The sequence below is a fragment of the Castanea sativa genome, chromosome 6 (genome assembly GCF_040712315.1).
Source record: "Castanea sativa cultivar Marrone di Chiusa Pesio chromosome 6, ASM4071231v1".
Lineage (NCBI taxonomy): Eukaryota > Viridiplantae > Streptophyta > Magnoliopsida > Fagales > Fagaceae > Castanea > Castanea sativa.
In genome coordinates, this window is record NC_134018.1 from 8,221,025 (window position 1) to 8,292,586 (window position 71,562).

The window sequence follows — 71,562 nt, forward strand, 5'->3', positions numbered from 1 at the left end:
TATAAATAATTGTATATTTTTTTTTAAAGAAGGAAATAAGATAATGTGGAATAATGTTTAAAAATAATATAGAGAATCGTAAAAAGTTGAAACCTAATAGGACATTTAAATTTATTGATTGGGATAAGAATTATGATAAATAAAAAAAATTTGAGATTTGAACAAAAAAAAAAGATGATATACGTTAGTGTAGATGGATGGAGATTTGTGATAGCTATATAGAATTTGGATAAAAAAAATTTTAGAATGTTTTAAAGAATTTGGATAACTATATATATATATATATATTTTTCCTTTTATATGTGAAATAGTGTTACTGTTTTAACCTTGTTTGTAAGAAAAAAAAATTAAATTAAAGGGCATGTTATTTCAGAATTTGTATGAGAATATTTTGGTAGGCTAAAAATTAAAGACAAATCAGGGAAATTCTCTTATTAATAGTACATATTATATCACGCAATAAGCCGACTTAAATACCATTTGGCACCACCATTTTTTATCCTCTAGTTATTCAGATTAATAATGTTAAAAGTCTTATAACTCAACTGAAATTTTTTGGCTTTTTTCAACAGAGATATTTAAAGTTTCAGTCTTCCACAATTCTAATCCCATTGTAACTATCAAATTATCCAAAAAAAAAAAAATTATTAGTAAGGAGTGGTTAGTCATAAAAAGCTAAATGTGATCATAATAATACTTACTCGCTAACGAACCAATCTTTTGTATTTATATATATATATATATATATATATATATATATATATATAAATATGGTAAAATTTAAACTTATGATGTCCACTTCATGATGATTGTTTTTATTATCAAGTTAAGACACTAGTTTGTTTTTTGTATAGATAGAGTTTGAACCCTATATCTCTTATTTTAAGTCATTTGATGATAAGAGATTTTATTTGTTGAGCTAATGAACCAATCTAAGGGATTGAACGAGTTAGGTGTGGCAAGATTTGAGTTTGTGATATATGCGTGAGTGATTTCATGCATTGTATAATAATGATAAGAGTAAGTGATAAATATAATATAGTTAGATCCTTACTCATTCACTTAATTGGACTTAAGTTTCTTTAGTTTTTATTAGGTGTGGTGAGATTTAGGTTTAGAATACATGTGTGAATGAAGTCATACATTGTATAATAATGATAAGAGTAAGTACGTGATAAATATAATATAATTGGATCTAAATTCATTCACTTAATTAGACTTAAGTTTCTTTAGTTTTTACAAATAAAAAGTAACACCTGGGAAAACTTTTTGCCACGACTTGTTAACGTGGTAATCGTAGAGTAATATTGCTTTTATATAATATTATGATATATATTCATTATCATCCAACAGACAACAGCCATTTTAACACTTAAAAACAAAAGAATTTAAATTTTTTGTCATTTGATCAACTGTGAAAAAAAAAAGACAATTTTTTTTTGTGTAATTAAACATATTTATGGACATGAAAATTGAACTTGGACCTGTTAACCCGATCGAAATCCACTGACCCCATTCGAGATTTTTGGATTTAGAGCAAACACAAGTTGGTCTATACCCAACATGTTTAACTTTCATGTAAGCTTTTTTATTTTTTATTTATTATTTTTATATAATTTAATTGGTTATATGGATCTGAAAGTAATTTGATAAATACTTTGATTTATTTATAGAATAGTCATAGTTATAAAATTTGAATTCTTTCTTAACTCGCTTTCATTGTATGCTTAAGTTACATTAAAATTTTGTATTATAGTCTTAGTTGAAAATATTGACGAATTATTTGCTAACTTGAAGTGCGATTCTCATGTTTGAATATTTCTAATGCTGGGGACTAGGTAATTTAACTTTATTATTATTTTATAAGTAATAGGAATATATATGTGCCCCTAAGGATATTGATAACTTGACAAGGTCCATGACAATGGTGATGATATCATTTATGAATTTTGGATTATTTTGCAAACTTAGTGGTTTATGTATTATTTAAAATTTATTTTAAAGTGATTTTTTATTTGTTCTCTTATTGGTTTTGTAAGGAAGACAAAAACAATATGTTCATAATATTATTATTATTATTATTATTATGTGAGAAAATACAATTCAACCCGTAATCCGATTAACTCAATCTACTCACAAACCATTTAACTTATATACCCAATTTGACTTAATCCATTTGCCAAATCTACTTACTTATAAAGGAAAAAACCATGACGTGGATTAAACAAAATTTTGCATCTGTCCAAAATCCCAAATGAATCGGTATGTATCATGTATGATATTCATAGTTCACATTAATTAGTTTGTGCAAATCTTTGTTTGTTTATTTTAGTATAAATATGTACTTTTTATATTTTATATAATTACTTTTTCAAAATACCAACATTAAATTATCCATTTTACATTATATTTTATTAAAATATTATTTATTTTATCAATTTTTTTTATTACTCTTCCAAATGATCTTATGCTATTTAAGATGAACTCATGTAAATGGTCTAAACTCTAAACTGACAATCCCCAAGACTTCACCAGTCTGACATTGAGATAGCTATGGATGGAGACAAGGAATGGAGGAATCAATGAGGTCACCAATTTCAACCTCTGATTTGGAAAAGTTAAAATAATAATTAAAGAATAAAATTACTTTTAAGAATGAGTAAACATTCGGTCAGGCTGTGGCGTAAAACCATTGTTTTACGCCAGCCAATAAGAGGCTGTAACGTCATTTATTTTAATTTTTTTTTCTCTCTCATTCAATTCACTCCCTCACTCTCTCTGAACTCTGTCTCTCCATTTCTCAGTCTCTAACTCAAGCTTCTCAATCCGACTTGTCGTGGAGCTGAAGAAGTAAACGAAAACCAAGCCAGCGAGCATGAGCTTCGGATCGTGAAGCAAGGTCTCGCCTTTGACGATCTTCTTGATCACGAAGGGGATCCAAATCAGGGTCGCGACCACGATGAAGCCCAGTTGCCTGGTGGAGAGGAACGGAGGCCAGTGAATCAGACCGACGGCGAGCTTGGTCTTGGCCTGGACGAAATCGGCCATCGACTCGACAAGTCGCGAGAAATCGCCCTGGTCCGATTCAGAGCTGGGTGGCGTCAAAGAAGATGAGGAGGTAGTAGGGTCTTAGGGTTTTTGTGGAGGTGAGGTAGTGATAGACGAAGTGGTCGTCGAGGTGGATAATGCCCAATTTGGATTGGGATTGGAGCTCCGAGACTCGGTCCAAGTCGGAGGAGCTGGTTAAGGTTGAGATGAGAATAAGGGAAATGAGGAGAAGGAGGGGGAGAGAATGAGTGGGAGACATGGTTGTTGGTTTTTTGGGGTTACAGAGAGAATGAGTTTGGTTTGTTTTTGTTTTGGATCTTTGGATTTTTGTTGTGTGGCTTGATGATGGTGGTTGGATGGTTGGATGATGGTGGCTGTGTGGGTTGTCTTGGGTCTGTGAGATTAAACTAGGATATGATTTGCTTTTCAATTTCCCCTTTGGCTATAAATTTTGGCGTTTATGTCCATCCAAGATAAAAAGAAAAGGCACTTTTAAGTTCGCCACGCACAGCTCCGGCAAACTCGGTGTGTGGTGGAGGTTCAGGCAAGCTTCGGTCTGAGCTGTGAGACTGAGAAACAGAGAGAGAGTTCAGAGAGAGTGAGAGACCTTGAGAGAGTTCAGAGAGAGTGAGGGAGTGAATTGCATGAAGGACCCAAAAAAAAAAAAAGGATGACGTGGCAGCCTCTTACTGGCTGGCGTAAAACAATGGTTTTACGCCACAGCCTGACTGAATGTTTACTCTTTAAGAATTAAGATACTTTGGAGCTTTTAGTAGTTTTGTGTTGCGTCTGGTCTCATTCATATTTCATCATAGTCATTATTTTACATTCTTATCAGAGAGACTATGGGTCCGTTTAGATAGAGCTTATTGTTGAAAATTGAAAACTGAAAACACTGTAGCAAAATAATTTTTAAATATGTAAGTAGTACTGTGGGACCCATTTTTAATAAAAAAATTGCTAAAAAAGTACATGAACAGTACGCGCACTGCACACTTGTCCCCTGCAGCAGCGGAAAAAAAAAAAAAAAAAAGGCAAAACGTGGACGCAACAAGTTTAAGCTGCATCCAAACGCCCTCTATATCTTGGCTACAGTGGCAGTGTCAACTTGATCAAAAATAATTGAGCACCAATACTCCCAAAAGACGTGAGCAAATTTATTTTAAAAAATAGAGAAAAAGACGAGTCCAAATAAACAGTAATTCACCATTTTGTAGATCTCACTCTCACATTATGGATATTATTGAGCTTGAATGTCACAAAATTGCCTGGGATTCAAATGGTTTTGAATATTTTTTTATACATTGATAACTCAGGGTTTGGGAAATTTGAATTATAAATGTATCTGTTGGAAACATAAAAAAAAAAAAAAAATGTTAGCTGAGCTATTAAGCTCTCAGCAAATAATTTTGATTGTTAATTTTCTAAACAATGTAGTGAATATAAGATAATTGAACTAGGAACATTTTTTTTATGAAAGAAATAGAAATATTGCAACACCAACTTGGTACATCTATTATATAATATATGATCATCAACTAAAATATTTCTATGTATAGTTAATTAATTGGTGGGCTTGGGGAATAATTGAGGCTGTATCCAATTAATTAATAAAGGATGCTATCAAACACATTTAAACTAATTGTAATAAAATTTAGACATGTTGACTTTTTTGGCTTTTCTAGCAAACAAAATCATATTTAAGTAATTGTCTCTATAAGAGCATTCACAGCAGTGGAGCTAAATAGCTATATTGCTATTTTAGCTCCACTCAAACCCCAAAAACTCACATGCAGCAGTGGAGGTAAAGCTAAAACATTTTAGCTTTGCGCTACAGTGCTCATGTATCAATACATGAGCACTGTAGCTGAAAGTTATAAAAAAAAAAAAATTATTTATTCGGGCACTGAAGCTACTCTCTCCGTTTCCATTTCACTCTCTCCTCTCCTCTCCATTTTCATTTCACTCTCTCCTCTCCATTTCCATTTCACAATCACACTCTGAAGCTCACCCACGCCGACGCCGATCAGCTGAGACCCACGCAAGCTCGCCGCCGATCAAACCCAGGCCGATTCAGCTCCACGCAAGCTCGCCGCCGATCAGACCCACGCCGATTCAGCTCCACGCAAGCTCGCCGCCGATCAGACCCACGCCGACATTGTCCTCCTCACCGAAGCCCAGTTCTATGATTGATGATTTTTATTTTGTTTATAATTGGTGATTTTGTTTGGTCTGGGTTGAGGAAAAAGATTGGAGATTTCGGTTGGTTTTTTTTTTTTTTTTTTGCTGCTGTGGACTGGTGGTGGTGGTGGTGGTGGTGGTGGTGGTGGTTGTGACTGTGGCTGATGGTAAAGGTGGTTGTGGTTGGTTGTATGAATGTTTTTTGAGTTGTGGGATATATTATTTTATTGTAGGAGATATATTATTTTATTATGATGTTTATATTATTTTATTGTGTTGAAAGCTAAAATAGATTCACTGCTGCAGCATATGTGTAGATATATATAGGTAAAATAGATAAAGTAACCTTTGGTGAAGCTAAAAAGCTAATTTTTTAGCTCCACTGCTGTGGATGCTCTAAGACCTAATGAAAATGCAATCTTTGTTTTTCTCATGCAATCAACTTTGAGGCTTACACTAATCCTTTTGTAGTTAAGCATGATGAATGGCATTAATTGCAAAGGTACGTTCAATAGAAACTTTTACTTTGCGTTTTATGTAAGTTCATTTTCTTTTCTATAGTGCATCATGGGAGCTCTCATTATAGGCCACCTATTCGACCCCACCCTTAGAGAGACTTCAAGCTCACTCAAAAGGCATAAAATTATTCAATCTATAAGAGTGTCCAAACTCTTTGTTGTTATTGAGAGCAGTTTTAGTATTGTATAAATTGTCACAACTGTCTTACATGTCAGACTATGATTAACTGTCTGCTACATTCACGTTGATGCACTACTTTTTCTCCATCATTTATAATCTATCAATTGGACAGTTGTGGCATAAGTTGTGTCATTTTACGTGATTTTAGAATTTTTTTATTTTTGATCCAATATTATACTTCAGAAGTCGGTAAGTTTAGTTGGGAATTTTGTGATGCAGTGTACAAATTAATGTCCCATGGATTCTTTTCAAGGAAGACAAGCCCAATTCTTTGACTTGTTTTATGAAGCGTGCATGTGACAAATTCACACGGGATACAACCTAGCTACAAAACCTTGTGATCGTGTCCTTTTACTTTAATTGTCATAATATAGTAGATATATACTTTATTGGGTAGTTGCTGAATTAAGTTAAAGAAGCAAATTTGAGAGAAGGAATATCTGGTCCAAACATATACGGCTTCGGGATGCGTAATAATGATCAATACTACATCATTGTGTAACATGGTCGGCGCAGTTCTGTTCACCAAAAACGTATTATAAGTAGGAAGAGATTTGTTGCTCACGTCCACATTTCACTGTCAAGGATTGATAACACTGCGTGCATGTGATGTGTAGTAATATGTCATGCACTGTGGCAAACTGGCAATTTGGTACAGATTTGTTGTAATGAGAAGTTGACACATTTTGGCGTAGGAAATTTCCTAAGGGCCTTTCTTACCTTCTCCACTGAGAAATTTGTGGCATTTTATGTGGTAGAGGGGTCGTAGTTCACTGGCAATTTTGCTTTTTGGTTCATTTATTATTAGTCTGATAGTTGGTTGTTTTGGTTTGGAAACTTGCTCTTTGTAGGCTATGGGGTTGTTAATTTTAGCTAAGGAAAGGTCTATTTTGAAAAAAAATAGGCAAACAGTTGCAGAAGTAGGTGAAAATGGGATTGTAACTGATGAACTTTGACGATGATGGACCATATACTATCATATATGATGTATATCGCTCTCATTTGTTCTGTTTTTTCAACAACTAATGCGGCTACATGTTGAGACTTCTTATTGATTCACACATTGTCAGGTGGGAATGGAAGACCAATATCAATTTCGGCCTTGCTATAATCAAATTTTCTGTGGGAATGGAAGACAATGCAGAACTTATTAAATAGTCAAAAGGGACATTGATTTTGCCAAAGACATTTTGTGCAAAAGGGATCATGCTATATCATGCTATGCTCTTGGGTGTCGTCGTTTTTGTTGTTAGTTAATTTCCCAATGTATCAATGCTATCATTATTCTTATAAAAAATAACATGCTTATTAGTTCAACCAATAATACCTTAACTTAGTTAGTCACCCTCACATCTACATCTACATCTACATCTACTTGTACCAAGGGTTAGGCGGTTCCTTATGCACCTTCATATCTCCAGCTACTTATAACAAGAATGTACACATAAGCAAGCCTCAATCATGTCATCTTAAGAGAGAATGCCGTTGCCAACATTTTGTTAATGGAAACTTTTATATTTGGATCACGTCTTATTTGAATTTGTTTTTGAGATAAAAATCTTTTGGATTTAATGAAGTCCGAGACAACACCTTTGCAAGTGCTAACTAAGAGACCTTAGAGAGAGAGAGAGAGAGAGAGAGCTTAACCTTCTTCGATCTAAAAGGAAAGAAAATATGGCAAGACCCTTATAACTCAAGGTATTTTAGTGTAAATTTTCCACATACATTAAAAAAGAAAAAAGAAAAAACCTATTCACTCACCTTCTAAAGAATCTAAACTTTTATACTATACTGAGTGGAAGGTATTATTTTGTGCCAGCCCATTAGTTTGACATGGCTAAGGTCCGAAAATATTAGCTTGGGCTAGATTAAGCCCATCCGTGAACAATTAGAGGTGCTAGCCCATACTTCATTTGGGCTAACTAAGATTGGGCTCAAATTCTTTCTTAAATCCCAATCGACCTTGCAAAAACTTCTTCCTATAACCCGAATAAACTAACAACGTGAAAAGTTGGAAACACTACCCAGGCCCAGCAACGTAAGCGAATCCGTGAATAACGTGAGTCCGTCGGATGACTCCCACCTAACCCATCTGAGCCGTCTATTTCGTACCCCAAAAAGCAAACCCATCTCTTTACTTTTCAATAAGAAGAGTCGGCAGAGAGAAAAAAAGGAAAGTAGAAAACCCTTCACACTCTCTCTCTCTAAAACACACACTCTCAACTCAGTCTGTAGAGAGAGAAATCGGACGATCCGAAACCCGAAACAGCGAAGAAGAATGTCGGGAGTGACGAACCAGGAAGAAGACAAGAAGCCCACTGATCAATCGGCCCACATCAATCTCAAAGTCAAGGGCCAGGTCTCTTTCTCTCTCTATTTTTCATCTCTCTATTTTTTTTTTTTTGAAAATTAGGTATTATTGCAATTTATTATGGGGTTTTAGATCTGTACATTTATTATTATTTTTTTAGTTTGTAGGGTTTGTCATCTGTGAAACTTGAAAAGGGTTTTTTTTTTTTTTTTGAAAAAATATTTTTAGCTTTATGTTTTTGAATATTTGTGCTATTGTATCAAAAAGAGAAAGAAAGAATATTTGTGCTATTTTTAGGTAATGGGATTTGATCGAATATGTGTATGCTTTTGTGCTTGAAATAAACTATTCTGATCATAGTGGGTCCCATATTACGGAGGTTCCAATGCCATAGAACCCAATTAACTTATGTTTGGGACATGGGGTTTTGGTAGTGTTGCTGTAATCATATTTTGGGGTTTCAAATTGTAATTCATGTCATTGCTGTTGCATGTGCCTTTTTTATTAAAGAGTGTGAGTGTGTTAACAATTTTTCTTTATGTAAAGTTTGTTGCTTTAGTTAAATTTTCGTTACATTAACATTTTGTTGCATGGTCGATGGTTTTTGGAAGTGTTATTTAAGCTAGAGCTCATTATGAAGGCGTGTTTGCCTTTCGGACCTGTGTTATGTGCCTTCAAAGTATTAATGGGTAATGTTCATTTATTTAGAGAATGTATGGCTGCATTGAAATTGATTGATTTGTAACTTTGTATCTGTTTTTAACAGACAAATGGCGTAGAAAATAATTGAATTCTTGATGTATTTTATTTGAGTCCGTTATAGACTCATGAATAATCATTGGTTCGTTTGGTACATAGTAATCTGTACTTTTAGGAATGGGTAATTTCTCAAGAAGTATTAGCACAAATTGAATTTAAATTTTAGCGGAGTGCACTGGAAAATTAACCCCGGAAACGTGCTTTAAATGCACGTGGTTCCAAGTTAATGCCAGAAAGTGGAAGATAAACTTTCTATTGTCGTGATTTGGTAATCATTACTTCAATCAAACATGCTTGGATATAACTTACGTATTTATTTCGAGAAACATTCATTTAAAGTACTTTAGCTGAGTGTGTACTTATTGCCCGTTTGGTACAATTTATTTTCAGTTTTTTTGGGAAATGGGCCATTTGTAAAGCTGTACCTAGAAAGTGGGGTGTTAAAAAAATATATATACACGGTTTTACGTTACCTTCCCAAATGGGCACGTAGTGTCTTGGAAGCTTGTTGTGCCATGACTTGACTATTCTAATTTGTTTTGTTCTACTTTCTAACTGATTTATTGTTGCTTAATTTATGACGTTAGTATATTTTGGTTTTTGTTATATTTGTCTTACAAGTTACTCGAACTACTATTTGTGAGCTTGTGATTTGATGAGTTGGTCTACCTTATTTGTGCATCTTAAACAATTGATTGAGCCATAATGTAGTACTCTTTTAGATTAATAAATCAAAGTACATTATTGCGCTGTGCTCCTATAAAATGCACATTTTTGCATGTTACTATTTGCTTTTGTATGTTTATTTGTGTTGGCAATAAATTCATTGAAGTGATCTCAATGTTTTCAATAAAAGTTGTTTTCTTCCTCATGTAGAAACTTTCAAAAAATAGGAAACATGCATTGAGTTCTTATATTTCTTACCTGTATGAATTGAATATGCTTGTATATGGTTGATCTTGATGCTCTTGCTAGTTCTATAAGTTTCTGAACTTTGTTTTGGGCATTTGTTTTATTATTATTTTTAAATCCAATTATTTAGTAGAGGATGAATGTTGGAAGTATGTCTTGTACATTGTAGATCGATATCATATGCATATTGCACTATAATTGCTCAGAAGTGAGAAGTTAGTGAGACATCAGTATTGCAGACCATTCCATGTTTGTCTTTGTACATATTGAGCAATCCTATGGTAGCCTTGTCAACTTGGACGTATCACATAAGCTTGCATATGCATTTTTTGATAATTTGATAGTTGGGGGAGGGGGATTTGGACCATGGTTGTCTTTGTTGGAAACACCATTAGATGCCAGTTGTGTTACAAGGCTCTTAGCAGCTTGCATGTGCATTTTTGACAGTTATGGTCTTCAATTTTTGATATAAGCACCATAAGACGTTCAATAAAAGCACAGGGTATCTCTATTTTTTTTTTTCAATACTGCCCCTGAAAATACTTTAATATTCTTAGATGATGGGAATTATAATGGATTGGCAAGGCAGTCAATGTGCTCTAGAAATGGTTAAACTATTTATTATCTTTACTATGCAAATGTCTGTTTTGTGCACTTTTTGTTTATTTACATTGCATCTATGGTTCAATGGCCTATGGAGACATGCAATCAGTGTGAAGTTTTAAATACTAATTTGGCTTTGCTCTTTTAGGATGGAAATGAAGTATTTTTCAGGATTAAGAGGAGCACTCAACTGAAGAAGCTTATGAATGCTTATTGTGATCGGCAGTCAGTGGATATCAGCTCAATTGCATTCTTGTTTGATGGCCGTCGTCTCCGAGCGGAGCAGACCCCAGATGAGGTATCTCTCTCACTGACATTGCGTGCCTGTGTGTGAATGCCATTGTTTGAGCTTAGTTTCTTACTTTTAATATTTGTTGCTGCAGCTGGAAATGGAGGATGGAGATGAGATTGATGCCATGCTGCACCAAACAGGAGGTGCCACTGCGTAAATGGGTTTTGCAGGTTGTTTCTCTGGCAGGAGAGATCTATAAATAGATTGGTGAATATCTAAAAGACAATGTTTGGAACTGTTTCAATGTTATCTACTAAAAGATTAGCCTTTTCTGAATGATTCTGGGATATATGCCTAGATAATTTCGAAAGAGATTGGTATTCTGTTATTTCCATGGCATAATGTGTTGTCTTATTTTAGATTGAATTTTAATGGCTTCATGGGGTTCAGAAGGATTCAGTTTATAGATTGAAATCCAAGAAAGGGAGATGCTAACGCATTTAGTCAACCAAGTACACTGCGTCTCTCCCCTTAAAGAGATCATCAAATCAGACACTGCCGCTAATGGTGAAAATCAGAAGTTGGTGAAACAGGCTAGAATATGGTATTTCCCATGGCGTTTCCATGTACATTTGGTTTTATGCTTGCATATATATCTTTGACTCTGTTGTCAACCCTATTTATTTCTCAGTCTTACTAAATAAGTGAAAGGTTAAAGACCTTTTTTTTTTTCTTTAACATTTAAAACCTGAATTCCATAGCATGAACCAGGTGGGATCCTTATTCAACCTCCGGTGTGAGGTTGAAATAGTCGGTCTATTGAAGTTGCCTGATGCAGAATTGCAAAGATGGTGAACGAAATTGGTTTCTTTAGTAAAGAGAACGACTACAAAGCTCATCCCATCTGTAGAGTAGAGTAAATTGCTCAGAATCTTGTTTATTTTATCGACTTTTTATTTAGCTTCTGTTGCAGCACTTACAAAAGATCCAACAAAGCACTGCCTAAAATACATTCAAAATTTAGCAGATCTCTCAAATAACACAATTCTAAGCCAGAAAAACTTGACAAACTGGTTACAATTTCTCAAGGGCTAACAGCTATCAAAAAGTGGAAGTGTGCAAAATTGAGGAAATTAATTAGTTACATGCTTAGTTTTACAGAAACGTGTTTCCTAAAAAAAAAAAAAAAATTATTGGCTTGTTTTTCATAGTCGGTCGTGTGGGCAATCTTATAAAGGTGGTCAATCACTCTTCAGCGTCAAGAATGTGTGATAGCTACTTTTGGCTCTAAGCGGAATGGATGAAGACCTTTCATGAGGATCTGTTTCAAAATAAGGATAAATATGCCAATCACTTTTTTGATGGTATACCACTAAGTCCCAGATAGAAACCACAATTTTCGAGTGATGCTAAGTAGTAAGTACTAATTTCACTTGTAAGTTGTGACTGTTTGGTAAACTTATTATTTTCTTTTTGTGTAAAATCAATCCCTATAAACTAGCTTGCAAGTCTTTGCATAGTTTGCATAGGCATTATATATTTAAGAATGAGTAACGACAGAACTATAAAAATAAAAAGAAGTAAAGCTTAAAATTTAGAATAGACCATATAATGTATCTGGAATTGTAAATCTTATTGATATTTGATATAAGTGGGAATTGAAAGATTGAGAATTAATGATTACAAGGAGAAATATCAAGAGTTCCGGAGAGCCCCTACCCTACGGCAGATCCGCTAGCACCACTCATAGAGAAAGAAAGAAGAAAGGCTACAAGAGATGATACTATATGAAATATGGTGGTCTTCTTTCTTGGAGAAATGCACTTCTGATAGAAGTCTATTTTTTGGAACTCTCTCTTTGGTCTCTATTGTCATGAGAGTCATTATTGGCTTTTTGAATCACTTTTGAAGTTGGATTTTGATAGAGAAATGCACTTTTTTGTATGGTTTTTGTTAACAGGTGCATTCTGGTATCTGTTAAGGAGGAATTTAATAAGCCTCACTATATTGGAAAGCAATAAAAATATATAAACATATACTTCTTTAAGCTCCACTACATTGAAAAACAATAAAAATATATAAATATATACTTCTTTAATTGACTAATGTGCGACTACACTCAAAAAATTGATCGATTATGATAATAAAAAAACTCAACCGTAACCAATGCCTTTAGGTGCTGATTAACTGGACTCTTTGTGTTATGCTTTTGCTCTTTGATGCATTTGTTGGTCTTTGAACCATTTTGGATGAAAGCTTGATTTTTTGTCAATGAATGTCACGCCTTGCATTTTTGACTTTATTGGATTTCTTTTACTTTTTTTTTTCTTTAGAATGAAATTGAATTCAATCCCAAAAAAAAAGAATTAACTTTGATGCTCTTTGCTTTTGTTGGAGGTGAATGTCCACAATATTTTGTATTTTGGATTTTTGCCGAATGCTGTTTGGATTTGTTACTTGTTAGTTCTCTGCTTTACTCTTTTGCTTTTGTCAGAGAAATGGAGGACGATTCCATAGGTGTGTCTTCATTTTTTTAGATAATTTTTGAAGGGTTCTCAAGACCAAAAAGAAATCACACACACACGGACGAAGCACTCTTCTTAAGTTTAATATGACAAATATTCATTTTGTTTTTGAAATTTTTTGTAACTTATGAGAACAACCTTCTAGAATATCAATTGATATAACCATATAATATGCAAAATACTCTATTTTGTTATTGTAATACATGGATTATGCTAATATTTATCAAAAGTTTCAGAAAAGTTTAAAAATTCAATTGTTACGAAACTTTATTGAAAAGATGCAATTACTTTCTTGAAAAATTATAAAATTTTCTTATCTTTATGAAAATCTTTTGATAATACATATCTAGTCTCTTAGAACAAGACAAATTTCATTTTACTTTTTTTATTTAAATTAATGATAAATTTTGATAAGATGATCGGATTAGTTTTAAATTAGAAGGATATTTGGCACAAAATTCAAGTGGATTTGCAATCTTATTTTGAAATGCTGGACATAATATTAGAATTAATTAGTAACTTTAACTTAGATTACTTGATAAGCCCTTCAGTCCATGAATGCATGAACCTTATGAAGTTCAGCACTTTGCTTTTTTTATTATGCCCTTTGTCTCAAACAGGCTCTACTTGTTTTAAATTAGAGGAATATTTGGAAAAATTAAAATGGTTTTGAAATCAATTTAGAACGTTTGACACAAAACTAGAATAAAGTAACCTAACTTGGTTGATTAGCCCTCCATGAATCACACTTTGATGTTTGAAAAGTCTGAAGGGTCATTTTGATAGAAAGTATGGATTGTGAAGACCTCTTCAAAATTAAAGAATGAATTGATAGGTGATAGGACCTAGGAGCTACTTTTCTTTAACACCTAGCTTGAACTTGTTCTTTGCATTCAAAACTTATAGTACTAAATATAACTATAAAAGCATCAGCCTAAAGTTCACATTTCATCCAAGATTTCAAATGTTTTTCTAAATGCTTGAAGGTCTGATGAACTTTGATCCCATTAATTATTCTACCTTGATCCGGGCTTTATGTTAATATTATGCATCTACCATCTGTATCATCTCTCTTGCAATATGTTAATCTTACAATTATGTGGAATTCATATGTTGTAAGAAATGATATATTAGATGCATAATATACCTTCTCCCGTACAAAGATATTTCTTAGCAGTAAGTTATGGTATGCACATTTATACAAGATTTAGAATTACATATGATAAACTAGATATGCCTTGTAGGGTTCACATTCCTTCGTTTGTTTACCCACATTACTCCAATGGTCCCAGGTCTGGGTAAAAATATATTAATAATGATAAACTGAGACATGTTGAAGATTTGATCAAGTGGAGCAACTTTGCAGCTAGAATCTGTGGTTTATCTACTGTGCTCGTTCTGCTACAAGTAGCATAGTGCAGTACTTATATTTATCTGATGTAATTAGGGACACTTGTCAAATTTTCATAGGCCAAATGTAACAAGGGAATCTGGGAATTCTATATGTTGTGAAAGTATATATTGGAGGCACAAGAGACATCCTACCGTCCTAAAATCTTTCTTAGTAGTAAATTATAGTACATACATCCATATAAGATTTATGATTGCAAATGATTTTCGGATATGAAGATACCATGCTGTCTCTTCTGAGTCCCATAACCAAATTGAAAGGATACAATCTTCTAATAAATATTTAATCATTTAATGTCAAACCATCCTATAGTTTATAACACCAAACATATTAGGTAATAATTGCAAAACCAATTAAAATGCACCACAACCACTTAACTGAGTTCATTTGCAATTTGCCAAGGGTCTTGTAGCTCAACTAACACCTCCTAGTGTTTTCAATAAAGACATCTAGAATTGTTAGTCCACCAATTTTGTTGGTTCCAAAATTTTATTGTTCTTGAGAAATCGTGACCAATCTATTGCGCTTTTCTGGCTTGCAGTAGCATATTTCTTGGTCCAGTCTCTTGCATTCTCATCATATTGAATTCTCTGAGTCTTATAGATTTGAGCAATCTCACAATTAATTGGATCATCAGGTTCAGGGTTGGAGAAGCGAGCATAGATAACTAGGAGAAGTTGGTAGATGGTAAGTGATGGGCACCATGATTTCTCAACACATACCCTGCCAGCTCGGCTAATGTTTGGGTGGTAGACCTGCATTTTGCATGCCAATAGAGTATATAGTTAAATTTAATTGTTGGGAAAAAAAATAACACAAATATAAGTGTGTTGGCCAATACACTCACATGAGTGAATTTAATTAGAAAACTTAAATATTTAACCCCTAAGAAAAAACTGTAATAAAGTTTGATCCTTAACAAAAAAAAAAAAAAAAAAAAAAACCAAAGCATGGTTATTCAACGAAATTGTCCAATCTGATGAGAAATTGGGTTGGTTAGATAGAGATGCAAGACAGATGGAGGTTTTTCAAGAGTGTTTATCTGCTTGTGGTCTCATTGATTTGGGATTTGAGGGGCAGTGTTTTACTTGGTGTAATGGTAGGATTGGGGAGCAACGTACTCTAGTTAGGTTGGATAGGATTGTGGCAAATGAGGATTGGCTAAAGATGTTCCCTGAGGCGAAAGTTTACCATAGAGCGATGGCTGCTTCGGACCATTGTTTGCTAAATCTGTCCCTTAGGCAGCGGGTGCATAGAAGGGGAGGCAAGAAATGGTTCATGTTTGAAGCAATGTGGACTAGAGAGGAGGCCTACAGAGAGGTGGTTGAGATGGCCTGGGACCCGTTGAATGCAAATCCGGAGTTGCAGGTTCAGGATAGGCTAAAGAGTTGCCAAGCTCACTTGCAGAGTTGGAATCGTAGGGAATTTGGCAATGTAAATAAGTTTTTGAGGCAGAAGCAAAATCGCTTACAACAATTGGAAGAGATGAATTTGCTTCACAATCCGGCGGAAGAGATTCAAGCACTGAAAAAGGAGATAAACGAAGCAATGATTTGGGAAGAAATGATGTGGAATCAGAGGTCAAGGGCGCTGTGGGTTAAGTGTGGGGATCGGAATACAAAATTTTTTCATGCCACGACGAGTAATAGACGTCAAAAAAATAGAATTGAAGGATTGTGTGACTCGGGGGTAGATGGAGAGAGGACTGTGACGAGGTGGAAGGTATAATTTTGGATTACTTCAAGGAAATATACAGTACAAGCTTCTCAGTTGACTTCAGGGCTAGCCTTGGGGCCGTAGAAAGGAGGGTTTCGGAAGAAATGAATGGAGACCTTCTAATGGAATTCAAAGAAGAGGAAGTTTGGCGTGCCCTGAAGCAAATGCACCCAACAAAATCTCTAGGCCCAAACGGTATGTCACCTATATTTTTTCAAAGATATTGGGATATTGTTGGTCCTTAGGTAGTTGATTGTGTCCTCCAAACTCTTAGAGCAGGTGTTATGCCAATGGTTTAAATGAGACATACATATGTTTGATACCTAAAGTTAAATGCCCCTAAAAGATAACGAAATTTCGACCAATAAGCCTGTGTAATGTTATATATAAAGTTGTATCAAAAGTTTTGGCTAACAGGTTGAAGAGAGTTCTTCCAGAAGTCATTAGTGACGCCCAAAGCGCTTTTGTACCAGGGTGGCAGATCATAGACAACGTCCTTGTGGCTTTTGAAGTCATGCATTGTATAAATTAGAGGAGAAAGGGGAAAAAGGGGTTGATGGCAATTAAGCATGACATGAGTAAGGCATATGACCGGGTAGAATGGGCGTATTTGGAGGCAATGATGCGCAAATTGGGTTTCCAAGATAGGTGGATCTCCTTGATGATGATGTGTGTGACTACGGTCTCATACTCCGTGCTTATAAATGGTGAACTGAAGGGTAGGATTGTCCCAACTCAAGGGCTTAGGCAAGGGGACCCGATATCACCGTATCTCTTCCTTTTGTGTGCCGAGGGCCTCTCGGCCTTGCTTAGAAAGGATGAAAATGGGGGAATTCCTAGAGGCATAGCAGTGTGCAGGCAAGCTCCTCTAGTCTCTCATTTGCTTTTTGCGGACGATAGTATAGTTTTTTGCAAGGCTTCAAAGGAGGAAGGGCTTAGGCTTATAAAAATCCTTGAGGTTTATGAAAGGGAGTCAGGGCAAAAGCTAAATAGAGAGAAGACTTCTCTCTTTTTCAGCAAAAACACAAGTGTGGAGGTTAAAGAGGAAGTGAAAGATATGTTTGGGGCCCAAATCATCCATCAGCATGAGCAATATTTGGGGCTGCCCCCTTTGGTGGGGAAGGGGAAGAAGAAAGCTTTCCACCGCATCCTGGATCAAGTTGGTCGAAAAATCGCAGGGTGGAAAGGGAAGTTGCTGACAACGGTGGGCCGCGAAATCCCAATAAAGGCAGTTGCCCAAGCTACCCCTATGTATACAATGAATTGCTTTAAACTCCCTGATTCCTTGTGCAATGAGTTGAACTCAATGATGAGAAACTTTTGGTGGGGTCAGCACGAAAAGGAAAGGAAGTTAGCTTGGATAGCATGGGAGAAGATGTGCACACCAAAGGCTGAAGGTGGGATGGGTTTCAAGGATCTCAAAGCATTTAATTTAGCCTTGCTTGCAAAACAGGGGTGGAGGATCACCCAAAATGCAAACTCCCTAGCTCATCGAGTGCTTAAAGCTAAATATTTCCTGGAATACAACTTTTTGGAGGCTCAGTTAGGCAAAAAACCATCGTACACATGGAGGAGTCCAGTGGCTGCAAGAGGGGTTCTTAATGGTGGCTTGAGATGGAATATTGGAAATGGGCGACGAGCGAGGATTTGGGCAGACAGGTGGATTCCAATTCCTAATTCTTTCATGGTTGTAAGCCCTCGGCCTCAAAACTTCAAAGGTGAACTAGTGGAGGACCTGTTAGACCGAGAATATGGGAGGTGGAATACAAATGTTGTAAAAAACAGTATTTTACCTCATGAAGCGGAGGCTATCTTGAGCATTCCAATCAGCCAAAGTCTGCCGGATGATGCTCTGGTCTGGGCTTGGACGAAAAAAGGTAATTTCACGGTGAAAAGTGCATACCATGTAGCACATAGGTGGCTGATGGGTGGCAGAGGCAGAGGGGCAGGGCGTGAGGAATCAAATCCAAAGAAGAAAAAGGAATTTTGGAAGGGCTTGCAAAGTCAGACACTTTTTGTGAAGGGCTTGCAAGAATATTCTTCCTACAAACCACAGCCTTCATCTCCGGAAGGTGTCCAGGGAGGATGAGTGTATGCTGTGTGGGAAGGTAGAATCATCGGGACATGCCTTGTGTGATTGTTGGATGGCAGAAGCAGTATGGAAAGAAGGAAAGATATCATTGCCCAGGTGCAGCCATCCTCACCACAATTTCATTGATGTGGTATGGAAGTTTTGGGAAGACTGAAAGGAAGAAGTGCTGGAAAGTTTGGCATGCACAGCGTGGTGCATATGGAAGAACAGAAATGCTGCAAAATTTGAAGGAAAATGCAAACAAGTGAGGAGGATTGTGACTGAAGCCAATGCTCTTGTTGAGGAATTCAGCGAGAAGTTTGATGCCCCAAAACAACCTGCACCACTGAGAACAGGTAGATGGACCCCTCCTAATGATGGATGGAATAAAGGGCGGTGTTTAAAGAGTCAGGCAGCTGTGGAATTGGGATTGTAATCAGAACTGAAAGGGGCGAAATCATGGGAGTGATGAGCAAGAGGATGGACATACCACTGGGAGTATTGGAAGTGGAAGCTAAGGCTTTCGAAGAGGGATTGTTGCTTGCTGGGGACCTCGGGCTGAAGCACATTATGCTGGAAGGAGATGCGCAAGTGGTGACAGACGCATTGATGGGCTGTAGCTCCCCCCCAACCTCTATCCAGATGATTATTGAAGGTATCCAGTGGCGGAAGCATAATGTCCATGTATGGAAAGCCAGCTATGTTCGTAGGACAAGCAATATGGCTGCTCACCTTATGGCTAGAAATGCAAAATTTGTAAATGATAGTGTTATCTGGGTTGAGGATACTCCACCCAGCATTGAATGTCAAGTTATCAAAGATGTAACTGTTTCGGACCAAGGTCCAAGTTAATGAAATCTGTTTGAAGTTTTGGATATTAAAAAAAAAAAAAAAGTGAGGGAAGACAAGAACATAACATTGGATATTTAGGTACAGGCAAAACAAGTAAAAACATGTCTTCTATGATTTACCATCAGATGAATGGACATGCATAGTTGCATACCAAACCAAAGGCAATAGTAGAATTTGATCAAAGACAAGTCTTCTACGTTTTGTTATGCACATTGGTTTTCAGTTTTACCATTAAATTTTATTTTATTTTTTTTGATACAGCAAAAATTTTAATGGCAAAAAAGAATACAGGCGATTTACCTTGACTAATCTGTTATTTCCATAGCGGATCCCAAAAATTTTAGGATTAAGGCTTAATTCACAAGCTTCAACCCTAATAATCAAAATTTAACAAAGTGAAGGCTGTCAATTTTACCTTGGTTAGGAATTTGACCTTGGGGGGCTGCAATGAATGATTTTCAGACAAACAGATTTTTAAGAGGAAGACCCCATCAGCATAAGGGGTATCTTTGGGACCAATCATGATGGCCTCCCAGTGGAAGAGGCTGTCAACAAGCTCAACTTTGCAACCTTTAAAAGTCTCTATCTGAAAATTCTTGTAGTCCCACACAATTCTCCGAGTAACTCCTGTATTTGCAGTTCTCAACAAAGAGAAATTCTTCCCCCAAATGTCAGCTGTTAGATCAAGGAAATAACAACTGGTGTGAGAGAACTAGATTCTTTTTCACAATTATTTTAACTGTAAAGATCGTGTCTTTTTCAAGAGTTTACACATGATATTATTGATATGATACAGTACTCACAAATGAACAAAATAAAACAAAATGAAAAAATGTGACCAAGTTTCATTGTGCCGTGTTCGAGCTTAATCAAGCCTCCTACCCATTAAGAAGCTAAAAAAATAGAACTCTTTTACTGTCTTACATAACATTATAATTGACCATTAATTCTGTACCAGAGATATATATAATGGCTAGAGAAGATTTACCAATAACTAATCGCCAAGTGGTACAAACAAGACTACATCTCCCAAGATCCTTTGTGTTCATGGAACGTCTAAATATAAGTTCCATGAGTTCTCGTGGTAGCTTGGACCATGAACATGAATCCATGGAAAGAAAGAAGAGGCTCAAAATTTGGTTACAATATGATTGGCTAGTTTCTGTGGCATTGAAACTGAGTTCAGAGAATTTAAGAAATGGGATAGGCGGATAGGAATAGCTACTTGTAACTTCTGTATGAAGGAAATTAGTAAAGTGCAGAGCTCCAATATAAGATCAAGCAGAGAAGTCAGTCAAGGCATTCCATCCCATTACTTTACAATCTAAAGTCAAGTTGTAAAGTCAGTCAAGGCATGTTTCAACGAAATAATTAGAATTTAACTACGAACTTTTTATTTTTTATATTTGTGGGCATGAAAGAACTTTTAAATTTTTTTTTTTATACTACTAAAAAATATAACTCTTGCATAACAACGTAATTGGTCATTGATTCTGTAACAAAGTTTTTATTTTTATTTTTAATAATCTGTGACAAAAAGAGAAAAACCCGTTCAACTAAACGTAGACAAATGGCTAGGGAAGATTTACCGATGATTAATCTCCAAGTGGTACAAACAAGACTACGGCGGCGTTTGGATCCCATGTCTGCGTCTTCAGTCTGCGTTTTGCTTTTTTTTTTTTTTTTTTTTTTTTTTTTTTCAAACCCAACCGCAAGATTTGACTATTCAGCCATGAACAGTGCACAAATGCACTGTTCATGGGTTTCACAAATTTCAATTTTTAGCCACTTTTTCATTAAAAATGGGTCCCACAGTACTATTCACACATTTAAAAATTATTTTGCTACAGTGTTTTCAGTTTTCAGTTTCAGCAAAATAAGTTCTATCCAAACTAAATCTCGCAAGATCCTTTGAATTAATACGGTTGCGTCTAAATATACGATCGGTGAGTTCTCGTGGTAGGTTGGACCATGAACAGGAATCCATTAGAGCAATAGAGAGAAAGCTCAACTCTCAAACTCAAAATCTGGGGAGGGCAAGTTTAGTTATCTTATCAAAAATATTGTTGTTTACAAACTGACTTTTGAGTATAAGCTAGGAAAGTGCAGAGCTCACTTCAAAAAACAAGGAAAGTGCAGAGCTCTCGCCAAAAAGTCAAGTAGTGATAAGATCAACAATAACCGCGTTTAGATAACGCTTATTTTTGTTGGTGTTGAAAACTTATGGCTGAAAGTTAAATAGAAACAAAAACGGTATATAAATAATAACAAAATTTTAGTATAAAAATCAAATTTATTTTTGATTTTTTTTTATTTATAATGATTACATTAGTTAATTTACATAATATTTATGTTTTGAATTATACAAGAAATATTTAAAAGAAATTGCATACTAAATACCAGAAAATATTTTCAAGTTTATTTTCAAAGTCGTTACTAAACACTGGAAAATGAGACAATTTTCTAAAAAATGCTCTTTAAAAAATGAACCATTTTTTAGAAAACGTTAATGCTAAAATAAAGCGTAAGTGAAAATTAAATAATAAGCAAGTATAAAGAACACAAAAGTTTACGTGATTTAGTAAGCAACAATGCTAGGGTGTTTTTTTTTGGAATTCTTCTATTTTCTATATGGCTTGCGGCTAGGTTATTGGAGCACTCACCAATCAACCTTGATCTGTTTGGTGCTGGTGAGCGTATCTGAAAATTCATTTTTCTTTTGATTCAACAAGCTTTTTACAGGACTGGAAGACATAAATTGGTTCAGATCACAGGAGCTTCACAAGCGCATGATACTTTTGCAGCCCAAGGAGGTTAACTTCTGGATCTCCTGCTTCATATCTTTCTTTAAGAAGTTGCTAGGATTTCTTTGAAAGTAGAATGGTAATGAAGCTCTGAAGGCTTGAATGCACCATTTTTATATCCACAAATATTTCTTTTGCCATCAATTTCTTCAAAAAGAGCTGCTGTCCAATACTCATCACTTGCATCTGTCTGTAGAACTCGTTTGCCTGTTCCCGGAATCTGCAGAGGAGGAAGTTTTTCTGCTAATGTTTTCAATTGTCGGACTGCTTCTGTATGAACTGGATTCCATTCTGGGGGAGATTTTTTCAATAGTTTAGACAAACAATCTCTGTGTCTGGAGATTTTTGGGATGAAATCTGACATGTAGTTAACAATTCCAAGAAACTGCTGGATTTGTTTGGTGCTGGTGAGTGTATCTGAAAATTCACTAAGAGAAACTGCTATGTAAGACTGCAAAGTGTACTTTCCATCTGAAATGTTTACGCCCAAGAAGTCAATAGAAGATACTCCTATGACCATTTTCCTTTCTGAAAGCATTATCCCTTGAGCTTTTACTAAATTGTAGAATTTAGTAAGCAATTGTTCATGGGATGCTGCATCTTTTGAAAATAGGAGAATATTATCTACATAGATCAATGCATTTGACAAAAGCGGTTGGAACAATGTTACCATTGCTTTTTGGAATTGAGATGGAGCATTTTTTAGGCCAAAATGCATTACAGTCCATTGATAATGATGGTCAGGGATGCAAAATGCTGTCTTGTATCTTTTTTCTGGATGGATTCCTAATTGCCAGAATCTTGCTTTGAGACCAAACTTTGAAAACACTTTGGCATGGGAAAGATGTTGGAAAATGGCACTTTTGTTTGGCAAAAGGAACTTGTCATCGGCAAGAAAATGATTAAGATCTTGGTAATTAATTACCAATCTAAGTTTTCCTCGGACTTGTTCAACATGCTTGTTAACATAGAAAGCTTCACACGCCCATGGAGAAGTTGTGGGTTCAATGAGGTGTTCTGAAAGAAAGGTGGATAACTCCTGTTTAGCCAAGGACAAATGTTCTGGATTCATTCCTCTATGACTAGCTTTTGTGGGGTTAACGTCTTCATTCTTCTTGAAGGGAAGGGTTATGAAAAAAGATGGATTTTTCCACAAAGGATTTGGATTTTTAAGAAGGAATTCAGAGTGAGTGGTTGCACAACATTCATTGATAATCTGGAATCTCAAAGAGTCAAAGGGATCTATTGAGAACAAATGAGGTATCTGGGTCCAGGTGAGAAGGTGTTGTTTATGCAAAAGTCCTTTTAATGACCATCGGAGACTAGGTATCTGATGAAGGAGGTCAAATCCTATGAGAAGGTCTCTGCCTGTGAGTGGAGATCCAAGGACTTGGTGTCTAATGGTAAGGGTTGGAAAAATTCGAATGCGAATGGGCTTACTTTTCTGCGTAATCAGAAATGTTTCTCCATTGGCTGCTCTGAACATCTGATCATGTGGTAGCCAAAAGTTTTCGGGTAATATCTTAGGATGAAGAATTGTTGTTGCTGCTGCTCCTGTATCAAACAAGGCTATTACCAGGATAGGTCTGGGATAAGCATCAAGAAGGATGTGAACCTGAGCTATTGGTATGGGGCCAGTTAGGGGAGCAATAAGAGGCTGAGATGTGTATATGGTTTGGATTTCTGGGTCTAAATCATCAGTATTGTTTGAATCTGACTCATCTTTTGAGGTAGAATAAGCCATGATTGCCAAGGCTTGGGGAGAGTAATCATCATCCAGTGAAAAGAGTGATTCAACATCTGAAAAGGGGGTGTCATCTGCATGAATTTGGGCTTGCTCCAAAAGCTTCGCTGCTTTTTCTCTTTTTGGACAACTTTTTGCAAAATGACCGGGCCTTCTATATACAAAACAAACTTTTGAAATTTTTCCTTTGAACTACTTTCTTCTAAGGAACTTTCATTTCTTTTTTCTGAAAAACTTTTTCTTCTGTTGAGGATGTTTTTTCTTCCAAGAGTACTTTTTGAAATGATCTCTTCTCTTGGTTGGACAAGCACAATTTTTGTCATAACACTTGATCTGCAAATCTTTCCTTTTACAATTGTCTTTAAGCTTGCTGTGGACCTTGTCAATTTCTGAAAGAAACTTTCTTTGATTGCAGAGTTTTTCAAGAGCAATGAGCACATGCTGATAGATTTCTCCTAAGGAGGCTTGCTGTAGGGTGATTTTTTGAAGGTTCATCATCCGGAGGGTTTCATCACCTAATGGTTCTGGGAAAGAGTTAAGGAAAGTGTGCTTAGAATTGACATTATCCATTCCATTAAAGGAGTAGTACCTGCTTGACATTCTGTCAACATGTTTTTCCAAATTTTTTCTTTCAAAAGAGCAACATTTCATCAGTAAGAATTCTTCTCTTGCTACTTCAGTGTAATGGGCCAGTGAACCAAGAAATTCATTATGAATGATTGTGAACAAATCTTCTAGAGTGTTACACTGGGCTGCTTGTCTTTGCTTGTATTCTCCAAGATTGATCCACCATTGTCTCAATCTTCCTGTAAGTCTTGCAACAAACTTAATAATGATCTGTGCAATAGTATTATTTGGGGCTTGAAGTTCAGCTGTACACCATGAATACATATTAAAAATCTCATCATGCCATTTTGAAGGAGGACTGTTATCAATAGTAAACAAATGCTTGGAATCTGTGGTTGATGAGTAGGTTAATCTTGTGTGGTGATCAGGGATGAAAGGTGGTGGAGGAAATATTGGTGGTGGTGGTGGTGGAGGGCGAAGGACATCATCTTCTTCTTCTACCTTTGGATCTGTCATAAATACTCTGTCTAATTCTAATTAGTATGTTCTGTGATTTACAGTTGCCACAATAAATTTTCTTTTTCACTAGTTGGAATGTTGAGACCAGAAACTGCTTGCTGTGGACCTTGTCAATTTCGGAAATGTCGTTGGTGTTCGAAATGGTTGGATTTTCAAAATATTAATTCAATAACAAGTTATTGAGTGGTGTAACATTGCTTAGAGTTATATCTATGATTCAGAAATCCAAACCATATACACATCTCAGCCTCTTATAGCCCCAATAATTGGCCCCACACCAATAGCCCAAGTCCACATCCTCCTTGATACCTATTCCAGACCCATCCCAGTAATAGCTTTGTTTGATACAGGAGCAACAACAACAATCCTTCATCCTAAGATTTTACCAGAAGATTTTTGGTTACCCCATCATCAGATGTTCAGAGCAGCCGATGACTGGATAATAGGAGTGTAAGAAGATCATGGAAGCTTATTAATTGCGTATATTGCTAAAATACTATAGAAAATAACAGCAAAATATGGAATAGAACATAAAACAAGATACAACAAACTGAGGGATATTATTAGATTGAGCAAGTTTTTTACAGGACTGGAAGATATAGACTGGGAAATATTACACAAACTGGCTAACTCTCAAACTCTCATTCTGACTATCTGAGTAACTGGGAATGGGGGAGCATTTTTCTTTTGAACTGGAGCATTTTTGGGAAGGAAGACATATCCATTTCTACAAGAAAATTGTGACCGAGGAGGTGAAACTGGAACTTTTCAATACCATGTTTAACTGCCAGAATTTTTTTGAAAGTGGAATGATAATGGAGTTCTGAAGGCTTGAATGCACCGCTTTTGTATCCGCAAATGTTTCTTTTTCCGTCAATTTCTTCAAAGAGAGCTGCTGCTCAATACTCATCACTTGCATCTGTTTGTAGAATTCTTTTTCCTGTTCTTGAAATCTGCAAAGGAGGAAGCTTTTCTGCCATTTTCTTCAATTGTTGGACTGCTTCTGTATGAACTGAATTCCATGCTAGAGGAGATTTTTTCAACAACTTGGACAAACAATCTCTGTGTCTGGAAATTTTTGGAATAAAATCTGTCATGTAGTTAACAATTCCAAGAAACTGTTGGATCTGTTTGGTGCTGGTGAGTGTATCTGGAAATTCACTGAGAGAGACCGCTATGTGAGGCTGCAAAGTGTACTTTCCATCTGAAATGTTTACTCCCAAGAAATCAATAGAGGATACTCTTATGACCATTTTCTTTTCTGAAAGCATTATCCCCTGAGCTTTTACTAAATTGTAGAATTCAGTAAGCAATTTTTCATGGGATTCTGTATCTTTTGAGAATAGGAGGATATCATCTACATAGATCAATGCATTTGACAACAGTGGTTGAAACAGAGTTACCATTGCTTTTTGGAACTGGGATGGAGCATTTTTGAGGCCGAAAGGCATTACCGTCCATTGATAGTGGTGGTCTGGAATGCAAAATGCTGTCTTGTATCTTTCTTCTGGATGGATTCCTAATTGCCAAAATCCTGCTTTGAGATCAAACTTTGAAAATACTTTGGCATTGGAAAGATGCTGAAAAAGAGCACTTTTGTTCGGTAGTGGAAACTTGTCATCAGCAAGGAAATGATTAAGATCTTGGTAATTGATTACCAATCTGAGCTTTTCTCGGACTTGTTCTGCATGCTTGTTAACATAGAAGGCTTCACATGCCCATGGAGAAGCAGAATGAGAGTTTGAGAGTTAGCCAGTTTGTGTAATATTTCCCAGTCTATGTCTTCCAGTCCTGTAAAAAACTTGCTCAATCTAATAATATCTCTCAGTTTGTTGTATCTTGTTTTATGTTCTATTCCATATTTTGTTGTTATTTTCTATAGTATTTTAGCAATATACGCAATTAATAAGCTTCCATGATCTTCTTACACTCCTATTATCCAGTCATCGTGTTCGTCTTGTAGTCATTGCTCGTCCTTATTATCATTTACCATTTCCACTTTCCCGTAGCTTCCTTCTTCATGTTTTAAGTTTTGGTTTTTGTATTTTAGTTGTCTTTTGTATCTTAGTTAGTCTTTGTCCCTTTCTTCCTTTGTATTTTCCTTGTTCTTCGTCACTTTCTCCCATAATTGGTATCACTTTTCATGGCAGAAAAGGACTCCCTATAGCTTCTAGAATTGCTTTTCTTGATTCTAGATTTTTGGAATACCACAATGCAGTTATAGGAACTGTCCAAACCACACTCAATGCAGGAACAGTCTTTGTTACCCTTTTCCCCAATTTCAACATGTCTCTCATCTGGAAAGGTAATTAGTGATAAGGTTATCTGTACCTTTGATGTGTTTGACTTGGAAGGACCATTGTGAAAACCAATTTGACCATCTGAGTAACTGGGGATGAGGGAGCATTTTTCTTTTGAACTGGAGCATTTTTGGGAAGGAAGACATATCCATTTCTACAAGAAAATTGTGACCGAGGAGGTAAAACTGGAACTTTTCAATACCATGTTTAACTGCCAGAATTTCTTTGAAAGTGGAATGATAATGGAGTTCTGAAAGCTTGAATGCACCACTTTTGTATCCGCAAATGTTTCTTTTTCCGTCAATTTCTTCAAAGAAACAGAGTTACCATTGCTTTTTGGAACTGGGATGGAGCATTTTTGAGGCCGAAAGGCATTACTGTCCATTAATAGTGGTGGTCTGGAATGCAAAATGCTGTCTTGTATCTTTCTTCTGGATGGATTCCTAATTGCCAAAATCCTGCTTTTAGTATTCCGTCAACTTGTGTTGACTTGGATTGGAAATACAAGTCGTACGGGCCAACATCAACATAAATTAATAAACAAGTCGAGTAAAACAAAAAGTTAATTTTTTTTTTAGAAAGAACAAAAATTTAAAATTGAATTTTGAAGAAGTCATTTTAGCTCTTTTTAACCCTATGATAAAACGGAAAAGAAATAGAGAGAGCATATTTAATATCGAATTATCTAATACAAGTATAAATAGTGAGTTCTAATTAGCTCAATTACACTAATTGATAAAGTATCTGATAGTTGAAGAAAAAATCTGGAGTTCAATCCCCACTTACACCAAAAACTGATTGATGTGTAGCTCTAATGATAAAAAACTATCATCAAGAGCGGACGCCATAGATTGAAATTCTCTATTAAAATAAAAAAAAAAAAAATATATATATATATATATATATATATATATATATATATATATATATATATAAATATATAAAGCACCAACTTGATTAGGTAATAATTGCTAAGCAGAATAATCAATTAAAAAGCACCCTGCAATCTTCAAAGAGTTAATTTGCAAGTTATTTTTGGACTTTTTTTTAGGGAATATATATTATATATGAATATATGTAAGTACACAGTTTATATTAAAATTGGAATCATAACAAAACAAGGAGTACCAAAGGAAATCAAAATACAAGATCAAAAGCTAGGACATTGTCAAAATAAACAACCACGATTCAAATGAGTTCCCCACAGTCCTGCTAGTTTGCCTACACATCTGTTGGCTTCTCTATATATACATGAACTACGGCTACTTGACATTGTTTAGCTCTTTAATGTCCTGCAATCAAAAACCAAAACAGCATACCATGGAGGCACCAATTTGATTCATTCTTCTCTTCCACCTATTCTTGTGGTTCCAAAATCTTATGGTCCATGAGAAACTGTGACCAGTCTATTGCACTATTCTGTCTTGCAGTAGCATATTTCTTGGTCCAGGCTCTTGCCTTTTGTTCATATCGAATTCTCTGAGTCCTATAGATGTGAGCAATCTCAAAATCAAGGGGGTCGTCATGATCAGGGTTGGAGAAGAGAGCGTAGATTACTCGGATAACGTTTGAAATGGACATTGCTGCGCACCATGATCTCTCAAGACATAAGCAGCCATCTTGGCCAATGTTAGGGTGATACACCTACATTTCATACGTACATGCTCATTGATATATCATTGAATCAAAACAAAGCCCAGTCAATCAACTTATCAATGATTATTTAAAGATACAAAAAATTGCTAGGAAGTGGCATGACTATCAATATTAATGAAAAGATTGTGTAGATGGCACAAAGCTAAATTCGTTTAGTGTCTGTTTGGGTTAGCTATTTGAAAATATGCATTTTGAAAAAATAGCTATTACAAAACACAAGTTGAAAATCTCTAAAAACACAAAAATTTGTGAAAAGTATTACTGCTGTAAAAAACTATGTTGCAAAAACACAATTTTGCATTGAAAATTGCGTATTTGAAAAAGCATCATGAGTCACAATTTGAAAACACACTCCATAGTAGGATCTGAAACTAACAGCTGAAAAATTCCTTACTCCATAGGAGGATCTTAAATATGCAATGGTGATACATAAGAAATGAAAAATTAGAAAATAAGGAAAACAGAAAAAACATGTCAGTTTCTTAAGTATGCCAATTTACACTCCAATAGAAACCACAATTTTAGAAGCGAGGGAAGATGAAAAAATAGAAAATGGGATATCTAGGTACAGGCAAAACAAGAACATGTCAGAAATCAAAGCAAAAACAATCAGAAAGAAGGTTACTTGATCAAATACCCATGCTACTTATCAGTCAAGAAAGAGAAAAGGAAAAGAACACTAACTGCTAGAAAGGAGAAAGCCTATTATGTTCATGTTTTACCATCAGATAAATGGACTTGTATACCTAAGGGCTAAGATTCTAGTAGAATTTGATTAAAGACATGGAAACTCCCCTGGTTTCCCTTTGGAAATAAAAAAGAGAAAGGCACAGAGCAGTTCAATGTTTTTCATGATACAGATTATATTTGTTATATTGAAATGAAATTCAACTGCCTTCTATTAAGGCATAGGAACTAAAATGAAAGCCACTTTTGGAGGATCACCTTTCATTGCAATATAAAAAATATAACTTGTATCAGGGAACCATAATTGATCCTCCAAAAGTGGCTTTTATTTTATTTAGCTTAAATTCTTCTAAATTTAATTCTAGGCTTATTATCACTCCAATTGTCTTCTATTTTTTTTTCATTCATATTGGCTTTCAGTTTTATCAATAAGACTTCGAAATTGTTCCATGCATCACAAGGTTCAAAGCTAAACAATCATAATTTAACAAAGGAAAGGCGGTCAATATTACCTTTGTTTGGAATGTGATATCAGGAGGCTCAAATGGGTATTTCTTAGAGAAATTAATGTTTAAGAGGAAAACTCCACCTGCATAAAGGCTATTTTGGGGTCCAATCATGATTGCACCCCAATGGAAGAGGTTCTCAACAAGCCTAGCTTTGCAACCTTTTGGAGGGTCCATCTGGAACTTCTCATACTCCCTCAGAATTCTCCTACTAGGATTTTTAAATGCAGGTCTCAACAAAGATAGTTTCTTCCCCCAAATATCAACTGTTATATCACCAAATTTGCAGTCTAGGTGAGTAATTTATCAATGAAAAAAGGAAATAACAATGGATGAGATTCTTAAATTCTCTTATTTTAAAATAGGTTGCATGAAATATTTATACAAAAAAAAGGGTGAAATTAAAAAAATTGTTACTTTGAAAAAGTGCAGTTCAACCTGCAGTACCAATAGAACTCTCAGATAATTGATCCTACCAATTGATCATTAAGAAAATGGCAGAATTTGACCAAGTTTTACTGTGCCTTGCCAAACCCATGTAGAAAAACCTTTTTGAAAAGCTATTATATTATATCAAAATGAAAAAAAAAAACATTTACAGATTAAAGAGTTAAAGCACCCCAATTGATTAGAGTTTCACTACCCAGAAAAAAAAAAAAAAAAACCAGACATATTTCTCTTCACTACTAATGAAATAGAACTCTCAGATGATATTAAGTTGATCAATAATAATTCTGTCACAAAAAAATTCAAAGAAATTTTTTCTTCAAGTAATTTTATAAATAATCACATGTAATCAAACATGCATGCACAAAAGGGTAGAGAGAGATACAAACATATATATACCGATAATGTTTAGCCAATTAGTACAGACAAGAGTGCATCTTGCAAGGTCCTTCGAGTCCATTGGCCTTCTGAATATTCGGTCGATGAGTTCTCTTGGTAGATTGGACCATGATGAACATGGCGCCATTGGAAGAAAGAAGAAGCTCAAGACTCAAGTTTGTTCCCGAACACGTTTCGCACCATTGGGTGGTTTTTATGTTGTGGGCATTTACGAACTGACTTGGACTTTTGAGTAAAAAAAAAAAAGCTTTTAGATCATATCAGAACTTTATTTATATATATTTTTTTTAAATTTAATTTTAGAATAAAGACCGGTCTCATCACACACCCTCTGCAGAGTCTTTTGGCTAAAAATTGCAAAAAACGAAGTTTATTATTGTTATAGGTACTGTTCAACTTTATTTGGCAAAATGAGGAGAGAGACTGAATTTCGGCAACTGTATTGCCGAAATTGCAAGAAAAAGTAGAATGTGTCAGGGGAGAGAGAAAATTGAATTTCGGTAATGACATTACAGAAATTCTTGTCCTGCCCTGGTGCCCGTGAAGTGCCCAAAATACTGAAATGGAAAACCAATTGTGGCAATGGTATTGCCGAAAATGGGAGGAAAAAAAAAAAAAAAAGAATTGTGGCAACCAAGTTGCCAAAAATGGAGGGAAAAAAAAAATGCTACGTCCATAATATTTTCACAATAAATTACAGGTGGTTTGTTGTTATTAGTTCAAATTTGAACCTAATACTAAGATAACTTTTATGCCCCAATAATAACAATAAGTAATAACTTGCTATTTATGATTTGTTGTAAAAATATTGTGAAAATGTTGTGGATGTATCGTTTCAAAAAAAATTGTGGAGCCGAAATAGAAGGAAAAGAAAAAAAAAAAAAAAGTGGCAATGTGGCAATGCCATTGCCGAAATAGAGGGAAAAAAAAATTTCCCTCTATTTCGGCAATGGCATTGCCACATTGCCACTTTTTTTTTTTTTCTTTTCCTTCTATTTCGGCACCACAATTTTTTTTAGAAATGATACGTTCACAACATTTTCACAATATTTTTACAACAAATCATAAATGACAAGTTGTTACTTATTGTTATTATTGGAGCAAAAAAGTTATCTTAGTGTTAGGTTCAAATTTGAACCAATAACAACTAATCACATGTAATTTGTTGTGAAAAATGTTGTGGATGTAGAATTTTTTTTTCCCCCTCCATTTTCGGCAACTTGGTTGCCACAATTTTTTTTTCCCTCTCATTTTCGACAATGCTATTGCCACAATTGGTTTTTCATTTCAGCATTTTGGGCACTTCACGGGCAGGCTCGCAAGTAAGAGTAGGACAAGAATTTCGGTAATCTCATTACCGAAATTCAATTTTCCTCTCTACCCTGACACATTCTACTTTTTCTTGCAATTTCGGCAATATCGTTGCCGAAATTCAATCTCTCTCCTCATTTTGCTAAATAACTTTGAACAGTACCTATAACAATAATAAACTCCATTTTTTACAATTTTTAGCCAAAAGACTCCCCTCTGCAGGTGTGATGAGGCCCCCTTTTTTTTTTAATATATTTTTTGAATTTGAATTTAACTATTATTAGTAAGGATATGTAGGAAATGGTTTTTATAAAACTAAAATTTAGAATTTGAAATGAAGTAAATTTTTGGGTTAGTGTGTGCTAATTTTTATGGAAAAAATTGTATAAAACCTATGTGACATATGTTTAGATAGAAAGTGTGTTAATTTTTAGAAAAAAAAGTTTCTCTAGTAGTTTTTTTTTTTTTAATTATGTTGAATTACAATTTTAACCATAGTTTTTATTTTTTAAAAATAAGGATTATCTAATTCCTTACAAAGACACGTTAGTGTATGTACTCCAAAAACTGACAAAAATCATAATTGATAGGAATTAAGGTCTCTTATTAGACTCTATAGAGGGTGCATAATTAAGTAGAGATGGCAATTGATAATTAACGTAGGAGTGTTGAGGGTGTTGGAAGGCTCAAAGGGACGGTGTAGAGATATTTATGACTACTGGTTTGAGTGGCCGAGCACGTGCTACATCTTGGGTGAAAATTTTAAGATAAGAGTTTAAAAATTTCAAGGTAGAGTTTGAAGAAGTATAAAACTAAGAATGTGTTTGGATTCAAGGCTGCGTTTTGCGTTTTGCGTTTTGCGTTTCAAGCTTTTTTTTTTTTTTTTTTTTTTTTCCAAGCCGCAGATGTTGACCAGTCTTCCGTGAACAGTGCATCCGTGCACTGTTCACGGACCCATAAATTTCACTTTTTAGCCACTTTTTCATTAAAAATGGGTCCCGCGGTACTATTTACACATTTTAAAATTATTTTGCTACAATGTTTTCAGTTTTCAGTTTTCAGTTTTCAGCAATAAATTCTATCCAAACGGACCCTAATTAGTAAAAATGTACGTAGTACAATACTAATATCATTCATATTAGTTTACAGAAATTGTCGAATTTGTTGCAAAAATTGGTCTATAGAGAGTGATCTTCGAAGGGGATTCAGCAACGGTCATCACTGCTTTAAATCAAAATAATGCTGGCCTTTCATCTTATAGTGTCGTCATTGAAGACATCCGCAGTCAAGCTTTGGTTTTTCAGTCCTTTGCATTTACTCATACTAGTCGTTCTTGTAATTGTGTGGCTGATGCTCTAGCAAAAAAAAGCAAAAGGCTTTAGGAGTGCTCGGGTTTGGTTCAATTCCCTCCGGAGGACATAGTTTCCTTATTGTTGTTTGATGTTCACTGAACTTTTGGTTTCTTTTTCAATAAAAGCCCAGGCTTGTAGTCTGGTTTCTCAAAAAAAAAAAAAAAATCATTCATATAAGAATTTTAATTACATACAAACTTAACGTAGTTATTTAATATATGAATATCTATTTTACTATGATAGTTTTTTAAAATGGATTTGCTAAAGGTAATATCCACTCAATAAAAAAAATTCTAAAAATGATAATAAATATCATTTTCCAATAATGAGCAACTATATTTTACTAAGATATTGTCATAATATTTAAAATTTCGTAATGAATAATATCATATGCAATTGAAACTCTACATCGAATACCTACAACCATCTACAACGAAGATTTTTATTTATACTTCCCTTCTTATCATCTTACATTTTACATGTCTAGCTATAATGTTTAATTTATTTAGTTTTTAATAAACACCATTTTAAGCAAGAATGTGTGTGTGTGTTTCAAGAACAAGATTTGAAAATGCATGTATAATTGAATTTATATAAAATTATAAGTTTAGAAGATTAGTACCTATTAAATCAATGTCCTTGGTTAACAAATAGAACACCCTATATTACAATTCAATTTTTCCAAGCATGACTACCACATAAAACTAAAAAAACATGAAGGAAATTTTTGGGATACTAAAATTTAGTGGGGGTAGTTTAGACATTGCATAATGGGAATTATAAGATTCCATTAGGGTTTAAAGAATGAGGGTATTTGTTTGTTTCCAATATATAAAAGGAGAACTCGATTTTAAAGTTTAGGGGAAGAATTGTGAACTAACCCAAACATAAAGGAACAAAGTGAATTTTTTTTTATAGTAAAAGTATGTTGGAGCGTAAAAAACAAAACAAAAGGCCAACTTAAGAAAAATGTGCATGAAACAGTGAATTTTGGCTTATCAAAATTAACTATACCAAAAACGTTTAGGGACATAACAAAATGTCACAACATTTTCACAATTAATTTATTTTTAGTTGCGTTGGTCTCAATCTGATAGTTTATCTTATTTTATTTTGATCTATAAGAAACTTACACCTAAGTAGTTGTGAAAATATTATAATAACAACAAAATGTGACAATTTTCACAATACCTTTATTTTCAGTTATGTTTGCTCTAGTCTAATAAATTACATTATTTTATTTTAACCTATAAAGAATTTACACTTTAGAAATTGTGAAAATATTGTGACAAAAAAAAAAGTCATATTTTCACAATACCTTTATTATAACATGTGGTTGGTCTTGTATGATTTTTTATTTTCTTACTTTATTTTATTTTGATCTATAAGTTACTGACACCTTAGCAACTATGAGAATATCGTGACAACAATAAAACCGTCATCCACTCTCTTTCATCATCCTCGGTAAATGCAAAGAAATAATAAAAACTGAAATTCACAACAACAATGCTCGTGCATATTTGCATAAGTACTATAGCTAAAATGCATTTTGCACAATAGATGCTTAAGCTTATATGGGTGATTTTTGGGATTGGTTAGACAAAATTTAGCCCTTATGCCATTTTGCATGAACTAGTGTTAATGCTTTAAGAAACTTACGCTTTAGCAATTGTGAAAATATCATGACTACAACAAAATATCACATTTTAACAATACATTTATTTAAAGTTGCAGTACATCCTTGTGTGTGTGTGTGTGTCTATATATATATATATATATATATTCAACTGACACTTTAGAAATTATAAAAATATTGTGTTAACACAAAATATTTTCACAAGAACCTTATTTTTAGTTGTGATTAGTCTTTGTCTAATTGCTTATTATTTTATTAAATTTTATCTTGTTCTATAAGAAATTAACATATCTCAACAATCGTGAAAGTATTATGACAATATGTTGTGCAGGCACCGTATAACAACTCCTAAACAAAAACACTGTATCACCACATATATTAATAATAAATATTTTTAAAAATGCGAAAATTAGCTCAAAGCATGATTTATAGAACAACTGTATTGATGTTGAAAAAAGAAAGAAAAAAAAAGAGGCCCAGCACGCAAGAAATGCCTCAGCATTAAATCTTGTTTTGGTCTCACAGTGAAACGACTTTTGCCTTTTCGCAACAACGCACATCGATCGTTTTGGCTAGAAAACTTGACTAAACCAAAGGCAACTGTAGAAAAAGGCATTGACACTTTTTATATAGTTAGTTGAATTGAATCAAAAGGGTTTATCTCATCATGGAATAAGGAGGGTGAGATGAGATAATTTATTTAAATTTTTAATTGTTGGAACCATTTCAAGAATTCTTATTAGGAGCCACAAATATAATTGAAAAAAAAAAAATATTCTTATTATAATAATCCGACTATTATTTTTCTTTTCTTTTTGTCCCTACTAAATAAACATCAGTATTATTAATCAAAGAAGAAAAAAATAAAAAATAAAAATGCTTATTTATTTTTCGTAAATCATCCAAATCTCTTTTGATTTATCGTATTAATTCTGTTCCTTTTTATTCTAGACAAAGTCTTCTTTCTCTTTCTTAAGCTTTTCAAAAAGAGAGGTTTTTTTTTTTTTTTAATTTTTTTTAATTTTTTTTATACATAATTTCTTCCATAATCGTTGAAATTGTTGGGCCTAAAGGTCCTGACCCAAATTATATGTTGAGTGGGCATGAGCATGGTGAATAGAACACAATGTTGAGTACACAGTGGACTTGGGCCTTTAATTAATCTAGTTTGGGCTGAACGCACAAGTATAGTGCTTAAACCAATAAGGTGTATGGTGTGCCATGTAGTCCAACTTAGATGGACCCAACTCCTATCAACTCTGTCCCATTCTAGACTCAAATCCATCTAAGGCCCAATTTACTTTTATGCACGTAGAACTTGTGCAGGGGCTATGGAGGTGAGAAATTGTGAGGAGCATGTGCATAATCATTGTGCAATGGAGAAAATGACACCAGGAGGAGTGATGGTATTACTTCAAATATTGTGGATTCATATAGATACAGAAGTTCTTTGGTACATGTATTTAAACACATGTTTTCAGTTTTAAAACAACATTACATATATTTTTATACATTTTTTCACCTAAATGTATTTTCAAAAAATACAAACAATGTTATTAGAACAACGTTACTAAACGGCCCCATAATTGTGTAAGAATATTGACAGTTCATAGTTTTCTTTATACAAACTAACTAAATCTTGGGCTATGAAACGAATTGGGCACACCGGTGGCAATTTCATAGTTTTTTTTTTGGAAATATCATGTTAATGCATGGAGTTACTATTCTTGAGGTTGATTTATTTAGAAATGTTTTTGGATATAAAGTATGATTTGAATGTGAAGGTTAGCTTATTACTCAAAAAAAAAAAAAAAATTGTGAAGATTAGCTTATAAAACAAGGAAAAGATCATACCGCTACAATACATCAATTTCCCTATTTCCCCATCTTCGGAATGAAGTTGGTTTTGCACTAGTTGGATGACACTATTCATACAGATCACAGATTCACAATATTAGGGAAGGTTTTAACAAACTATACCATACATATATCAGTATATGAGTTGAGCCTTCCATTTCATCAAAACTTCATATCCCTTGACTCTCGAACACAATCAGACAGTTGCTCAAAATTAAGGATATAAAAAAACATTCAAGATTGATCCATAACACATGCAATGCACACCAACTTGTGAGCTTACCATCCACCCATCATGTCTGCTATTTTACATTTTAATTTATATGTTTTAATATTAACAATTTAACATTAAGAGTTGGGAATTCAATCAAGAGCCTCATGGCTCAATAACACCATTTAGTTCTCTTGTAAAGGAGAACTTAAGTTCAAAACTTTCTTCTCCCACTTATTGTAAGTCAAAAAAATAAAGGTTTTGTGAATTCAGATTTATCAAAATTTACCAAATTGAGGCATCTCATATTCATTCTCTCCAAATAACTTAATAAACAAATTATAAATAGTAGAAGTTATAAATCTTTAAAGAGAGATCAAAGAAAGAGCAACATAATCACAAATGAGTTTAGAATAAGAAACACCCACAATGACTATGTTGAGCCCTATGATAAAATTCTTGATGGAAATACACACATAAAACATATCTAATGTCAAACTGCCTAATTGTATAAAACATAGGTAATATTCGGAAAGCAGTTAGTCAATTAAAAAGAACCAAAACCATATAACTGAGTTAATTTGCAACTTATCTTTGGGCACAGAGTTTCATTCTTCTAATATTTGTTCGTACACCTACATTGGTGTCTCCCCAATTTTATGCTCCTTCGAGAAACTATGACCAATCGGTCCAATCGATTGCACTTATTTGGCTTGCAGTAGCAAATTTCTTGGTCCAGGCTCTTGCTTTTTCTTCGAACTGAATTCTTTGAGTCTTATAGATGTTAGCAATCTCAAGATCAATAGGGTCATCAGGATCAGGGTCATTGAAGCGAGCATAGATTACTAGGAGAACATGTGAAATGGTTGTTGCTGGGCACCATGATGTCTCAAGACATAACCTGCCTTGCTGGTCAATGTTTGGGTGATAAACCTAGAAAGTTGCACAATGATATCATTAAAACAAAATCAAATCATGATCAATCAGCTTATCAACTATTATATTTAACAAAAGACTCACAAATTATATTCCTACAGTTTACAATAATTTTAATTTTACACCCTAAATTTTCAAAATTTTAATTTGCTCCCTTCTATCATTAGGAGAGCCAATTAAAATTTTATTACAAGTATTCTTTTCTGCCATTTTATTCCATCCAAAGTCAAACTCTTAACTTCTTAATTGATATGTCGTCTTTTTATAACTTCTACCAATGTTCAGAAGCAAAAATGAGAAAAAAGGAAAAATCTGAACATATTTGTTTCTTTAGTATGCCCCCATTTAGTCTCCCATAGCAATCACAATTGTCAGAAGCCATGGAAGACAGAAACAGAAATTGGAATATCTTATTATAGGCAAGACAATAAGAACATGTTCAGAGTCAGAATGATAAAATGACATTCCTCAAAGCAAAAGCAAAAGCAAAAGCAAAACACAAGCAAAAAAAAGGGCGGGGGGGGGGGGGGGTGGGGTGGGTGTGTGGGGGGTTTTAAAAAGAAGGCTTCTTTTGAAAATTAAAAGGAAACAACTACCTTCTATGAAGTTAAGGTGATCCTCCAAAAGGCGTTTTTTATTTTATTACTCCAACTATTTGTTTTATGATCTATTATCTACATGAGTAGTGTTTATTACCTACCTAAAACCAACTAAAATTATGACTTGAAGTCACCATTTCCAAATTAGAAATTGTTACTTTTTAAGGTGTGTGTAAAACTTTATAAAACAGTTTGTGTACAACAAATTTAACCCTATCCACATTTAACAACTGAAATTGTGACTTAAAGTCATCATTTTCAAATTAGAAATTGTCACTTGCTTTTTAAGGTGTGTAAAACTGTGTAAAACAGTTTGTGTATAACAAGTTTAATCCTATCCAAATGTGATGAAGGTAAGGTGATCCTCCAGAAGGCTTATTTATTTATTTTGTTATTTATAACCTAATTTCTTTTGAACTTACTTTATGTTTATTATTGCTCCAATTGTTTGTTCTATGATCTATTATCCACATGAGTGGTGTTTATTACACACCTAAAAGCAACTGCAATTGTGATTTAAAGTCACAATTTCCAAAGTTAGAAATTGTCAATTGCATTTTGGGGTAGGTAAAACTGCATACAACAGTTTGTGTGCAAAAGTCTAACCCTATCCACATTTGATCTCAATTTTATCAGTAAAGTTGTATATGACAAGGTTCATTACTAGTTATGAAAGACAATTGAAGCAAATCATCAAATTTTAACAAAAGGAAGGCTGTCAAATGTCAATATACCTTGGTTTGGAACGTGACTTTGGGAGCTTTGAATGGGTGTTGATCAGAGAAATGGATGTCTAAGAGAAAGACTCCACCAGCATAAGGGCTACTTTGGGGACCAATCATGATTCCTTCCCAATGGAACAGGCTATCAACAATCCTAACTCTGCAACCTTCTGGAGGATCTCTCTGGAAATTCTGGTACTCAGCTAGAACTCTCTTATTAATCAACCCACTTGCTGAACTCAACAAAGATAAATTCTTGCCCCAAATATCAGCTGTTAGACCACCAAATCAGCAGTTTTAGTGACTGATTTAACAATGAAAAGAAGAAAAGGAAATAAAAACTAGTAAGAGTCTACACAAAGATGATGAATTAGACTACTTTAAGATTGCATCTCAATTATCTGAGCTCTTATAAAAACATCATAATGAAAATGGATAAAATGATCAATTTTCTCTGGCTTGAACAACTTCAACCCAATTTCCAAACCCATATATAGGAAAGGCTCTTTGAAAAGTACAATCAATTTGATCAATATGAAAACATTAATCGACCTACAAACTTGTTTTTTCTGGGTTTAAAAGACTTACCTTAAACATGATTCCAAATAAAAGCCTATAAATATAATCATCTTATAATTCAAGAAAACCTTAATAATAGAAAGAACTCTTAAGATGGTATTACCAATAACGCGTCTCCAAGTAGTACAGACAAGGCTACATCTTGCAAGATCCTTTGGGTCTATCCTCCTTATATTCAAGTGGCGTCTAAATATACGATCGGTGAGATCTCTTGGTAGGTCAGACCATGAACGTTGAGCCATTGAAATAAAAAAGAAGCTCAAGCTTAAAATTTGAGGGGCAGGTTTGGTTATCGGTATAATTTGTTGGTTTTTTTTGTCACGGGAATTTATGAACTAAGACAGAGTTTCACAATAGAGAGTGATGCAGTTGGATAACTTCTCCATGAAGGAAAATGCAAAGCTTTTTAATTAATCAATTAATTAAGTCAAGGCGTAGCTGATATTCCCATGAGTTCATGACAATACTATTCTAGATTCTAAATAAGGTTTGTTTGTTACTATGGCATTAATGGAATTTATGAGCTAAGACAAACAATAGAGTTTCACAGAAATTATACTAGCTAGGAAAGCTTTGCTTTGAAGCAAAATGCAAAACTCCTAGTCCTATCTATAAAAAAAATATATAGGAAGAAGTCAACTAGTCAAGTCGTGAAACCTTTTTCCATGACATTACCATTCCTGAGGATGATTAGATGAGAAGAATAAATTCTTTTTAATCCACTGACAAAAAATTGAAACTAATGACAAAAAATGAAAACCAAAAGATATACACAAGTTAGAATAAGTAAAAGTAAAAGTTAAAAAAAAATATAGAGTAAAACTTTTTGTGAGAGATTTTTTCACAGACTGGAGTACGGGGTCTTGTTTGAGAGTAGGTAGGATACTATTATGGTTACGCCCAAATAAAGAAGCCACACTAATCGCTCCCCTCTACCAATTTTTTGGTTAACAAAAAATAAAAAGCTATTTCTGAGAGAGAATTGAGCCTATGCACCAGGTGCAATACCTAGCAATTTCATTATCTTAGTTTTATATTGAGCTACAAAACCAAGTGAATAGTGATGTATATAGAATCATTTGGTATCAATTTAGAAAGTACAAGTTTAACATCATTCTCATTAAGAATGCTAAATGGTATAAATGTTAAATTTTAGCATGCTAAATGCTATAAATGTTAAAAAGCATACTCCATCAATGCTCTAAAATTCTATTAATTTTGCAATTCAGCTACAGTGGACTGCTATCTTTAGCAGCCCACTGTAGCAAGATCGTAAAAAAAAAAAATCATTTTATATTCTCTCTTTGTGTTCTTTCTCCAGACTTTCTTTTCTTTCTCTCATTTTCGTTTCTTCCGTCTCTCATTCTTGCTCCCATTTCTCTGCTCTCTCTCTCTCTCTCCCTTTGCTTGACGTCTCTGCCTCCCTTTCCGATGAAACCCAAGCCGGAGCATCAAGCCAAGCTGGTCTCTATCGCAGCGGTTTTTTTTTTATCTTTATTTTTTTAAGTTTGTGATTTGATGTTAGATTAGGCAGTGGTTGTGTGGGTTATGGATTTGGCGTTTTGGGTTGTGGTATGATGTGCTCTGGTGATGTGCTCTGGCGATTTTGTGGGTCTGGGTTTGTGGGTCTAAGTTCATGGGTCTGGATCTGTGGGTTTGGGTTCGTGGGTTTGCGTTCGTGGATCATCGACGTGACCGTCGTGGATCGTCAAGTTTACTGGCGTGAATCGTTGACTTGATCAATCTCATCGGCGTGGGTCATCGAGAGGGAGAGACAGTGAGACTGAGAGGGAGAGAGAGAGAGAGAGACAGTGAGACTAGAGAGAGAGAGAGAGGATGAAAAAAATAAAAAAAAAGGAATAAAAAATTATAAAGAAATAATATTTAAATGAATTTGTAAAAAAAATAGAAGTTTTGATGTTTGGGATATTGTAAAATGAGGTGTTAAAATTGAAAAAGTAGTGTTTTGAGATTGTAAATGCTAAATTTTTGCAATTGTTGATGAAAATGCTCTAATTGTTTAGTTTTAATTGTAAAGTTTTTGACGTGAGAAATAACAAAAGATGATTGTAGTCGGCAGGTGCCTTTGACTTGGGCAAGGCTCTTCAAGTAGGAGAGAAGAGTTAGGCTTGGTTCCCTCTGTAGGATGGACCTTGGGAGCACTCCAAGACACAAAGAAGCAGTATATATACATCGGTCATGTTAACCAAAAATTATATCTTGTATCCGGTGTAAAGTTGTGATTTACAACTATTTTATATTGGTTTTAATTCCGTGTCAAATTTGATTGTAGTTTCTTCAATCATTTTTCCCTGTTTGCATGTGGGTTTTTAATTGTAAGGGTTGAGTGTGAGAGAGTATGAAAACTCAAGCTTAAAAGGATGATCAAATGGATTTCGTGAGTGTCTCTCGAGAAACTTACCTACGAAAGAGCCACGTGTAGAGCACATGACTGGAAGACGAAGAGTTATGCCAGCCTAGAGGCTTTTGCAAGTATCTCGCGAGTAAGGCCAACCCGCGAAGGACTTGTGAAACATTTTGTTTGGCAAAAAAGTGAAGTTTTGCTTTACCAAGTGTTTACCCACACTATATATACCCTCATTATCCACAACTGTAAGAAGTGTTTTTCAAAGAAAAAACCCTAGAAAATACACTTGAGAGTTAGAGATTGTTATATCCACAATTATATACACATTTTCTCGTGGTTTTTCTCAACTCCTACCTCTCCATCTTTATATCCTGAAGAGGTTGATAGCCTAAACACTTACCACACTCATTTTAAGTGTCAAGTGAGATTTTGGTGCTGTTAGGAAATATTGGAAGGAGCCATTCATTGGCGGATGCAATCGGGCTGAATTGTGGGATTCGAAAAGCTAGAGAAAACAAGGTTCTGAGAAGCCAGTTGGTAGCAGGAGCTTGGAGGGCTCAAGTACATGGGGTAGACTAGGGTTGGAAGGTCTTTTGTTGTTCGTGTACTCCAACTTTATATCTAGTGGATCGATTTCAACTTGAAGGGTCGCAGAGAGGTTTTTCGCCGAGTTTTTCGGTTTCTTCTTCGATAATACGTCTCAGTGTTATCTTGTGTTTGCATCTCTCTTCCCTGCTCTTAAGCTTTCCTTTATATTGTTGACAATAGATGAATATGACTTAGGGTAGTGATAACGGTTGTTTGTGTTTCTTTACTCTTGTTCCGCATTTAATATAAGATAGAGTAAAAACTATCTAGCCGTAATTTTAATTTGGGAGTCTAAACAAGCTTGTGTATTTACACAAATCCGAGCTTTCACTCGGCATATAAACGAGTGCTATTAGGGTAATTGTTAATAAACTATATTAAAAAAAGAGAACAAATTGTTCAGTACTCAGTGGACTTTGGCCTTAATTAATCTAGCTTTGGCTTTAACGCACAAGTATTGTGAACCACGTAGTTCAACTCAGGCTCAGCTCCCATCACTAATGGAGTAATGGACCCAACTCCAATCAACTCTAGTCCCATTCTAGACTCAAATCCATCTAAGGCCCAATTCTCTTTTACGCATGTAGAATTTGTGCAGAGGCTAAGGAGGTGAGACATTGTGAGGAGCATGTGCAAAATCATTGTGTAATGGAGAAAAAAAATATCATGGACGAATGATGGTGTTATTTCAATTATTGTGGATTTATAAGATGCAGCAACGTTTAGAAGAATTTTCTCTAGGGCCCTGACTATAGGGATCTGAGCCGAAAAATATATCTTGTACCCGGCATATATGCTGGGTGTCTCACACAGGGGCGGGCCCCACAGTGTGTGGGACCCGCCCCTGTGTGAGTGACCCGGCATATATGCCGGGTACACCATATACCGCCTCGGATCTGAGCAAATGCACAATGTTCAAAGAATATGTGTAAGAATATAGATAATCCGTAGTTTTCTTAAAATTAATTAACCAAATCTTGGGCTATAAAACCAATTGGGCACACCGGTGGCAATTTCATAGTTTTTTTGGAACCACTTTAAGGCAGCATGGAGTTACTATTCCTGAGGATGATTTATTTAGAACTTTTTTTGGATCAAAACTATGATTTGAATATGAAGATTAGCTTATAAAACAAAGAAAAAAAATCATATGCATATGAGCCCAGTCTTCCATTTTATTGAAACTTTAAATCCCTGGAGAGCATTCAAGATTGATCCATAACACATGATATGCATACTGAAGGGGATAAAATTAGGAGACGGACATCTCCATTGAACTTGAAGGGACGGTGAGTAAGGAGACGGATCGACACCATAGGTGACGCGAATATGACGGTTGAATTTACTGAGTATCCGTCATATATGGATTAGTTACAGATTCTAGGTTGGATGTCACGTGATATGTTTAAGTCGACTTATGCTTTATCTCCACGCAAGCGTGCACACTTAAACTACTTGCATCACACGTTTGAGAAGACCCCTATATGGAAAAGAAATTTGGAAGGAAGTTGTATCCTAAAAGGAAAGGTAATTCTACGCTAATATAAATACCCCAGAAACCCTACGTACCAAGGTACGCACATTTAACTCAACTCTGGCACTCTAGGGTTGAAAGAAAATTCTAACTTGACCTTCGGAGGGTTTTTGGCCGGCACCACACCGGTGCTCTCTTTTAGGTCTCTTTGTTTTCTCTTTGCAGGTGTTGATTCGAGTTAGAGAGTGCTTGCAACTTACTGGTGACTTTTTCGGCTTCATCAGTTGGCGCCGTCTGTGGGAAGAGATCTTTCGATTATTTCAGCCTCGCTCTATTCCCGAGACGAAAAGTTGTATGGTACTCACTCGATCAATGGCGACAAACAACAATCAAGGCGACGAAACGCACGCCATGGCCCTAGAGAGGCAGGTCCAAACGCTTGCGGCGGCGGTTGAGCGCCTCACCAAGCAGAATCATGATTTGGAAGAACAGTTGCGACAAAAGACCGTACACCTAAGTGCACCAGAGGAAGACCAGGAGGGTGCTAGTCCGGAAGGAAGAAACGCAGAAGGACTTGAGGGCAGCAACGCTCCAACTAGACTCGAGCGGCAAGAAACCAATCGACCATCCGTCTCAGACACTTTGCCGACTCACATAGCTGCCGAAATGCAGGAGATGAGGGAACGTATGGATGTGATGATGAACGCCCTTAGAGGACGGGTATCCAGTAACCTGGACGACCTAGTCCATAGAATGGACTCGCCTTTCACAGCGCTAGTGAATTCATGCTCCCTTCCTCCAAAGTTTCGCATGCCTCATGTGGAGAACTACGACGGATCTAAAGACCCATTGGATCACTTGGAATCTTTCAGAACACTAATGCATCTTCAAGGTGTACCGGATGAGATCATGTGCAGGACTTTCCTCACCACTTTGAAAGGACCTGCGAGAGATTGGTACAGTAGACTGACACCCAATTCCATTGGCACTTTTAAGGAATTAGGCGCACAGTTCGTATCACACTTCATCGAAAGTCATCGGCATAAGAGGTCTACTGCGTGTATACTGAGTATTAAGCAACGAGAAGACGAGACTTTAAGATCATACATAGCCCGCTTTAACAAGGAAGCCCTCTCGATAGACGAGGCGGATGACAAGACACTTGTGGCAGCATTCATAAACGGGCTGCGAAAGGGTAAGTTCTTGTTCTCTCTATGCAAAAATGATCCAAAAACCATGTCCGACGTGTTTTACAGGGCGACAAAGTACATGAACGCAGAGGATGCCTTGCTGGCCCGAGAGGACTATAAGCCAAGAAAAAGGGAAAGACAGGAAGATGCGAAATCAGACAATGGGCGAAAAATGGCAAGTACCAGAGACCGACGAGAGGACCGAAGATCCAATTGACCAAGTGTTAATGCAAATTAAAGATGAAGGAACCTTGACGTTCCCGAGCAAGTTGAAGGGAGATCCGAACAAGAGGCCAAGAGATAGATACTGTCGTTTTCATCGCGACCACGGCCACGATACGACGGACTGTTATGACTTGAAGCAACAGATCGAGGCCCTTATCAGGCAAGGAAGGTTGTAGAGGTTCGTGAGGAAGGAGAGAACGGATCAACCCCAGGAGCAGAATCCTAGATGGGAAAATGAGCGTCCCAGGCCGCCTGTAGGAGATATACGAATGATTGTAGGAGGCAACACTTCTGCAGGGTCATCCAAAAGGGCCCGAAAAACTTACTTAAGGACGGTTCAAAGCGTCCAGTCAACAGCTGCCTCAGCAAAAGCGACATGACAAGATAGTCCTAGCATCAGGTTTACGGAAGAAGATGCGCGATGCCTTCACCACCCACATGACGACGCGCTCGTGGTCAGCATACGAGCAGGGGACTATAACATGCATCAAGTTTTGGTGGACAATGGGAGCTCTGCAGATATCCTCTATTATCCTGCATTTCAGCAGATGGGGATGGACAAAGAACGACTGGTCCCAACAAACGCACCCCTTGTTGGCTTCGGAGGAACAAGGGTTTATCCTTTAGGTGTCGTTACATTGTCTGTGACGGTTGGAGATTACCCGCAGCAGATAACCAAGGATGTTTCCTTTCTCGTGGTTGATTGCTCTTCAGTGTATAACGCCATCCTTGGAAGACCCACTCTCAATGCATGGAAGGCCATCACCTCTACCTACCATCTGATGATCAAGTTTCCCACCGAATACAGAGTTGGAGAATTGCGCGAAAATCAGGTGGCGGCGCGGGAATGTTACATTGCCACGATGGAAATGGATGACCATGTACAGGCAATGAACATCGAGGAACAGAGAACAGTAGCAGAACCCGTGGAGGAATTGGAGGAGGTACAACTGGATGATTCAAGGCCCGACCAGACCACCCGGATCGGAACCTCAGTCGACCAAACGGTTCGACATGCGCTCCTGTTATTCCTCAAAGAGAACCAAGACGTGTTTGCATGGAGCCATGACGACATGCCGGGAATAGATCCAACAATCATAGTTCACAAATTGAACGTGTCACCTTCTTTCCTTCCAGTTCGACAAAAGAAGCGTGTGTTCGCCCCCGAACGGGATCGAGCCGTGGCAGAGGAAGTACAGAAGCTACGAGAAGCAAACTTCATAAGGGAGGTGTATTACCCTGATTGGCTGGCCAATGTGGTAATGGTCAAGAAATTAAACGGGAAGTGGAGAATGTGTGTTGACTTCACGGATCTGAATAGAGCATGCCCTAAAGACAGTTACCCACTCCCGCTCATTGACACCTTAGTAGACTCCACCGCGAGACGTGAACTGTTGAGCTTCATGGACGCCTTCTCGGGGTATAATCAAATTAAATTGGATAAAACTGATCAAGACAAAACATCATTTGTGACAAGCCAGGGGCTTTTTTGCTACAAGGTGATGCCGTTTGGGCTCAAGAACGCGGGAGCCACGTATCAACGATTAATGAACAAAATGTTCGCGCACCAAATTGGCAGAAATGTCCAGGTCTACGTAGATGATATGTTGGTGAAAAGCGCAAAGGTGTCCGATCATCTGAGGGACCTCCAGGAGACTTTCAACACTCTTCGGACGTATAAAATGAAGCTGAATCCAAGCAAATGCGCATTCGGAGTTACTGCTGGAAAATTCTTAGGATTCATGGTGTCCCAGCGAGGCATTGAAGTCAACCCAGAGAAAGTGAAAGCGATTATGGAGCTCTATCCTCCGAGGACGGTGAAGGAAGTGCAAAGCCTGACAGGGAAGATAGCAGCCTTAAATAGGTTCGTATCGAGAGCGACGGACAAGTGTCTCCCTTTCTTCAGAACGCTAAGGAGATCTTTCGAGTGGACGGACGAATGCCAAAGGGCATTTAAAGAGTTGAAGGCATATCTCTCTGCCCCGCCATTGCTTAGCCCGTCCATGCCGGGGGAGGAATTGTTCCTGTACCTTGCCGTCTCATCAGCAGCGGTAAGTGCAGCTCTCATCAGAGAGGAAGGGAAGATACAAAAGCCCGTGTACTTCATCAGCCGGGTGCTAAGAGGCGCAGAGGAAAGATACCCACGGATGGAGAAACTCACTTTTGCTCTTGTGACTGCAGCTCGAAAGCTCAAGCCTTATTTTCAAGCACATACCATAAAAGTCTTGACGGATCAGCCCTTGTGGAGAGCAATGAACAATCCTGAAACTGCGGGACGGATGGCTTTGTGGGCTATCGAGCTGAGTGAGTACGATATCCAATACCAACCACGAGCGGCTGTGAAAGGGCAGATACTGGCAGACTTCATTGCGGAATTCACTACACCTGAGGAGTAGGGGGCAGAAGAGATGCCCACATAGAGAATTCACACAGACGGATCTTCCAACAAGCATGCGGGAGGAATCAGGGTTGTACTCCACACCCCGGAAGGAGATAAGATTGAATGCATGATCCGTCTGGAATTCACCACTACAAATAACGAAGCAGAGTATGAGGCCCTGCTGGCAGGATTGGAACTTGCGATAACGGCTGGGGCTAGGAAGGCGGTGGTCTACTCCGATTCTCAAATCATAGCCGGTCAAGTTAATGGGAGCTATGATTGTAGAAATGAACGAATGAGAAGGTACCTCGGGGAAGTGAAGGGTCGAACGAGTGACCTCCAGTTCACGATAGTTCAGATCCCAAGAGAAGAGAACCAAGAGGCGGATCGACTCGCAAAGGCTACTTCGGCTGAACCTATGGTCGCCCCAGAACAGCTATTATCCTTCATCCAACATTCATCGCTATTAGAAAACGTTAGAATGTAGGAGGTAAGCGCTAAAGGCGATTAGACGGCTCCAATTTTGATGTACCTCAAAACCGGCAAGCTGCTAGAGAGCAAAGAAGACGCAAGGAAATTGAAGGTTAAGCTGCCCGATTTATCTTGATTAAAGATGTCCTCTACAAAAGAGGATTCTCCCGACCATACCTAAGATGCCTGGGCCGTGAGGAAGCAGACTACGTGATGAGGGAGGTTCAAGAAGGCATTTGTGGGAACCACTCTGGGTCAAGGTCTCTGGTGCACAAGCTACTACGAATGGGATATTACTGGCCGACAATGCAAAAGGATGCCCATATGTACGTCAGAGCCTGCGACAAGTGTCAACGGTTTGGCAATCTCATCAAACGGCCAACGGAGGAACTCACACCTATGACGGCTCCATGGCCGTTCGCACAATGGGGATTGGACATCATGGGTCCATTCTCGATAGCTGCAAGACAACTGAAGTTCTTGGTGGTTGGTATTGACTACTTCACCAAGTGGGTGGAGGCAGAAGCTCTTGCTACTATCACGGAGAAAGACATTCGCAGCTTTGTATGGAGAAGCATTATTTGCAGATATGGGATTCCGAGAGTGCTCGTTTCAGACAACGGTAAGCAATTCGACAACGATGCATTCCGGGACTTTTGTTCTCAACTAGGAATCAAAAATCATTACTCGTCACCCGCCCACCCACAGGCCAACGGACAAGTTGAAGTCACAAACCGGTCCTTGTTAAAGATTATCAAGACCTGGCTCGAGGGGGCAAAGGGCATATGGCCGGACGTACTACCAAGTGTTCTGTGGGCATACCGAACAACAGCAAGAACGCCAACAGGAGAGACACCATTTCAATTGGCGTATGGTGCTGAGGCCCTTATACCGGCAGAAGTGGGACTAACGAGCTATCGCGTGGAAAACTATGACGAGAGCGAGAATAATGAAGCGTTGCGTCTAGAGCTTGACCTTGTAGATGAGGTCAGGGTAGCAGCAGCACAGAGACTGGCGTGGTACCAAGACATGATGGCAAAACACTACAACTCCAAGGTCCGGCACCGAGATTTCAAGGTGGGAGATCTGGTATTACGAAAAGTGATTGGCGCTACAAAGGATGCATCCCTGGGAAAGCTGGGTCCTAACTGGGAATGCCCGTACAGAATTATCTCATGGCACAAGAAAGGAACGTACTACTTGGAGACGTTAGATGAAAGGAAGTTGGGCCATCCCTGGAACACGGAGCACCTGAAGAAGTACTACCAGTAGTGCGGCAGTCATAAGACAATGTCTACCGCCTTATTTTCAGTTTAATTTTAAACATTCATAGTTTTTACTAGAACCCAAGTTTTCTTTTCCATAAACAATTTGGTCTGTTGAACTGGTATAATGAGAGGGATTTTATTTAGAAAATATGAAATGCATGGTGTTAAAATTCTACAAGTCCACAAAGTGGACGGATAATTCAAAGGATGAAAATCCTACGAGTCCATAAAGTGGACGGATCATCCAAAGGATGAAAAACCTACAAGTCCACAAAGTGGACGGATCATCCAAAGGATGAGAAACCTACGAGTCCACAAAGTGGACAGATAATTCAAAGGATGAAAATCCTACAAGTCCATAAAGTGGACGGATCATCCAAATGATGAAAAACCAACAAGTCCACAAAGTGGACTGATCATCCAAAGGATGAGAAACCTACGAGTCCACAAAGCGGACGGATAATTCAAAGGATGAAAATCCTACAAGTCCATAAAGTGGACGGATCATCCAAATGATGAAAAACCTACAAATCCACAAGGTGGACGGATCATTAAATGGATGAAAATCCTACGAGTCCACAGAGTGGACGGATCATCCAAAGGATGGAAATCCTACGAGTCCACAGAGTGGACGGATCATCCAAAGGATAAAAAACCTACAAGTCCACAAAGTGGACGAATCATCCCAAAGGGATGAAAAACCTAGTTCACAAAATGGACGGGTCTTAAAAAATACACCAGAAAGTCCAGCTCATATAAAGGACAGACATCACAAATTGTTCACAGTAGACGGGTTATCTAAATGAGATAAACATGCGTATAATGTGCGACGGAATATAAACAACTAAATAGGCAGTAAAAGATTCGACAAGTTAAATTGTGTAATTACAAACGACGGTTCAACGAAGTTCGCTTACAATGGTAAGAATTTTCATAAAAAAAAAGGGGGCATCACTACTCATTCTTTGGCGGAGAGTTCTCAACATTCTGGCCATCGTTTGGTTGACTTGAAGGAAGAGCTTCACCCTCGTCAGCTGGAGCAGTGACGGCAAACACTTCGTTTGTGCTTTCTGAACGGACGGACTGTGCAAGTGTTTGCCTTTGAGCATCAATCGAAATGTGGGATACGTCCAGATCAGGATACGATGACTTCACCTGACGGATGGCGTCGTCGAATTCGTCAGCAAAAGAGCTCCCAAGCTCTGTCAGAAGGAGTTCGGAGTCACGATATTCCTGGACGGCTATCTCCTTTGCCTTATGGAGTTTGGTCTTTGTGTCCGTCAATTCCTTCTCCTTGTCCTTCAAAATTTCGCGCAAATGCTCATTCTCCTTCTCCACCTTACCTCTGACCTGCTCCGAGCATTTGAGCTTCCTGTCCATGTTGATCTTGTAGGTCTTCAGCTCGTGAAGGTCATCCTTCATCGTCTTGTTCTTCTTCCTTAGACGGTCCATTGTTGTCTCATGATTGACGCAACGGCCCATTAATCCTTTCATCATCGGCATAGCCTGAAAGCAAAGCACAACACCGTGTAAATGACGGACAAGTATAAGCATAACAAAGTTAGACGGATTTAAAAATACCTGCGCAATGTTAAAGAGACCCGTCTCTCCCATCGCCTCCGTCGCGTGATTGCCGAGGTCTTCATAGTCGTCAGCCGTCAGGATGGATGAGAGCTTTCCTAGGGCGTAGCTTGAGTCTTCCCTAAAAAGGACAGGTGCTTTCTCTCCTGTGGGAGCTAGACCCTTCATCAAGCCTTTGCCCTTTCCATGCCTGACAGGTGCCTTCTCAGCCTCCAACGCCATGACGGGCTCTGGTGTGGTCTTTTGCTTTTTGGGAGGACGGTCCACCTTCTCTTGTTGGATACGTTTTGACGGAAGGGATACTGTCCCCTTAGCTTGGCCACCCTCTTGTTTTTTCTTTGCTGCCTGTTGTTTGATGAAGGCTCTTCTCTGGGCGGCATCCATCTTTGCAAAACAATGACGGGTGTGAATAGAGGCAAAAATGACGATGCTCAAATAAGACGGATAAAACTACAACTAACTTACGTTTTCTAACTCTGGTATCGTAACGACGGGCGGCAGATGAAGGATCAGGACCGTCACAGTACCAGTGAAGGGTGTCGAGGGTGACGAGTTGTGCCCACATCCTCTCCTGGAGCTTTGTCTTGTTAAAAATCTTTTCCAGAAAACTCCACTGCTCTAAGTTAACTTGTGGACGGTCCCGAGCTGCAACAAAGACGGTTAGACCTTAAATAAACAAACTTTCAAAGATCAATTGGACGGAAACTAAAACAATGGCATACCCGACGGAGGCATTATGCCCCATGTAGTGTCGACGGGCATGAATGTCCTATCCCCTGGACGACACATCCATTCGTCCCCTTCCAAAAAGAAATACCGACTCTTCCAGTCTCTATTTGAGTCCGGTGTATCACTGACGAGCCTCAACAATGGGCTTCTAGCAGCAAAACTGTACATCCCTTTTGATTTGACGATCTTTGTTGGACGATAAAAATGGAAGAACTCTTCCACCGTCAACCTTCGAGAACCGTCAGACATCGCCCCATACAACACTTCTACCCCGATGAATACTCTCCATGCGTTTGGGGAGATCTGGGTGACGGATAGGCCGAGGTATTGAAGAAGGTGACGGTGTAGAGAACTCAAAGGGAATCTGAGACCCGCCTTTAAGGCTTGCTCATAGATCCCAACACCGTCAACCCCCTTGTAGTAACATTTTTCGGACTTTTCGGGGAGACGTAGACGGATGTTATCCGGTATTTGATACTTGACCCTAAGTGTTTGGAGGTGGGATTCAGTTATTGTGGACCGAAAATCATTTACCGTCCACAGGGGTAGCATAACGAACTCTCTGAGACCGTCCGGTCCAATCATAGATTGAACGGGGGGATCCACGCCATCTAGGTCACTACTTGACGACTCTGAACTATCCGTCTCCAGATCTAGGGAAGAAGAGGTACTGGACGGATTCCTTTCTTCACTTAAAGCGTCAGGTTCTCTTTGACCTGACGGGAATCTTTCATCATAGCCCACCCCATCGCAGACAAACGATTGATTACTTGACGCACTAGACATAACCTACATTTATGATGATATGACCTAAGACGCTGACGGGTCTAAAGTGCATAAATAAACAGTAAAATAAAGAAAAAAGACGGGAGAGAAGTTTTTGGAGTACATACCGGATCGAGATGGCTCCCATTGCAAGACGACGGATAAGATCAGCTGAACGACAAGAGTGCACGGTAGAAATGACGGTGGGGCTCTGCTCACAAATTTTTGATAGGAAGAGAAAATGAAGGGAGAAATGGCAGGCTTTTATAGAATGAAGGGCACGGAATACGAAGCGTCGCCTTGTTTTGGGGAAATCGCCAATCCATAAGGACCACGTGTCCTTCGCCAGAAGTGTAGGCCACGTGTCCTCCGTCATGGTACACTAAGACCGTCCTATCTCTATACATTGCTTTACGAATCATTCCATGAATCCGTCATGTTTCAAAGACGGATCCAAGGACTGAAGGGGGCAACTGAAGGGGATAAAATTAGGAGACGGACATCTCCATTGAACTTGAAGGGATGGTGAGTAAGGAGACGGATCGACACCATAGGTGACGCGAATATGACGGTTGAATTTACTGAGTATCTGTCATATATGGATTAGTTACAGATTCTAGGTTGGATGTCATGTGATATGTTTAAGTCAACTTATGCTTTATCTCCACGCAAGCGTGCACACTTAAACTACTTGCATCACACGTTTGAGAAGACCCCTATATGGAAAAGAATTCTAGAAGGAAGTTGTATCCTAAAAGGAAAGGTAATTCTACGCTAATATAAATACCCCAGAAACCCTAGGTACCAAGGTACGCACATTTAACTCAACTCTGGCACTCTAGGGTTGAAAAAAAATTCTAACTTGACCTTCGGAGGGTTTTTGGCCGGCACCATACCGGTGCTCTCTTTTAGGTCTCTTTGTTTTCTCTTTGCAGGTGTTGATTCGAGTTAGAGAGTGCTTGCAACTTACTGGTGACTTTTTCGGCTTCATCACATACCAACTTGTGAGCTTACCATCTACCCATTATGTACACCATTTTACATTTTAATTTAGGACAAAGTTTAGTTACAAACTTAATTATTATTTAAGGTTACAACTTCATTTAATATTTTTTTATTAGATATGAATTTTAACAAATTCATCATTAGATTACATTTTTTTTTCATATATCCTTCATGCTTGCAAAATTTCTAGAAATTCAAAAATTAATAGCTGTGTCATAAATCAATTATTTAAATTGCAAGTTTTTGTAGTATAAAATTATGTATGAAAAATAAGTTTATAAATCATATACTAAATAATATCCGAATGACATAAAATTTGACATGTGTGTTAAGAGTGTAAAAAACATATAATTCAACAGTTAGATTTTTCAAATATGTACGATGTTAATTTTTTTAAATGAAGTTGTGGCCTTAGGCTACAACTAAGTTTGTAGCAAAATTTTATTCTTTAATTTATATGTTGTAATATTAACAATTTAACTTTAAGTGTTGGGAATTTGATCAAGAGCCTTATGGCTCAATTACACTATCTAGTTCCCTTGTAAGGGAACTAAACTTCAAAATATTCTTCTCCCACTTTTTTTTTTTATTTTTTTTTTTAAGTTTTGTGAATTTAGATTTATCAAAATTTAACAAATTGAGGCATCTCATATCCTTTCTCTCCAAATAACTTAATAACCAAACTAAATATAGTAGAAGTTATAAATCTTCAAAGAGAGATCAAAGAAAGAGGAACATATTCGCAAATGATTTTAGAATATGAAAAACCCACATTGGCTTTGTTAATCCCTATGATAGAATTCTCGAAGAAGATACACACAAAAAACTTATTTGATGTCCAACTGCCTAATTGTGTAAAACACCAAACTAATTAGGTAATATTTGCCAAGAAGATTAATCAATTAAAAATCACCACAACCATATAACTGAGTCAATTTGCAACTTATCTTTGGGCACAAAGTTTCATTCTTCTAATTTTTGTTTGTACACCTACATTGGTGTCTCCCCAATTTTATGCTTCTTGAGAAACTATGACCAATCTATTGCGCTTATCTGGCTTGCAGTAGCAAATTTCTTGGTCCAAACTCTTGCTCTTTCTTCATATTGAGTTCTTTGAGTCTTATATATGTGAGCAATCTCAAAATCAATGGGGTCATCAGGATCAGGGTCATTGAAGCGAGCATAGATTACTAGGAGAATGTGTAAAATGGTCATTAGCGGCCGCCATGATGTCTCAAGACATAACCCGCCTTGCTGGTTAACGTTCGGGTGATAAACCTACAAAGTTGCACAATGATATTATCGTTAAAACAAAATCAAATCATTATCAATTAGCTTATCAATTATTATATTTAATGAAAGACTGACAAATTATATTCTTCAGTTTACAGAAATTTTAATTTTACACCCTAAACTTTCAAAATTTTAATTTGCTCCCCTAATGTTAGGTATCATTTGGATTTGCTCCCTTCCATCGATGCGTTGTGTCTAGCTTTCCTTGAACTGCCAAATGGACACCCCAACGACACCTTCTATATTTGAATTTGTTTTGATTTTACACCCTCTATGTGAGCATTTGTTTTGATTTTGCATCCTCTATGTTTGAGATTTTTTTGATTTTGCACTCTCTATGTTTGGGTTTATTTATTAATTTTGAACTTAATGGAAAGCTAGGCATGATGCATTAACGAAAAGGGAGTAAATCTAAACAATATCTAGTATTAAGGGATTAGATCCATTTTTTGAAACTTTGAAGGTAACATCAAACTTATCCCAAATTTTAGGGGTGTAATTTGTAATTTAGTTTTAATGAAATGATTTTGTGGTGGTTTTGCCTCTTAGTGCTAATTCATAAAGACCTCTTAAATTACAAGCTTAAGAATCTCATAGGAAGGTCTCAAATAAGCACTTGAGATAAATAAAACGACAACAACCAAGCTTTAATCCCCAAAATTTGGGGTCGGCTAGAGATCCTCAACAAATTAATTAACATTTATTATAAGTATTCTTTTCTACCATTTTAGTCTCTCCAAATTCTTATGTCATACTCTTCAACTTTTTGATTAATATGTCTTTATATATATATATATTTTATTACTTCTGCCAACGTTAAGAAGCAAAAATTAGAAAATACGGAAAAATATTAGTATGCCCCCGTTTACTCTCCCATAGCAATTACAATAGTTAGAAGCTACGGAAGACAAAAACAGAAATTGGAATATCTAGGTATAGGCAAGACAATAAGAACATGTTCAGAGTCAGAATGATAAAATGACATATCTCAAAGCAAAATCGAGAAGAAAAAAAGGGGGTTAAAAAGTAGGCTTCCTTTACAAATTCAAAGGAAAGGCATGAAGAATTTTTTGCTATACCTGATACGGATCACAATTGTTATACTGTATTGAAAGATAACTGCCTTTTATGAAGGTAGGTTATCCTCCAGAAGGCTTTACTTTTTTTTAATATTATTTATAGCCTAATTTCTTTTGAACTTTATGTTTATTATTGCTCCAATTGTTTGTTCTATGATCTATTATCCACATAAGTGGTTTATTACACACACAAAAGCAACTGCAATTGTGATTTAAATTAACGATTTCCAAAATAGAAATTTTCAATTGCTTTTTGGAGAGTGTGTAAAACTGCGTAAAACAGTTTGTGTATAACAAGTTTAACCCACATTTGATTTGAATATTAACAATAAAATTTTATATGACAAGGTTCCTTGCTAGTTATGAAGACAATTGAAGCAAAAAAAAATCAATTTTTAACAAAGGGAGGGCTGTTGAATGTCAATATACCTTGGTTTGGAACGTGACTTTGGGAACTTTGAATGGGTGTTGATCAGAGAAATGGATGTCTAAGAGAAAAATTCCACCAGCATAAGGGCTACTTCTGGGACCAATCATGATTGCTTCCCAATGGAAGAGACTATCAACAAACATAACTTTGCAACCTTCTGGAGGATCTCTCTGGAAATTCTGGTACTCAGCTAGAATTCTCATATGAATCGGCCTATGTGGTGAACTCAACAAAGATAAATTCTTGCCCCAAATATTAGCTGTTAGACCACCAAATTAGCAGTTGATTTAATAATGAAAAGAAGAAAAGGAAATAAAAACTAGTGAGAGTCTACACAAAGATGATGAATTAGACTACTTTTATTTTTACAATTATTTTTGCTAAACGATTGCATCTCATTTAGAGGTAAGATCCGAGCTCTTATAAAAACATCATAATGAAAATGGATAACATGGTCATGTTTCTCTCTGGTTTGTTCAAGTTCAACCCAACCTCCAAACCCATATATAGGAAAAACTCTTTGAAAAGTGTAATGAATTTGATCAATATGAAAACATTAATCGATCAAAGAGTTTAACTACAAGCTTGTTTTTCTGGGTTTAAAAGTCTTACCTTAAACATGACTCCAAATAAAAGCCTGTAAATATGATCATCTTATAATTCAAGAAAACCTTAATAATAGAGAGAACTCTAAGATGGTATTACCAATAACGCTTCTCCAAGTGGTACAGACAAGGCTACATCTTGCAAGATCCTTTGGCTCTATCCCCTTCCCCCCTATTTTCATGTGGCGTCTAAATATACGATCGATGAGATCTCGTGGCAGCTCAGACCATGAACGTTGAGCCATTGAAATACAAAAGAAACTGATCAAGCTTAAAATTTGCGGGGCAGGTTTGGTTATCAATATGATTTGTTGATTTTTATGGCATGGGAATTTATGAACTAAGACAATGTGTTTCACAAAATCAGTTTAGTAGCAGTTGGGTAAGTTCTCTATGAAGGAAAATGCAAAGCTTTTAATCTATTAATTAAGTCAAGTCGTAAACAAAGTCAATGCAATTTTATATTCCCATGAGTCCATGACACAGGGCCGGCCCTAGGCCACTTAGGCCTCCGCTTAGGCCCCTGCGAGAGAAGGGCACAAATTTTGAGATAAAAATTGATATATTTTTAAAAAATTGAAGATATTGGAAAAAAAAATAGTTTATTTATTATTTTTTCTTTACTTTTATGAAATCTCAAATAATTGAGTATAATTGAGTAATGTTAGAGATAATACAACTTTAAATACATGGGTCTTACAAATAGAGTAATGCTATAGTTACAAACTATTTTAAAACATTTTTACAAATTGTTATTGTGACCAACATTTAACATTACTTTTTTATTTATTTATCTATAAGCATTTACCACATCATCAGTTTGTAAGATTTTTGTAAAAGAATTTGTATTTCTAGCATTTTTCCTTACAAATATGTGACACTAATCACAAGAAATAATTCAGATAGAAAAAAACTAGAAATATTATTAATTTTACATGAAAACTTTACAACTTGATGTGACAATTAATATGATATGTGGACGTCAATAATCCATTAAACGCATTTTTGAATTATTTTTTGTGATTAGTGATACGTCTTTGTAAGCCTCATGTTGTAAAATTTATAATATCCCTAATATTATTCATTCAAATACTTGTTTATTATCTTTTTAAAGTGTCATTAATCGTATTCATTTTTACATCATTTGAAAGTTTTTTTTAGTAATTTTTTTTATAACTTTAGCATTTTCCCAAAAAAAAAAGCATATTATAAAATAAAAGGAATATATTTTTGTTATAAAAAAATTATGATATTAAATACTAGTTAAATATTATTTAAGTAATAACAAAAATACCCCATTTGAATATATCGCCTTAGGCCTCCAAATTTATTGGGCCGCCCTTGCCATAACAATATCGAGGATGATTGGATTGGATCAGATATAGATATTTATATTGGTGGAGGTGGGTTGTACCGGTCAATGAAAGTTACACCAAGTCAATACAAGAGAAAGTTTACAGGCAGTAGATAAATCAATCAATATCAATATTATATATTTTTTTGATACAAGATAGAATTCTACTCTAACCTAATCTAAGTGTATATGTGTGTGAAACTCCCTCCTAAAGACTTGAACCCCGGCCCTTGCCCCCTACACCCTACATCCCACACCCCACAAGTACTTATACTTGTGGAATGACCATCGCACCAAGGGTTTGCGGCGATTAATATCATCAATATCAATATATATATATATATATATAAAAGTAGGGACCTTATACGAGAGAGCGTATGAGGTTCTGCCATGTGGCGCACTCTATGAAGAGAATTAAAATACTTTAACTCACATCAGAGATAAGAACAAATTAATTATTGACTTTTGGTTTTATTTGGTTCAATGTTTTAAGACTTATCTAATTAAAAAAAAAAATTCTTTGTATTATCAATATTATATATATAAAAGCAGAGACCTCATGCGAGAAAGCATGAGGTCCTGCCATGTGGCGATCTAATGTTACGTTTAGTCTTTCACATTAACTTCTTCATGTCATTCTTCTCTACTACTCAAACACCATTTATCGTAAATAACCCAAGCCCATCTTTAATAGCTGATGTAAATGATAAGGATTAGTTAATGATAATAAATAATATGACATCCCTTTTCACCTCCTGACTCTTTGAATTCTTCAAATGCTTCAGTTGCCACCTGGTATTAAATTTCTTTAAGATTTCCAATGTCTCTTTTCTCTCTGATTGTTTTACCAGTAGTGACTCAAGGTGAGTTCTTCCTCTTTTCCTCCCATGTTTTTTTTTTCAATGGATTTGTGGCTAATTTGCTTTAGACGTATCTATCCATGTGTAATTGGTTTTCCCTATGCTAGCCGCTTTGTTTGACAACTTTTTTCTTTTTGGATTCACAATTCCAGTTCAATGTTTAATCATTTGGTATTTTATGGCATTAATTTTTATTGAAAATCCCATCACTTTTGGCTTTAATCAGCAAATCCTGGGTTTTGTTCTATTAGCTATTGCGACCCCAAATTCTGAAAAGGCTTTCAAAGCCTTTATATTAAAGGTACTTTCTCTTTTGTCTCTTTTGATTATGTTAGCTATCTTTTTCCACAGTTGTTGATTCAAATTGCTATGAAGTTTTGGGATTTAGACTACATGATTGTTGGTGAATGAAAAATAGTTATTTCACATGTTGCTCATAGGAGAAACGAAGATTGGTGAGATTTCTTTCATTCAATTATGGTTCTATTAGGTACTTATCTATCTATTTAATGATTAATTGTAAACATTTGAATTAGTCTATTATGAAGTTTTCGATTGCAATGAGAAAGTTAAGGTGCCAATTCAACATTTCATTTATTTTACACAAATTATGATCTAGAAGAATGGGGAGCTTTTTTGCCAATTTCTGATGGTTGAGGTCCCTCAATTATTATCATGGGTAGTCCCTATTACTGGTGTTTTGGTTTCCTTACAAATAAGAAACTCATCTCTGTATTGCTGGAAACAAAAATATACCACTGTATTTACCTAAAATTTAAAAACCAATTCTAATTCTTTGTTCAATTTTGTGACATTTGTTTACCTATGGCAAGGTTGGCTTGGAACCAAATCACCAAGATCTCTCTCATTCATTGACTGTTTTTCAGGCAACAACTGTAAGTAACCTTTATTCTATCTTTTTATCTCTCTTCTATTTCTTTTGATATATTGATATGTTGCTTGGGTGGGTGCCTTTGGCTGCTTTCAACAATATTTGATGATTTGCTATGCGTTTGATTTTTTCTAAATGGACTAACCAACCAAACGTAACTCATATTTCTTTTGCACCATCTTAAAAGTTTATAGCCTTAAATCTTTCTCTCCACAATTAAAGCCCCAAAAGAACTATTTGCTTTGATCTAATTTGGGTGGTTTGGAGGCATGGCTGTGGCGAGTGGAACCAAACAATTGAAGCCCACATGTCCTCCCAAATCCTTGCTAAATCTTTTTTTTTTCCTCTTTTTCTTAAGTTACTTTTTTATTACAATTTTGTTCTCTCATGTCATACCCATTATATCAATGAAAATGAAGAGGCCCTTTTATCTTACTTTCCTAATATTAATTTCCCATATATAGAGCTTAAATGACTAAGCAAGGCTAACCATGTTTTGTGTTATTTCTATATTGCTTAGTGTGGGGGTAAGTTTTTCTAATTCACATTATTAGTCCAAAATTTTACAGAGACTTTGTGGCTGAATGAGTTTTCAAGGTTCAAATTTTAATAGGTTGGTGGTTGTTTTTCTGTGTTTTAAATTAAGTTGTGACCAAAAGATAATTGAAAAAAACAAAATCTCCCAACTTTAACGGTTTGGTTTCAGGAAAAATGAGCACAATGCATTTATGTTTCCATCTGGCGCAAGCGTCATATTTTGCAAATCATAAACCTAGTGGATTTTGTTCCATCTTCCCTTTGTCGCAAGAATTGGCTGGATTAGTAAAATACTAATGTTTTGGCACATCATATAAACTTCAATTTTTTTTTTCTTTTTTACATGAATATTGATATTAGGGAAAAAAAAAAAAAGGAGATGCAAAATCAATTTTTTTTTCCTTCTTTGTTCATAAACGTTCCACAATTCTTTTGTTGACAATTATATTTGTTTCCCCAGTATGCTATCATTCTATAATTTTGATTTTTTGTCCTTTGTTTTTTGAGAAACAATCACACATAGAAGTAAAGGAGAGGGAATGAGTCTAACACAAAAGCATACCACAATACACTCTCTCAAGTAATGTGGAATAATAATCTTTTTATTTTTATTTTGAATCAAACACACACATCACACACGAGGGATTGTGCTTTTGTGCTTGATTCTCTTCTTAATCTATCTCAAATTGTGAATAACTTTTAATTTTTGTGATTCTAAAAAAAAAAGTTCATAATAATACGAGGAACCTATACATATCATTTGAGTTTGGGATAAGTCTAACACACCCTCTCTTGGCTCTATCTCCCTACATCACCAACACCTGGTGAGCTTCTCATACAATGTAACTAATTATCTAATGTTACTGGTATACTAAACAATTCTAATTGAAAACTAACTATAAATATATTTTGAAATTGGAAAAAATGTGTTACTTTATGTTATTACTTTAAAATATGTTAAACATTCTACATAATTTTTCCTCTAATTTTGCATTTAGCTTTTTTGAACCTCCATTATGTTTTTTTATTTTTATTATGTTATGCAAAAGTTCACATTAACATATTTTACTGTTATCTCATTAATGTCTCATTAATTGACTAAGCTTTAACCACATTTTTCTCTATTTTTCATGTCTTTTAGCATACCCACCATTTTAGTATTTTAAAAAAAGCAAAAAAATAATAATAATTAAGGACTAATAGTAATAACTGACCAGATAAGGTTCTGAAGAGAGATAGAGAGACAAAAATGTTGTGGATTATTAAATAAAACATATTGTTTCACTATATATTACCAAAAGACTTGTGACTGTCAAAGCATTTGAAAGAGAGAAAGAGGAATTTGAGATGTCACCACCTCTATTATATAGGCCTCCCACTACCATCAAGATGCCGAAACCCCTATGGGTTTTTTCTTTTCTTTTTTCCTTTTAAAATTAGGGGCTTAAATATGATTTAGGTTTCGGTAATTTAGTTGGATAGTTTTTGTTTTGGGTATTTAAGTAGAGAGAATATTTGGTGTGCAATGTAAAGCCATGTTTTACCATGGTTTAATTTTAAATCATCTATAAGATACATGCATACACATTTGCCCACATCATATCTTAATGTCACACTATCGATGAGTAAAAAATAGTGAGAGAGTTGGGCATACTTTCATTTTATGGTATGAAATATGAGAACACAACACAAATTAATTGATTTTCATGGTCCTGTTACTCTTTTGCATTTATCTTTGGTTAATTTCATGATTTAAAAAAAAAATTACCTTGAGAAGGCTATAAATATACAGTGAAACTACTAAACTAATTTTAATATCTTAAAATGTATATGTTTCTTTACTCTAATTTAATTTACTTTTTATTTATAATATATGTACAATATTATTCAAAACCGTCGGACATAAAATATCAAAAAATTATCTGTGCATCGCACGGGCAACTTACTAGTTTGGTTCAATGTTTGAAGACATTTCATCTCTCACACATACACACAAAACACTTTGCATTTTAATTCACTCTTTTCACCTCTTGCACTTCTAGCCCTTTTTATATACCTACCTATTGCCCTTCATGCTATCTCATGTCAAATACACAGATAAAAAAAATGATGTCATTTACTTTCAATCTTTCGACGACACCTACCTAACTCTAACATTGTTGCTTCATCTACTCCTACCCTGTTTGAGTTGGCTACAACCAAGGAATGAGGGTTTGCATTTTATATTGAGTGACAATGGCAATTACGATTTTGATGTTTATATTGAGTGACAATGGCAATTACGATTTTGATGTCAACGTCGGATGTTGTAAATTTGTGGGTTTTGTAAACGATATGATTAACCGTGGGTGTTTGAGATGTGTATTTTGTTTTAGAATTAAGGAGAGAGAAAGACACATTCTATAAGAAATTTTATTCTATTGAATAATTATAATGAATATGTGTATGTAATTTATAATTGTTGCTTTTTTTGATAAACTCATTACTAATAAAGTTTTATAACAACTATACTGTAATACACATACAACATTCTCCAAAATTATCTTATATAAAATATTACAATATTATCCGTGCATTGCACAGGTAACTTACTAGTTATATATAAAAGTAGAGATCTCATGCGAAAAAGCATGAGGTTCTACCAAGTGGCACATTTTTTTGGAATAGTCTCTCTATCTTACATATTAAACTCTATCAATAAGTGCATTCAGTCAAAACAAAAAAAATCTATCATTAAGTGAGACGTTACTGATCCACTTATGTTTTCCTTCATGTCTTTTAGCATACCCAATGCAATTACACAATAACACAAACCCATGTCTCTTTTCACCTCTTGCTATTCTCTTACTTCTATCTCTTCTCTTTCCCATTCATTTGGTCATGTCATGCATGTGATTTTGTCTCAACCTTAAGGAATGGGTGCAGAAGATGAAAAGCCCTCAAATCCACTGTGGACATGCTCTCCGCGCCTACAAAAACTTATCTTTCACTCTCAAGCTTTATTAATTTCTTCTCTCTTTGGATACTCTTCACTCATGCCTATTTTTGCTTTAATTTTAATTTATTTAATCTGATGGTATGCTAAATTGTGAGAAGCATAGATGGAGTTCTAGAATTATATAAATATTATATTATTGTTGTTTGTGTGTCTTTGCCTCTTTGGTTTCATTTGTGCAATGATGTTTGTCTCTCCAATTCTTATTGTTTTTATACTAAAGGTTTATTTTTGGTTTTATATGTTTTTGGGTATCTAATAAAAAACCAGAAAAAATCACTGATTCAAATGTTTGACATGAAAACAAACTTCTTTTACAGACTAGAAGCCCCAATTTTGTCTTTAAATGCTTCTTTAGCAACTTGAGAAAAAGCGATGTGTCTATGGCTTAGTGGAATAGAGGATGAAAACCAAAGTCAAGATCATTGAAGCTAGGTAATTTTTTTTTGCTCATATAATTCAAATTCTTCAATTTTTTAGACAATTTTTGTTGTTGTTTTATCGTTTGATCGTAACTTCATAAGGTTAAAGTATGTTTTAATGTGTACCTTTAATTGTAATAGATTTTATGATTTGACTATAGAAGAAAAAAATCCTTTGCTTGGCTGATGAGGAAGTTTGAGGAATAAGAATTGAAGCTTTTATCTTTTTCTATTGTGTATTCTTTAGGGTATTGATCAACCAAATTGGACATATAATTGTAAACAATTAAAATTTATTAGGTTTTAAATCTATATTTTTTTTTTCACATTCTCCTATATTTTTCATATAGAATAATGAGAAACTTGTGAAATTTATATAAGAAGATACTAATTTCAAGCATTCATTTGCCCAAATATTTACATAGAAAGTAGCACCTTGGCCTTCTTCCTCAATGATCTATTAGCTTCTACCAGCATATGTTCTTGAACCAAAATGAAGGGCAATATGTATCAAAAGCGAATGGCATGGAAGCATATAAATAATACACATGTTTGAGACACATATCCTATTTTGAAGAGTTCTTATCTCTAATGTAGCACCTAAGGAAGTCCTAAAATTATGAATGTATCAAAATAAAGAATTCTTATTTTTTAAATTTTAATTAGTTCTTATCTCTAATGTGGCACTTGAGGAAATCCTGAAACAAATGATAACAAGTCGTTCATTACAGCATTGAGTTGTAAAGGGAGAGCAATTTGAATTTGGAAAAAGCAAAACTAACAACAATTGTCTAGGCTATTAATTTTGAAATTGAGATATATGTAAGATATATCATCTTAGAGGGAGATTTAGCATATGTTATTGACAAGTTTTGATCTAAGGAGGAAGATAATTCATGGTTGGGAGCAATGGTTGAGGCAACAATATTAAGAATAAGTATTATGTATAGTCATAAATATAATTTTACATAAAAAAATTTAGTTTTTAATAAAATATTTTAAAGTAAATTTATACAGTACCCATGCATCGCACGAGACATCAGCTAGTTGTAACCAATGACAAACACGAAGAGATAGACAACGAGTTACAAAACAAAGTGATGTAAGTATAGGGTCCCCTTGGTATTTTCTTAGGATGTAGAACTTTAATTGCAAAGTTTTTAGTGGTAGAATTATTATGATAAAAGAGATTTAACTGAAAAAGAGTCTTTAAGGTTTTTAGAGAGTTTGGCAAGCGGATTAACTAATTAAAAAGCACCACGAACATGTAACAGAGTTAGTTTGCAACTTCTTTTTGGGCACATTCGAATTTTTTTTCGTACACCTATATCAGTGGCTCCCCAATTTCATGGTCCTTTGAGAATCTGTGACCAATCTGTTGCGCTTTTCTGGTCTGCAGTAGCAAATTTCTTGGTCCTAGCTCTAGCTTTTTCTTCATATTCAATCCTCTTTGTCTTATAGACGCGAACAATCTCAAAATCAATAGGGGCATCGGCATCAGGGTTAGAGAAGCGTGCATAGAGTACTATGAGAATGTGTAAGATGGTCGTTGCTGGATACCATGGTGTATCAATATATAACCTGCCATGTTGATCAATGTTGGGGTGATAAACCTACAAAGGTAAACAATTATATCATCAGAACAATATCAAATCATGATCAATCATCTTATCAATTATTATATATAAGGACGCACAAAATTGTCAAGAACTGGAATGACTCAAAATTAACGAAATGATTGCTTACTGGTTTTGGTTCTATGTGCTAATACATAAACACCTTTACAAGCTTAAGAATTCCATTGGTAGGCCTCGAATAAGCACACAAGGTAAAACAACAGCTACTACAACCAGACAGGTATTCTTTTTAGATATTTTTGTTCTATTTCAGAGGCATACTCTTTACTTTTTAATGAACATGTCTTTTTTATTACTTCTAATAAACAATATCTGTTTTTTAAGTATGCCCATTTACTCTTCCAATAGCAATCACAACTCTTAGAAGCCATGGAAGACGAAAACAGACATTGGGATATCTAAGTATAGGCAAGACAATAAGAACATGTTGAGTGTCAGAAGATAAAATGACATATCTCAAAGCAAAATCAAGAAGAGAAAAGGCTACTCTATCAATAAGCCATGCTTCTCATCAGCCCAAAAAGAAAAGGTAAACTTCTTTTCTTTTCTTTTTTTTTCTTTTTTTTTTTTGTTGGTAGAAAAAGACAACTAATTGGTAGCAAGGAAATGGACTAGCATACCTAGAGAAGACTACCTTTGAAAATTAACAGGAATTGAAGTTTATGGTGTAGGAATTGAAGGTTAGGTGATCCTCCAGAAGGGATTTTTATTTTATTTGTTTTAATTTTTAAGCCTAATTTCTTTTAAACTCAATTTATGTTTGTTATTACTCCCAATGTGAGAAAGAATTGAGCAATTGCACAAGTTGCAATACCTAGCAATTGCATATCTCAATCCTATAGTGAGCTACAAAACCAAGTGATGTACATAGAATCCTTCAGTATTATTGTAGAAAGGACAACATTAACAGCAGAGTTTTTGACATGAGAAATAACAAAAGCAACATAACAAAATTATTATTAATTTTTTTTTTTTTTTGCATTTTCATATTCAAACCAAAATTGATATCGCGATAATACGGTGAAATCATATTTAGGGTGCTTCATCCCTATCCCGTCCCGTCCTCAAGAAAGGGAAAATCTGCACAGGATAGGAGTGGGTTGGGATGGAAGTATATTGTCATCATTTATGATGTCAGATTAAGGTTAATGAGGTTGAAATGAAAGAGAAATGTGAGAAGTAGTCCGATTGTTTTAAAGAGAAGAAATTAAAAAATTGTTTTACGAGTTCATAATAGAATATCTACACTCACAAAAAAAAGTATAAATAGAATATGCATAAATTATAAACATTTGGGGTAGGACATGGTGAAATAAGCAAAACTCATCCCTGCTTGATAATAGAATTACGACATGGTGAAATAGAATTACGACTTTTGTGATTTTTTTTTTTTCCAAAACTACTGCTAACATGAGAGAATCTATTCCTGCTTGAAAAAGTGTTGTAATTTCTAATACGAACTTAGGGTAAGAGTAATACCCTAAACATTGCAACTTTCGTGGGAAAAATTAATATTTACAGACCGGAGGCAATGAGCAAGATGGTTGCAATGGTCACTCCAACTTTTTCAACTTCTTTTCAATTTTTTTTATACAATGATTGAGATTGAAAGTTTCTTTTTTAAACTTTCAATCTCAACCATGTATTATCTGATCTGAATCCCACTTTTCCAGTCCTGAGTTGACCTCCTAGTGCAGGAAATAACACCCACTCTTTAAATTATTGAAGAAAAATTCAGAAAAATCATCGTAAAACAAAATTTTAAGAGAAATATCCTTAAGAGGCCTTGAAGGGACACAAAGTCACAAACACCAACTCTCTAAATTATTGAAAATAAGGCAGTTTTTATTTTTTATTTTTTTTTATTTAAAGTTCTATCTTTCATCTCAAAAAAAGAAAAAAAAGAAAAAAGAAAGACAAACCATTGGTAGGACAAAAGTTTGATAAGAAGAATATTAATAAGAAACCTTGAAGGGATACATACCTGTGGGAGCTGCCGTCTTTGATTTTTTTTTTTTCCCTCTTAACATAATAATTTAAAAAAAAAATTTTAATTAAAGATTACATGACAATCTAATTACAGTATTAAGTAGGTGAATTGGCATTAGATATTTAGGAGGAAACATTAGTTTGTAAAATGTTTAGACTTTAGAGTAAAATTATTAGTATTCTGAAATTTTTTTAGAGTAATTGAGAAAAGCTATGTTCCAATAATGCTGGACAGCTATGATTTACCTATGAGGCTATATGCATTGTGCAATCTAGAGCTGCTCAAAGAGAAACTAAAGAAAATTTTCTGAAAGATGAGGTATAAATAGGAAGAGAAAATAGATAGAAAATCATTCCATGTAACGAAAACTCTCCAAATATTGGAAACCTAAATACTGTGTCGCAATGTAAATTATGCTAGAATGTTGAGTATGTTCTAATTTGATTTCAGTTATTTTTGAATGTTCAAAAAGTATGTAAAACACCTATGAATGTTTAGACCCCAATTTACAAATTACCAACACAAGCTTATTATCAAACAATGTATGTGCGGAATATGAAAATAAGCTAAATCAGAATTGGTAAAACAATCTAAAGCGAAATTAATCACAACCACAACAGCAATTAAAAAGTAAAGATTAAGGGAAGAGAGATGCAAATACAAAGACAACACAACGATGTGTTATCAAAGAGGAAACCAAAGTTCTCGGCAAAAAACCTCTCCGTCGCCCTCCAAGCAGTCAATAATCGACTAGAGAATGAAGTTGGGATACATGAATAACAGAAGACCCTCCAAACCTAATCTACCCAGTGTACCTAAGCCCTCCAAGTTTCTTGCTTCAACAAGGTTACACCGAACCTTGTCTTCTCTAACTTACTGGATCCCGCAATAAGCCCATTGTATCAATCAAAATGAATTGTTCCCTTCTTAATTGCTTCCCATGTACCAAAATGCCTCCTCACAGATATGAGTATGGTGAGATAAGAATTTGGCTAATATACCTCTCAAGGATGTAACAATGAAGAGGGTGAGAGTAGAGGAATTTGGAGAATCAAAGGATGAAGATTGTGGATGAGTTAATCTTGATTTTCTTTAAGGGTTTTTGTCTCAAATTTCTCTTTGGAATCTCTCTACGTTTCGTAGGTATAAGGGTATTTATAGTAGGGTGTGTATGGAATGTGAAAAGTCAATTACAGCCAAACAGGGCATTTTAGCAACCCGAGCTCGCGACTAGAACGAGTTGTGAGCTAACTGCCTGGCTAGCTGGAGGTTTTTTCATGTAGTGCGACAGTTGGCATGACCCTTCAGCTCCCCTTGCATGCTTCACACGTGTGCCATCTTTGGCGACTTGCCAGTCACGAGCCAGTTGCGAGATCCAGTCGCGAGGCCCTTCTTGAATGCACACTTTTAAGCTTTTCTTCGCACTCTCAGACACACTACCCTTACATGATTCCTACCTAAATACATGGTTTCTAAATGCTGAATTACAAGCAAATTTGGTACGGAATAAAACCAACAAAATGATTGAATAAATTCAACCTTACAATTTTTTTTTTCAATTTTCTCAATTTTTTTTATTATTTTGGAACAATAATCTTTCCACCAATCAAAGACACCATCACAAAATTTAGAACTTGATTCTTCCCAACATTTTGTTTCAAAATCACATGAAAAACATGTTCTATGTATTAGGGAAATTTACATGTTCTATATTTCAAAATATAAATATAATTTAGCTCTTCCTCCCCCCCCCCCCCCCCACCCCCTCTTTTCTCTTTTGTTGGGCATTTCTACAATGTTAGGGTAGAATTACAAAGAGATTCTTTTTTCCTTTTTCTTTTTTTTTAAAAACTAATTATATAGTAATATTTAGCTCTACAAATTGTCTCTAGTCCAAATATAACTTATCATCTTCTTCAAAAAGGGAAAAAAAAAAAAACCCTTATCAGAATCATATATTAGAGGTCTACATTGAGGTCTTCACATATGTGAAGCATTAACCATTGAGCAGGATTATGTATTGCAACCATCTTGCTCATTGCCTCCGGTCTGTAAATATTAATTTTTCCCACGAAAGTTGCAATGTTTAGGGTATTACTCTTACAAGTAGTAATTATAAATTATTAAATTTAGGGTAAATTACGTTTTTGGTCCCTATTCACATCATATTTCAATTTGATTCCTAACCTTTCAATTGTATTAATTTGATCCTTAATCTTTTAGTATCGTGTCAATTTAGTCATGCTGTTATCTTTTAGATGAAAATTGATGACGTATCTAATTGCCAAAATAAAAAAATTAGCTTCCATAAATGTGAGAATAAACTAAAATTTTATTTTGGTTGTTTACTATGGCAGCAATTTTTATTCAAGATATAACGACAGAGATTAAATCGACACGACATTGAAAGGTTATGAGCCAAATTTATACAATTGTTAGAGACCAAATTGAAATATGATGTAAAGTATAGGGACCAAATATGCAATTTACCCTCAAATTTATAATCTTTCTGCCTTTTAAAATAATATTTCTCTCCACGTAATGGATAAAACATTTACTACCAATAAAAAATTCTTTTTCATCTTAAATTGAAATTTCAGAGGATTGGATTTACTAATATACAATACAATAATAGAAACCATAAATTTTGATACAATAAAAGGATAAGAACCTCCATTTCATATTTGATTATAATTCATGCCTACACACGAAACCATTCAATAATTGTGATAATGAGGTAATTTATCTAGATCTAGATGAGGAAGATGGTCATCTTGATTTTCACGTTGAGTTTATCAATGGGTTATCTGGCACCAAAATTAAGAAAATTGAATTAAATAATGGCACAAAATTATATGACAATTAAAAAAACTAATTTGGATTCTATTTATGCTTTGATTTTAACATAATACATATGATGTGTCACATTTGAATCAAAATTTCAAATAAAGACAAGCTGCGTACTCTGTCAGGTCAATTTTTTTCCTGGTTTGGTCCTGTTATCTTTAAGTAGTAGGAATTGGAATTCCTGCCCTCATTGACTTATATAAAAGATGCAAATATAAAATGCACTGAGTCTTGAAGTTAAAGTTCTTTAACTAGGCCGCTGGTTTTCTAAATATAAAATAAAATAAATTAAAACTCCCACCCTAGATTGCTAAAATGTTATTAAAATTGATGCTTCTAACGTTATCAAGTGATAGTTAGTGACCTTCTCAAAAAAGAAAAAAGTGATAGTTAGTGATAATGGCATTTTTGCGATTCCTCATATG

At 35.5% G+C, this 71,562-nt stretch overlaps 5 protein-coding genes across 5 annotated transcripts; 1 reads left to right on the forward strand and 4 right to left on the reverse strand.

Annotated features, from left to right (window-relative positions):
- Positions 1-8,076: 8,076 nt before the first annotated feature.
- On the forward strand, positions 8,077-11,171 carry LOC142641223 (small ubiquitin-related modifier 1). The gene is made up of 3 exons (XM_075815623.1): positions 8,077-8,287; positions 10,662-10,811; positions 10,897-11,171. Exons 1-3 carry the CDS (start codon positions 8,207-8,209, stop codon positions 10,960-10,962), a joined length of 297 nt encoding a protein of 98 aa, XP_075671738.1. The 5' UTR covers positions 8,077-8,206; the 3' UTR covers positions 10,963-11,171.
- A 3,699-nt stretch (positions 11,172-14,870) lies between these two features.
- On the reverse strand, positions 14,871-20,732 carry LOC142638083 (ubiquitin-conjugating enzyme E2 11-like). Its single transcript, XM_075812085.1, has 3 exons — positions 20,309-20,732; positions 19,736-19,995; positions 14,871-15,436 (listed from the first exon to the last, which is right to left on the reverse strand). Exons 1-3 carry the CDS (start codon positions 20,430-20,432, stop codon positions 15,140-15,142), a joined length of 681 nt encoding a protein of 226 aa, XP_075668200.1. The 5' UTR covers positions 20,433-20,732; the 3' UTR covers positions 14,871-15,139.
- Positions 20,733-28,331: 7,599 nt separating this feature from the next.
- On the reverse strand, positions 28,332-31,163 carry LOC142641224 (ubiquitin-conjugating enzyme E2 11-like). The gene is made up of 3 exons (XM_075815624.1): positions 30,950-31,163; positions 30,110-30,369; positions 28,332-28,898 (listed from the first exon to the last, which is right to left on the reverse strand). The coding sequence occupies exons 1-3, from the start codon at positions 31,074-31,076 to the stop codon at positions 28,611-28,613; spliced, it is 675 nt and encodes a 224-aa protein (XP_075671739.1). The 5' UTR covers positions 31,077-31,163; the 3' UTR covers positions 28,332-28,610.
- Positions 31,164-37,642: 6,479 nt separating this feature from the next.
- LOC142641069 (ubiquitin-conjugating enzyme E2 11-like) lies at positions 37,643-40,558 on the reverse strand. The gene is made up of 3 exons (XM_075815438.1): positions 40,256-40,558; positions 39,586-39,845; positions 37,643-38,249 (listed from the first exon to the last, which is right to left on the reverse strand). Exons 1-3 carry the CDS (start codon positions 40,392-40,394, stop codon positions 37,992-37,994), a joined length of 657 nt encoding a protein of 218 aa, XP_075671553.1. The 5' UTR covers positions 40,395-40,558; the 3' UTR covers positions 37,643-37,991.
- A 14,391-nt stretch (positions 40,559-54,949) lies between these two features.
- LOC142638974 (ubiquitin-conjugating enzyme E2 11-like) lies at positions 54,950-58,036 on the reverse strand. The gene is made up of 3 exons (XM_075813051.1): positions 57,704-58,036; positions 56,998-57,257; positions 54,950-55,474 (listed from the first exon to the last, which is right to left on the reverse strand). The coding sequence occupies exons 1-3, from the start codon at positions 57,846-57,848 to the stop codon at positions 55,226-55,228; spliced, it is 654 nt and encodes a 217-aa protein (XP_075669166.1). The 5' UTR covers positions 57,849-58,036; the 3' UTR covers positions 54,950-55,225.
- Between the last annotated feature and the right edge of the window lie 13,526 nt (positions 58,037-71,562).

What these genes read in the sequence shown, in the direction of transcription:
- LOC142641223 (XM_075815623.1), top strand. Translation starts at nt 8,207, where the DNA reads ATGTCGGGAGTGACGAACCAGGAAGAAGACAAGAAGCCCACTGATCAA. An exon ending in ATCTCAAAGTCAAGGGCCAG is followed by an intron (nt 8,288 to 10,661) that starts GTCTCTTTCTCT and finishes TTGCTCTTTTAG; the next exon opens with GATGGAAATGAAGTATTTTT. An exon ending in CGGAGCAGACCCCAGATGAG is followed by an intron (nt 10,812 to 10,896) that starts GTATCTCTCTCA and finishes TTGTTGCTGCAG; the next exon opens with CTGGAAATGGAGGATGGAGA.
- LOC142638083 (XM_075812085.1), bottom strand. Translation starts at nt 20,432, where the DNA reads ATGGATTCATGTTCATGGTCCAAGCTACCACGAGAACTCATGGAACTT. An exon ending in CACTTGGCGATTAGTTATTG is followed by an intron (nt 19,996 to 20,308) that starts GTAAATCTTCTC and finishes TTGATCTAACAG; the next exon opens with CTGACATTTGGGGGAAGAAT. An exon ending in AGGTCAAATTCCTAACCAAG is followed by an intron (nt 15,437 to 19,735) that starts GTAAAATTGACA and finishes TGCAAAATGCAG; the next exon opens with GTCTACCACCCAAACATTAG.
- LOC142641224 (XM_075815624.1), bottom strand. Translation starts at nt 31,076, where the DNA reads ATGGCGCCATGTTCATCATGGTCCAATCTACCAAGAGAACTCATCGAC. An exon ending in TAATTGGCTAAACATTATCG is followed by an intron (nt 30,370 to 30,949) that starts GTATATATATGT and finishes GTGATATAACAG; the next exon opens with TTGATATTTGGGGGAAGAAA. An exon ending in ATATCACATTCCAAACAAAG is followed by an intron (nt 28,899 to 30,109) that starts GTAATATTGACC and finishes TATGAAATGTAG; the next exon opens with GTGTATCACCCTAACATTGG.
- LOC142641069 (XM_075815438.1), bottom strand. Translation starts at nt 40,394, where the DNA reads ATGGCTCAACGTTCATGGTCTGACCTACCAAGAGATCTCACCGATCGT. An exon ending in TACTTGGAGACGCGTTATTG is followed by an intron (nt 39,846 to 40,255) that starts GTAATACCATCT and finishes GTGGTCTAACAG; the next exon opens with CTGATATTTGGGGCAAGAAT. An exon ending in AAGTCACGTTCCAAACCAAG is followed by an intron (nt 38,250 to 39,585) that starts GTATATTGACAT and finishes GCAACTTTCTAG; the next exon opens with GTTTATCACCCAAACATTGA.
- LOC142638974 (XM_075813051.1), bottom strand. Translation starts at nt 57,848, where the DNA reads ATGGCTCAACGTTCATGGTCTGAGCTGCCACGAGATCTCATCGATCGT. An exon ending in CACTTGGAGAAGCGTTATTG is followed by an intron (nt 57,258 to 57,703) that starts GTAATACCATCT and finishes GTGGTCTAACAG; the next exon opens with CTAATATTTGGGGCAAGAAT. An exon ending in AAGTCACGTTCCAAACCAAG is followed by an intron (nt 55,475 to 56,997) that starts GTATATTGACAT and finishes GCAACTTTGTAG; the next exon opens with GTTTATCACCCGAACGTTAA.